The 72,089-nt window shown below is 41.8% G+C and overlaps 1 pseudogene; it reads left to right on the top strand.

The window, feature by feature from the left end:
- The first annotated feature begins 43,808 nt into the window (after window positions 1-43,808).
- LOC139365781 (uncharacterized) lies at window positions 43,809-65,570 on the top strand (annotated as a pseudogene).
- Window positions 65,571-72,089: the final 6,519 nt, after the last annotated feature.

The following is a 72,089-nucleotide window of genomic DNA, read 5'->3' as shown; positions in this document are numbered from 1 at the left end:
GTAGCAGAAAAGTTCTGACATGGCAATGGGCTTCCATACCACTTTCCTGCTTGCTTCTTAGCCCCATACTTGTTTGTATTAGACAACAGGGAATTAACAACTGACGGGGTGAAAAACAGTTGAAAAAGTTGCATGGGACTGTACTTTGAGGTCATGTCCAGCTGAGGTCCTGGTGGCCTTTTTAGTCAGAATATTGGAGGACGTGGCTCCACATCCTCCTCCAGCACAGAGTGCCATTGCCCCTCTACCTCTCTGCCAGCAGTTTCCACACTTCCCTTCCTCTGCTTCTTTTTTAGTGTCTTCACACCTCTAGATGGCCGGGTGGGGGTAGGTGTTGAGCCGGAGACAGCAGGATGAACCAGCTTCAGTGGGGGATGGGCACCTTGGGGTCGGGGGCTCCCAGTCGGAGTCGCTATCACTGTGAAAGAAAACATTTAAAAAAATATTTGACGTAAAATAAATCATCACGTAAAATAAACAGATATGTATTATATCGAGCAGAGGGAACACAGTCACTATGGTGAAGTGCTGTTCCAATCGACTCCGGCCATTGTTGTGGGCCTCCCCTCCCCCCAACAGCATCCAATGGCTATTTCATATGGAAATGGGGTGGAGTGGAGCAGCAGGCGCAGTGGCCGTGTGTGTGTTTGTTGTTCTACTCCATTCCATTTGAATAAAAAATGGAAAATATATACAGTATATCTGACATGGAAAATATATATACATACAGTACATGCACACACCCACATCCACCCCAATAAACACACACAGGTTATGGGTCATACACATACATACACACACACGATGTATAGCCAATGTGTACTTTACACATTTCATCACACATTTCATTACTGATTATATTTTTATAAATTGCAACAAAATAAATAAATAAATATTTTTGGGAAAAAAACTTTGACTTCGCGTTTCCTGATGAATTCGCCATGATGTTTTCTATGAAATTGTTGAAAATATTCTTCACAAAGTCTGATCGTCAATGGCGAACAAAACTCGTTACGCATGCGTTTACTAACAAGGGCTGGTGGTCCAAACCATAACCATCACATACTGGCGTTTACCTCAGCTCATTGGCTATCTACCAAGATACATTTCAAGAAAATCAGTGGTCATTGGGCAGAAATACAGTCAATCAACGAAACTTCGCTAATATTATTGGTGCGCAATGACGTCATTGCTCGTTGTCTTTAAATCAGTTCCTTCCGGTCAAAAGCCCTGCATAAAGAACCATCAAGTATGGCTGTGTTAAGAACATCCAGAGGATTGCAATGAAACCAACCACTAGATAAACGTATGTTTAGTGTGTGTAATTACATCAAATGCTTCATCAAAAGTTGATCGAGACGGAATTCACGACACAAGCGGTTTACAAAATGTTTCGTGTTAGGCTATAAAAATGGATTTTATCAAAGAAAACGGCACTTCATTTGATCACTGGGACCCTCAGGAGGAGAAATAAGAGCAAGATATCAGAATGTAAGTCATAATTTTACCTTCAGATGTGAATGTGTCAAACCTGTCATGGAGGAAAAAGTTTGAGAAGAGCGATCAACAACAACAAACAAAAGCATGGCGTTTGTTCTCTATAACAGCTATTTTAAAATCGGACAATGCAGTTTGATTACCAAGATTCTAACCTTTTGAAGGATGTAAGACACTTGTATTTTCAAGAATGTTTAATGTTACGATGTTGTATTTTTAGTTTGACGCTCTGAAATTTCCCCGGATGTTGTCAAATCGATCCAGCTAATTGGGATCTCAGCCATAAGAAGTTATAGAATATTGAGGTGAATCATAGCTGACTGAAGACTGGGCATTCAACTAGTTGATACTGTTTCCACACTAACATGTCTTTACATTATGCAATTAAAGTTTGAAACTACACTAAACAAAAATATAAATGCAATATGTAAATATTTCAAAGGATTTTACTGAGTTACAGTTCATATAAAGAAATCAATCAATTTAAATAAATTCATTAGGCCACAATCTATGAATTTCACATGACTGGGAATTCAATTATGCATCTGTTGGTCACAGAAACCTTAAAAAATAGGTGGGGTGTGGATCAGAAAATCTATCAGTATGTGGTGTGATCACCATTTGCCTCATGCAGCCCGACATTTCCATCAAATAGAGTTGATCAGGCTGTTGATTGTGGTCTGTTGAATGTTGTCCCACTCATCTTCAATGTCTGTGCGAAGTTGCTGGATATTGGTTGAAACTGGACTACACTGTCATACACGTTGATCCAAAGTATCCCAAACATGCTCAATGTGTGAAAAGTGGTGAGTTTGCAGGCCATGGAAGAACTGCAACATTTTCAGCTTCCAGGAATTGTGTACAGAACCTTGCGACATTGGGCCATGCATTGTGATGGCAGTGAATGAATGGCACGACAATGGGCCTCAGGATCTCGTCACGGTATCTCTGTGCATTCAAATTACCATTGATAAAATTAAATTGTGTTCGTGGTCCGTAGCTTTGCCAGCCCAAACCAACACCCCACCATCAGCTCAGTTCACAACGTTGACAGCAAACCGCTCGCCCACACAACACCATACACGCTGTCCGCCATCTGCCCGGTACAGTTGAAACTGGGATTAATCTGTGAAAAACACACTTCTCCAGCGTGCCAGTGGCCATCGAAGGTGAGCATTTGCCCACTGAATTCGGTTACGATGCAGTCAGGTCAAGACCTTGGTGAGGACAATGAGCACGCAGATGATCTTCCTTGAGACGGTTTCTGACTGTTTGTGCAGAAATGATTTAGCTATGCAAACCCACACTTTCTTTAGCTGTCCGTGTGGCTATCTCAGATGATCCTGTAGATGAAGAAGCAGGATGTGGAGGTCCTGGGCTGGTCCATACAGAAATAGTTTATTGAGATTTGTTTGGAAGAACTTGACTGGCCTGCACAGAACCCTGACCTCAACCCTACTGAACATCTTTGGGATGAATTGGAACGCTGACTGCGAGCCAGGCCTAATCGCCAAACATCAGTGCCCAACCTCACTACTGCTCTTGTGCTGAATGGAAGCAAGTCCCCATAGCAATGTTCCAACGTCTAGTGGAAAGCCTTCCCAGAAGAGTGGAGGTTGTTATAGCAACAAATTGGGGATGAGCTCCCTATTAAGAAAACAAAAGAGATGGAAATTATTTTCAGATGGAACAAAACTGCACTACCCCTACAAAGATCAATGGGGAATCAGTCGATAGTGACCACATATAAGTACCTGGGAATCGAAATAGACAATAAACTGAAATTCAGTGACAGTGCCTTTGCAAAGATGAAGAAATTGCAACAGAATCTTTTTTTTATTATGCAAACTGAACAGTTTTAATGTCCACTGCCATATCCTACAAATGTTCCATAAATCTGTCCTGCAGAGTGTTCTGTCCTTTGGTCTGATATGCGTGTTTGGAACCATGCGACTGCAAGACCAAGTCAAGCTTCTGCGCTTGATTAAGACAATACTCATCCTCCTAAAACTTGAAAGCATTTTACAGTATTCAGTCCCAGCAGCATACAAGGAGGAAGTAGCTTATGTTAGGCTAGCATACAGCCTATGCGTCGATATACAGTGAGTGAGTAGCAATGTTTTCTATTCATGAGCAGGAGATAGTGCTTATCATGGTCATCCGATAGTATTTCAGTCTTTATGCAAATGTGTATTGCATCAACATCAATAGTACTTATCCCTGCATAGCTCATGAGAACCCTGAATTAATGCATAATATCAGTGATAGCCTTCATTTTTCAGGTCTTCCCAGTCACATTAGTTAGTGACTTATGGTGGCAGTCACACCTCAAATGTTGCACAAATCATTATAGCTATGGGTATTATTTATGGAACACATTCAATTTACCTTGCAGACTGTTCTTCTCACGACTTCCGCCGAAGTCGGTCCCTCTCCTTGTTCGGGTGGCGTTCGGAAGTCGACGTCACCGGCCTTCTAACCATCGCCGATCCACTTTTTATTTTCCATTTGTTTTTGTCTCTGTCTTACACACCTAGTTTTTATCCCCCAATTACCTGTTCATTATTTAACCCTCTGTTCCCCCATGTTTGTTTGAAAGTGATTGTTTCTATGTAGGAAGATCCGTTATTGTGGGCTCTGTTTTTGTATTGCATTTATATTATTTTGAGTAAAATACGTCTATTTACTGATATCTGCTGTCCTGCACCTGACTCATATACACCAGCTACTCACAGACTTCCTTACAGTTCTGGATTAGTGTGCCTGAATAACTACACTTTTGCTGTTTTATGTTTTCTATGTTTTAATAGTGCATACTGTTGCTTGAGTAAACTTGATCACTTGATCAAACTAAGTAAACTACAGTGCCTTGCGAAAGTATTCGGCCCCCTTGAACTTTGCAACCTTTTGCCACATTTCAGGCTTCAAACATAAAGATTTATGTATTTTTTTGTGAAGAATCACCAACAAGTGGGACACAATCATGAAGTGGAACGACATTTATTGGATATTTCAAACTTTTTTAACAAATCAAAAACTGAAAAATTGGGCGTGCAAAATTATTCAGCCCCCTTAAGTTAATACTTTGTAGCGCCACCTTTTGCTGCGATTACAGCTGTAAGTCGCTTGGGGTATGTCTCTATCAGTTTTGCACATCGAGAGACTGACATTTTTTCCCATTCCTCCTTGCAAAACAGCTCGAGCTCAGTGAGGTTGGATGGAGAGCATTTGTGAACAGCAGTTTTCAGTTCTTTCCACATATTCGATTGGATTCAGGTCTGGACTTTGACTTGGCCATTCTAACACCTGGATATGTTTATTTTTGAACCATTCCATTTTGCTTTATGTTTTGGATCATTGTCTTGTTGGAAGACAAATCTCCGTCCCAGTCTCAGGTCTTTTGCAGACTCCATCAGGTTTTCTTCCAGAATGGTCCTGTATTTGGCTCCATCCATCTTCCCATCAATTTTAACCATCTTCCCTGTCCCTGCTGAAGAAAAGCAGGCCCAAACCATAATGCTGCCACCACCATGTTTGACAGTGGGGATGGTGTGTTGCTTTTATGCCACACATAACGTTTTGCATTGTTGCCAAAAAGTTCAATTTTGGTTTCATCTGACCAGAGCACCTTCTTCCACGTTTGGTGTGTCTCCCAGGTGGCTTGTGGCAAACTTTAACCGACACTTTTTATGGATATCTTTAAGAAATGGCTTTCTTCTTGCCACTCTTCCATAAAGGCCAGATTTGTGCAATATACGACTGATTGTTGTCCTATGGACAGAGTCTCCCACCTCAGCTGTAGATCTCTGCAGTTCATCCAGAATGATCATGGGCCTCTTGGCTGCATCTCTGATCAGTCTTCTCCTTGTATGAGCTGAAAGTTTAGAGGGACGGCCAGGTCTTGGTAGATTTGCAGTGGTCTGATACTCCTTCCATTTCAATATTATCGCTTGCACAGTGCTCCTTGGGATGTTTAAAGCTTGGGAAATCTTTTTGTATCCAAATCCGGCTTTAAACTTCTTCACAACAGTATCTCGGACCTGCCTGGTGTGTTCCTTGTTCTTCATGATGCTCTCTGCGCTTTTGACGGACCTCTGAGATTATCACAGTGCAGGTGCATTTATACGGAGACTTGATTACACACAGGTGGATTGTATTTATCATCATTAGTCATTTAGGTCAACATTGGATCATTCAGAGATCCTCACTGAACTTCTGGAGAGAGTTTGCTGCACTGAAAGTAAAGGGGCTGAATCATTTTGCACGCCCAATTTTTCAGTTTTTGTTTGTTAAAAAAGTTTGAAATATCCAATAAATGTCGTTCCACTTCATGATTGTGTCCCACTTGTTGTTGATTCTTCACAAAAAAAATCCAGTTTTATATCTTTATGTTTGAAGCCTAAAATGTGGCAAAAGGTCGCAAAGTTCAAGGGGGCCGAATACTTTCGCAAGGCACTGTAAGTAAAGTAAACTTGATCAACCAAGTTGATTTCACCTGTTGGCCTTATCAATGCCACACACTTGTAACTAATTATCAGCAGTGCCCTGGTAGGCTCATTCATACCTTTTTAGTTTGTATTTAAATCCTGTCAAGACATTCCTCAGTTTCTTTCCAGTTGTGTGTCCATGTTAAGAGTACTTTTGTTTCCTATTTTCCATGTGTTTTATAGTTAATGTCATAACATTAAGATATCATGTAATTTTCTTTTTCATTATTTGAGATATATTGGTTTAATAGATTAATTAATCCTTATCACCTTTACCTTTTTGTTATGCAACCTGCTTATGTCTCTACTTTGTTTCAGAACCACACACAAATCCAACTGCACCATGTCCAATCAAAAGTCCTTAATAAACATGTGAACTTCGGCAATGTCTCTGTTACCTACTGTATATTGGGTTTTATAGCCTATTCTTCAGCGGCCATATTGGGAATGAACGCCAGGGGGGCAATGGACAAAATCTGCGATGGCACTGTAACCAAAAATAATTATTTTGATATTTCTTAGCTGTGTCTGAAATTGTTGGGTATATAACCAAGTCGAAAATTTTCACATAGCCGCTGGACTATGGTCAAAATGATCCCTATTATGGACTTAAGAGTACTTTATGATTAGAATTATCTATCACTATATTAATTTAGTGGGTAGATAATAGAGATGTGGCAACATGGCCATGCTAGTATTTGTAATCGTATCTGTAAAAAGCTCCCCATGGTCAATTTGACGTCTGCAGTAGCCTCACAACATTTACTGTGATACGGCTTCCAGCAGAGGTCAGAGCATTCATACTACTTGCGCTTCAGGAAGCTGTCATACACTTCCAATAAATTGGTCTGCACCTCACCACTCGTAGTGATTCAGGGCTGATCTCTATAGCCATCCAGCTATTTACAAGCAATAGGCTTAATGAAAAGACCTTACGTCTTCTGAGATAGGAGTTCAGCCAAGATAGCATGAGGTAAAAAGACTGCACCATTTTCCCACCTGTACCTCCATTCCGAATCTCCCATTGCCCCATAGCAAAATTATCTTCCATTTAGGTTATTGTTTGTGTATTTCACACTATGTTGAGGTAAAAATTGGCGTATAATGCTTGTATGGATGTCAGTACCAATACATGTTCATGTCATCAATCAACTGTAATACTACTTTGACTACCATCACCGATTTTCGTATGCTACCAGCTTATACAAATGGGAGTTAGCATTTAGCAGTCACTTTTTATGAACCTGAAAATGGAAAACATCTAAATTATTCAGAGAAAACAGCCAAATCTATCCAAATCGGATTTTAGTAACCACATTGTGGGCCTGTTACAATACATCAATCATATTGATTGATCAATCATCAATCAAATATTCACTTCGTTATATCAGATTTGTTGAATGTGCACCAATCCAGCATCTTCTATCCCCCACGGTCTGCATTCCATTGACCTCTTTACCACATCTATCCCCATTACCTCCCTGATCTCTTTTAAGGAGTTCAAGAACATTTGTGTATTTGAAATCCCTACACAAGGTATCAAGAAGTCTTATTTGTGGAATTGTTCTGATAGCCTTTTGTCAAAGTTCTCAATGTTTGTTGCCATGGAAGTTGTCAAGTGAGTTTGTGTTTATACAGGATGTACCGCCCCCACCTAGGGTCAACCGCATTGTTACAAAATTTGGGAGGCACACAGCATGGCATTAAGGAGCTGGATTTGGCCTCCGGAGTCACAGCCTCCATGGCGTATTGCTGGTTCAGCATAAATTGCCATTAAGTTGACAGATCGGATGACTCTCGTGATTGGAAAAAACAAGTGATTATATGACTAAATAGATGTTGGCAAAATACCTCCCTGCACATTTTCACTGCAAAAAATCTGCAGATTAAAGGCTCTGCAAAGTCACTGTCTGTCCTCAACTTTCAGCGGGCAGCCTGTAATGTACCTGTGTGTAGCTGGTGTAGAGAGTCAGGCGCAGGACAGCAGATATGAGTAATCAACATACTTTACTCAAAATATACAAAATACAAAGCAATATAGCGAGCCCACAATAATGGACCGATGTACAATGAACAATCACTCACAAACAAACATGGGGAACAGAGGGTTAAATAATAAACAAGTAATTGGGTGAGTGAAGCGAAGTGTGTAAGACAAAACAAATGCAAAATGAAAAGGGCATCGGCGGTGGCTAGAAGGCCTGTGACGTCGACCGCCGAACGCCACCTGAAGAAGGAGAAGGACCGATATCGGCGGAAGTCGTGACAGTACCCCCCCCCCCCCCCCCGCCCCTGAAGCGCAGTTCCGACATCGACCTCGGGGACAACCCGGAAGACGAGGCGCAGGGAATTCCGGATGGAGACGGTGGAACTCCTGCAGCATGAAGGGTCCAAGACGTCCTCCACCGGCACCCAGCATCGGTACCCCTCCCACTCCACGAGGTACTGTACAGAATGCCCCTTTCCCGACGCCTCGAGTCCAGGATGGCTCGAACAGCATACGCCGGGACCCCCTCGATGTCCAGAGGGGGCAGAGGGGGGGGCGCATCTCAGACTCCTGGAGTGGACCAGCCACCACCGGCCTGAGCAGAGACACATGGAATGAGGGATTAATACGCTAATCTGGGGAAACTGTAACCTGTAGCATACCTCGTTCAGTCTCCTCAGGACTTTGAATGGCCCCGGTCCTGGCAATATGACTGCAGAAACCTACCCACATTCTGGTTTACTCTCTCCATCTGCCCGTTACTCGTAGGGTGAAAACCTGAGGTGAGGCTGACTGAGACCCCCAGACGTTCCATGAACACTCTCCAGACCCTGGACGTGAACTGGGGACCCCGATCAGAAACTATGTCCTCAGGCATCCTGTAGTGCCGGAAGACTGTGTGAACAGGGCCTCCGCAGTCTTTAGGGCCGTAGGGAGACCGGGCAAAGGGAGGAGACGGCAGGACTTAGAAAACTGATCCCCAACGACCAGGATCATGGTGTTGCCCTGTCAGGGAGGAAGATCCGTCAGGAAGCCCACCGACAGGTGCGACCACAGCCATTGTGGAATGGGTAGGGGTTGCAACTTCCCTCTGGGCAGGTGCCTGTGAGCCTTGCACTGGGCGCACACCGAGCAGGAGGAAACATAAACCCTCACGTCCTTGGCCAAGGTGGATCCCCAGTACTTCCCACTAAGGCAACGCAGCATCCGACCGATGCCAGGATGACCAGAGGAGGGTGACGTGTGGGCCCAATAGATCAAACGGTCATGGACAGCAGACGGAATGTACAGGCTCCCAGCTGGACACTGGGGTGGAGAGCCCACTGTGCGTAACACCTGCTCAATGTCCGCATCCAGCTCCCACACCACCGGTGCCACCAGGCAAGAGGCCAGAGGTATGGGAGTGTGATCATGGACCGCCCTTCTGTGTCTTACATCCAGGACAGTGCGTCTGCCTGAGCGTTCTGGGAACCTGGTCTGTAGGACAGAGTGAAAACAAAATGGGTAAAGAACATAGCCCACCTTGCCTGGCAAGGGTTCAGTCTCCTCGCCGCCCGTATGTACTCCAGATTGCGGTGGTCAATCCAGATGAGAAAAGGGTGGTTAGCCCCCTCAAGCCAATGCCTTCAGTGTCTTGACAACAGCCAAAAGCTCCTGGTCCCCCACATCGTAGTTTCTCTCCGCCGGGCTGAGCTTCTTCGAAAAGAAAAGAGAGGAGTGGAGCTTTGGTGGCGTGCACGGCTCCTATCCCAGTCTCGGACGCATCCACCTCCACTATGAATGCCAAAGAGGGATCCGGATGAGCCAGCACAGGAGCTGAGGTAAACAGAGCCTTCAGGTGACTAAAAGCCCTGTCCACCTCACCCGTGTAGAGAGTCAGGCGCAGGACAGCAGAAATGAGTAATCAAAGTACTTTACTCAAAATATACAAAATACAAAGCAATTTAGCGAACCCACAATAACGGACCGATGTACATCGAACAATCACTCACAAACAAACATGGGGAACAGAGGGTTAAATAATAAATTGGGTGAGTGAAACCAGGTGTGTAAGACAAAGACAAAATAAATGGAAAATGAAGAAGGCCGGTGACATCGACCGCCGAATGCCGCCCGAACAAGGAGAGGGACCGACTTTGGTGGAGGTTGTGACACAGCCAAGTCACGCAGAATGCGCATCAGTGTTTCATATTCTTTCCTAACCCTTTCCCCACTTGTTAGATATTTTGCACATTGATAACTTGATAGCAAATGTCCTCGCCATTGTGATTTATAATAATAGCAGGCAGCAATCTAAACGAAAACGTGCAAGGAAAAGTGAACGGGTGAAAATATAAAGCTAGTGTACTGAGATATTCAGCTTCACTCTATCCAATCTTCCAGTCTTTACAGAAAGGTAAACTAGGCAGTTGAGTTATTTAGACAAGCCCAATGACCGACTCTGTCACGACTTCCACCGACGTCGGTTCCTCTCCTTGTTCGGGCTGCGTTCTATGGTCGGCATCACCGGTCTTCTAGCCATCGTCAATCCACTTTTAATTTCCATTTGTTTTGTCTTGTTTTCCTACACACCTGGTTTTCATTTTCCCTCATTCATTGTTGTGTATTTAACCCTCTGTTCCCCCAATGTCTTTGTGTGGAATTGTTTGTTGTGAGTGCTTGTGCACATGTTTACTGGTGTGCGTCGGATTTTGTACCCATTTTGTTATTTCTTTATGCCGTTGGTTTTGCAATTAATCTGCTGCGGCTATTACCTAGTTCTGCTCTCCTGCATCTTACTTCCCTGCCACCAGTTATGCAGCCCTTACACACTCAGACAGTGCAGTATGGTTTAGAAACTGTGACTGACTGACATGAGAAAGATGCTTGCTGACACCTGAAATAATTACAAAAACAATTACAATATCGACCCAGATGCAGACACAGGAGGCAGATAGTTGGAGTCTTACAATGTTTAATAATCCAAAGGGGTAGGCAAGCGAATGGTCGGAGACAGGCAAAAAGGTGAAAACCAGATCAGAGTCCAGGAGGTACAGAGTGGCAGACAGGCTCGTGGTCAAGGCAGGCAGAATTGTCAGGCAGGCAGGTACAGAGTCCAGAAACCTGGCAAGGGTCAAAACCGGGAGGACTAGACAAAGGAGAATAGCAAAAAGGAGTACGGGAAAAACATGCTGGTTGACTTGACTAAACATACAAGACGAACAGGCACAGAGAGACTGGAACCACAGGGATAAATACACTGGGGAGAATAAGCAACACCTGGAGGGGGTGGAGACAATCACAGGAACAGGTGAAACAGATCAGGGAGTGACATACAAAAAATACTCGGATCATCATCGTATCCAGAAAATTGCCCATATCATTACGATACTCATGTTGTCCCACTACTCGACACACCCCTCATAGATAACATTACAAAACAATTGTTATATTGTTTGGAATGATTTTACCCTATTTTCTTCTAACAGGAAATCCAGATGGCAGCCATTTTACTGAAATGGCCACCCTGGTTGACTGACAGACTGCCTCCAATCTTAAAAATGTTCCTTAAAGTGGGACTGACCCTAAAAAGCAACCAATCCCTTTGAAAATTGCCTATGTGGCATTGATATGAGTCAAACATTTATTCTAGTGTGAAAATAGGATCATTTTGGTCATGAAGTCAGTCTCGTCTAAAACAAAGTTTGGAACCTCAATGCTTCACAACGATTAAATTAAGATTGGGTTTGAATTTCTTGAACTGCATTGTTGGTTAAGTGGTTAACTGAGGGATGGGCTTGAGAAATGTAACCACTCCCAAAATCATGGACAGAGTGATGCGTATGCATGGACTGACTATCCATGAGATCCATGAGGCTTAGAAAAAAGGTACTAAAAGGCACCTTTTTTCTAAGAATTGTTTACAGTGTTTGTTTACAATTACTTTGTTTATAAACAAAGCAGTTAAACAAGCTTATGTTTTGGTATCTAATGGGGTAAGACAATTGACCAGAGCTCATGAGACATTTATAAGTTATATTCTTCAATAGGTACTGTATATACACTGAGTGTACAAAACTAAGAGCACCTGCTCTTTCCATGACAGACTGACTAGATGAATACACGTGAAAACTATGATCCCTTATTGATGACACTTGTTAAATCCACTTTAGACCGTGTAGATGAAGGGGAAGGGACAGGGTAATGAAGGATTTTTAAGCCTTGAGACAACTGAGACATGGATTGTGTTTATGTGCCATTCAGAGGGTGAGTGAATGACAAAATATTTAAGTGCCTTTGAACGGGGTATGGTAGTAGGTGCTGAAACCCTAACATAATCGCGGTAATCCTTATTTGACCCCCTCAGTCAACAACCTTAGTGTATTTCTGTCCAAGGTGATTGATATATGGTTTACCTGCACAGCCACAACCACAGGCATTTTGTAATGTGTGTTTTTGTGTTGAAATTACTGCAACTCTGCTAAACAATTCTCGCTGATAGTAAAAGAAAAACACTTTGATCGTGTTAGTGTTGCAAAAAGAAGACAAGGGGAACATTTTAAACATCCCCTGACACCAATTAGAAAACTTTGCAAGATTTTCAGGTAACATTTATTTTTCTGAGACCGACTCTAAACAAAAATGTCTATTGATATTTTCAGTGAGCAATCCAAACAATGATAAAAAAGTCATGACATACTGTATAGCACAAAAGAGTCAGAGAATTCTCTGAATTCTATTTTGTGACACATCACTATTTCATGCTTACTGGTATGGGAATTGAAAATGCATATCATGCTATTTCCGATTGTTTACCTCATGATTAACACAAATTATACTGAATTACTATCACTCAGTTGTAATGTATGACATGCAAGTATTACTAACTTTATGGTTTTTCCCTGTATAGTGCCAGTGGTCTTTTGTTTTCAACACCGATTCCTCATAGAAGAGTGCAATATCAATTTAGCCATTCGCTGCACTGCAGCTAAAATCAATAAAATAAGGCTATTACTGTAAATCCCTGAGGTAATTGCATAGTTTCCTGGTGTTCAACGGCTGAACTCTGGCTCTATGTTGTTTTGATGTGACAGAGAGACAGAGATGATCTGATTTAATGGGCTTTGTTCCGTGGTGAGAGATTATGAATTCTCCAGAGATCAATTTTAAGAACAGTGAGCAATGTACTAAATCTGAACCCCTGATACGTGACTGTTTTAATGTGTGTGTGTGTGTGTGTGTGTGTGTGTGTGTGTGTGTGTTTGCTTTGATAGTGTGGATATGCACATAAGTGAGGGTGGGAAAAACATCTTTGATTTCTTATATGATTGTGGTTTCTGACATCCACACATGCTTTGAGATACAATATCCAACCCTAGGCATGTCAGGGCCTCAAGTCAAAGAGAACCATATAAGAAGAGAGGCATAACTACTTTCATTTTATATTTATTTAACTAGGCAGTTAAGAAAAAATACATATTTACAATGACAGCCTACTTACAATGACAGCCTACAGTGCCTTAGACCGCTGCGCCACTTGCGAGTTCCATAAAAAGCAGCATATGAGAGAAGCTTATACAAGCTTTTTTATACAAAAAATAACTAAAAATAAAAATAACAAAACGTCAACACCATATCCAGTTGAACCAAGAGAATAGAACTCAGAGCTATTCAATAGTTAGCTTTACACCTTACATACAAGTCATCAGGACATTGTGTTATGGTCCTGTGGAGGTTTACTCAACTTCCTGGGACATCCCCAAGGAAGATTTTGTGATCTCTATACATTGTGTCATGGACCCATGGAGATTTTTGTCTAGTTCCCGGTTTGTACTTGTGACCAATGCTCCCTCTTATTTTCTTTGGAACTGAGCAACTTTCAGGTCTGCTGAGCCCACACTTGAACATTATGAAAATTCTGTGCAACTTCTGGCGCATGTTTACTGTTAACACTGAGGCTGTACTCACTTTAAGTTAATTATAACAGTGGCCAAGTAGACTACTTTGGCTATTTGATCATAATGAAGGTCTATCGTTGTGTCCTACCATAACAAATTATGGAGAAAATCCATCCCACAGCAAGACCGCTACCTCCGCCTTTGTGAAAGGAGGATCAGGAGGAGCACTGCCAGAACCCTGCAAAATGACCTCCAGCAGGCCACAAATGTGCATGTGTCTGCTCAAACGGTCAGAAACATACTCTATGAGGGTGGTATGAGGGCCCGACGTCCACAGATGGGGGTTGTGCTTACAGCCCAACACCGTACAGGGCGTTTGGCATTTGCCAGAGAACACCAAGATTGGCAAATTTGCCACTGGCACCCTGTGCTCTTCACAGATGAAAGCAGGTTCACACTGAGCACATATGTGACAGACGTGACAGTCTGGAGACGCCGTGGAGAATGTTCTGCTGCCTGCAACATCCTCCAGCATGACCGGTTTGGTGGGCAGTCATGGTGTGGGGTGGCATTTCTTTGGGGGGGCCGCACAGCCCTCCATGTGCTCACCAGTGGTAGCCTGACTGCCATTAGGTACCGAGATGAGATCCTCAGACCCCTTGTGAGACCATATGCTGGTGCGGTTGGCCCTGGGTTCCTCCTAATGCAAGACAATGCTAGACCTCATGTGGCTGGAGTGTGTCAGCAGTTCCTACAAGAGGAAGGCATTGATGCTATGGACTGGCCCGCCCATTCCCCAGACCTGAATCCAATTGAGCACATCTGGGACAACATGTCTTGCTCCATCCACCAACGCCACGTTGCGCCATAGACTGTCCAGGAGTTGGCGGATGCTTTAGTCCAGGAGCATCAGGAGCATGCCCAGGCATTGTAGGGAGGTCATACAGGCACGTGGAGGCCACACACTACTGAACCTCATTTTGACTTGTTTTAAGGACATTACATCAAAGTTGGATCAGCCTGTAGTGTGGTTTTCCACTTTAATTTTGAGTGTGACTCCAAATCCAGACCTCCATGGGTTGATAAATTTGATTTCCATTGATAATTTTTGTGTGATTTTGTTGTCAGCACATTCAACTATGTAAAGAAAAAAGTATTTAATAAGAATATTTCATTCATTCAGATCTAAGATGTGTTATTTTAGTGTTCCCTTTATTTTTTTGAGCAGTGTATTTCTTATGTAACTATGTGAGTAAAATGTATATGTAACAACAAAAAGCTGTAAAATCCTAAAACCTTGAATGCCAACAGTGTGCAAAGCTGTCAAGGCAAAAGTTGGCTACTTTGAAGAATCTAAAATATTAAACATATTTTGATTTGGTTAACACTTTTTTTGTTACTACATGTTTCCATATGTGTTATTTTATAGTTTTGATGTCTTCAGTATTATGCTACAATGAAGAAAACAGTGAAAATAAAGAAACTTTTGACTGGTCTACTGAATGTACCTACTGTATATACACTACCGTTCAAAAGTTTGGGGTCACATAAAAGTCATTTTTTAAAGAAAAGCACATTTTTTGTCCATTTAAATAATATCAACTGGATCAGAAATACAGTGTAAACATTGTTAATGTTTTAAATTACTATTGTATTTGGAAACTGAAGATTTTTTAAACAAATAACTTTCTTCTGAAACACGTCAGTCTATTCTTGTTCTGAGAAATGAAGGCTATTCCATGCGAGAAATTGCCAAAAAACTGAAGATCTGGTACAACGCTGTGTACTACTCCCTTCACAGAACTACGCAAACTTGCTCTAACCAGAATAGAAAGAGGAGTGGGAGGCCCCGGTGCACAACTGAGCAAGAGGACAAGTACAATAGAGTGTCTCGTTTGAGAAACAGACACCTCACAAGTTCTCAGCTAGCAGCTTCATTAAATAGTACCCGCAAAACACCAGTCTCAATGTCCACAGTGAAGAGGCGGCTCTGGGATGCTGGCCTTCGAGGCAGAGTCCAGTGTCTGTGTTCTTTTGCCCATCTTAATCTTTTATTTTTATTGGTCAGTCTGAGATATGGCTTTTCTTTTTCAACTCTGACTAGAAGGCCACCATCCCGGAGTCGCCTCTTCACTGTTGACATTGAGACTGGTGTTTTGCTGAAGTGTAAGAGTATATCAAAAAAGGTTTGGTATACCTCCACTGGTATGCTATCCAGCCCTGGAGTTTTCCCGGACTTAAAGACTTTCATTGATTGCATCAATAAGTTCATTCTCTGTAATGTAAGTCTTTCTGTACAGCTGTTAATTTTAAATGATTAATAAAAAAAAATGGTAAAAAATTGGTAGCATTTCCATGTTAAAGATTAAAAAAAATAATTTGCTGCAATTTTCCCAATATTCCATCCAGTTCAAATTATTTTTATAATACATATAACAATTGATCTTTCTTGAATAAGTTCCTCCATTTCTTTTTGTTTTTCCTCAAACTTATTCTGAGCCTCTATGGCACAGTTTGTATTGCTATCTAACTGTACTGTTAGTCCTACCATTTCCTTTGTAAATATGGACTCTTTTGACCTATTTTGTTTTTAAAGTTTTAAAGTGTCCCATACTGTTACGGTTTTCTTCTATCTCCTCCTCTGAAGAGGTGGTGTAGCAAGGATCGGGCCAAAATGCAACGTGGTAATTTGGATTCATGGTTCTTTAATAAAGAAACTACACATGAACAAACTAACAAAACAAGAAACGTAACGCGAAAACCTAAACAGCCTATCTGGTGCAAACTAACACAGACAGGAACAATCACCCACAAAACACTCAAAGAATATGGCTGCCTAAATATGGTTCCCAATCAGAGACAAAGATAAACACCTGCCTCTGATTGAGAACCACTTCAGGCAACCATAGACTCCTAGATAACCCTACTATATCACAATCCCAATACCTACAAAAAGAAACAAGACAAAACACACCACATAATAAACCCATGTCACACCCTGGCCTGACCAAAATAATAAAGAAAACAAAAAATACTAAGACCAGGGCGTGACAGAACCACCCCCCCCCAAGGGGCGGACTCCCGGCCGCACACCTAAACCCATAGGGGAGGGTCCGGTGGGTGTCTGTCCACGGTGGCGTTTCCTGCGCGGGACGTGGACCCCACTCCAACAAAGTCTTAGTCCCCTTGCATCGCGTCCTTTGATTGGCGACCCTCGCCGCCGACCTTGGCCTAGTAACCCTCACCAAGGACCCCAATGGACTGAGGGGCAGCTCGGGACTGAGGGGTAGCTCGGGACTGAGGGGTAGCTCGGGACTGAGGGGTAGCTCAGCACTGAGGGGAAGCACAGTACTGAGAGGAAGCTCAGTACTGAGAGGAAGCTCAGGCAGGTTAATGGAACTGGCAGATCCAGGCTGACTGGTGGTTCTGGCAGATCCTGGCTGACTGGCGGCTCTGACAGATCCTGGCTGACTGGCAGTTCTGGCAGATCCTGGCTGACTGGCGGATCTGGAAGATCCTGGCTGACTGGCGGATCTGGAAGATCCTGGCTGACTGGCGGATCCTGGCAGACTGGCGGCTCTGGCTGCTCCATGCTGACTGGCGGCTCTGGCTGCTCCATGCTGACTGACGGCTCTGGCTGCTCCATGCTGACTGGCGGCTCCGGCAGCTCCATGCTGACTGGCGGCTCCGTCTGCTCCATGCTGACTGGCGGCTCCGTCTGCTCCATGCTGACTGGCAGCACTGGCGGCTCCTTGCAGACTGGCAGCTCTGGCGGCTCCTTGCAGACTGGCAGCTCTGGCGGCTCCTTGCAGACTGGCAGCTCTGGCGGCTCCTTGCAGACTGGCAGCTCTGGCGGCTCCTTGCAGACTAGACTGGCAGCTCCTTGCAGACTGGCAGCTCCTGGCAGCTCCTTACAGACTGGCAGCTCTGGCTGCTCCTTACAGACTGGCAGCTCTGACTGCTCCTTACAGACTGGCAGCTCTGGCTGCTCCTTACAGACTGGCAGCTCTGGCTGCTCCTTACAGACTGGCAGCTCTGGCTGCTCCTTACAGACTGGCAGCTCTGGCTGCTCCTTACAGACTGGAGCTCTTGAGCACCGAGCCTGCCCAACCTTACCTGGTTGAATGCTCCCGGTCGCCCTGCCAGTGCAGCGAGGTGGAATAACCAGGCACTGGGCTATGCAGGCGAACCGGGGACACCGAGCGCAAGGCTGGTGCCATGTAAGCCGGCCCAAGGAGACACACTGGATGCGTAGAGCCGGCTTCATGACACTTGGCTCGATGCTTACTCTAGCCCGGCCGATACGCAGAGCTGGTATGTACCGCACCGGGCTATGCACCCGCACTGGAGACACTGTGCACACCACAGCATACCACGGTGCCTGCCCGGTCTCTCTAGCCCCCCGGTAAGCACAGGAAGTTTGCGCAGGTCTCCTACCTGGCGTAGCCATACTCCCTGTGAGCCCCCCCCCCCTCAAGACATTTTTGGGGCTGACTCCCGGGCTTCCTTCCACGCCGCCGTGTTCGTTTCTCCAACTCCATTCTCCTATAACCTTCCTCGCACTGCTCCAGCGAATCCCAGGCGGTTTCCGGCACTCTCCCTGGGTCGACCGCCCACCTGTCTATTTCCTCCCAAGTCGTATAATCCAGACCTTGTTGCTCCTGCTGCCACTGCCTGTCACCACGCCGCTTGGTCCTTTTGTGGTGGGTGATTCTGTTACGGTTTTCTTCTATCTCCTCCTCTGAAGAGGTGGTGTAGCAAGGATCGGACCAAAATGCAGCATGGTCATTTTGATTCATGGTTCTTTAATAAAGAAACTACACATGAACAAACTAACAAAACAAGAACCATAATGCGAAAACCTAAACAGCCTATCTGGTGCAAACTAACACAGAGACAGGAACAATCACCCACGAAACACTCAAAGAATATGGCTGCCTAAATATGGTTCCCAATCAGAGACAATGATAAACACCTGCCTCTGATTGAGAACCACTTCAGGCAACCATAGACTTTCCTAGATAACCATACTATATCACAATCCCAATACCTACAAAAAAAACAAGACAAAACACACCACATAATAAACCCATGTCACAACCTGGTCTGACCAAAATAATAAAGAAAACACAAAATACTAAGACCAGGGTGTGACACATACAGTAAGGAGATCTGCTGTGCCTATGTTATGTCGGAAAAAGTCAGTTATAATTTAATCTGTCCTAGTTAAAAACAAATGATCATCCCATAGGCTTTGATTAAATGTCCAATATCTTCACCCACAAGGAAATTCTGTAAGAGAAATATACAGTACGAGTCAAAAGTTGGAACACCTACTCATTCCAGGGTTTTTCTTTATTTGTATTATTTTCTACATTGTAGAATAATAGTGAAGACATCAAAACTATGAAATAACACATGGACTCATGTAGTAACCAAAACAGTTTTAAACAAATCAGAATATATTTTATATTTGAGATTCTTCAAAGTAGCCACCATTTGCTTTGATGACAGTTTTGCACACTTTTGGCATTCTCTCAACCTTACATTTTTATCTTGAGGTGATCTGCACTGCTGCGTTCAGTCTGCCATCTTAATTTGGTTCATTATTGGTGTTTGCAAAGAGTTGTATGTAGACCTGGTCTCCCACCTCCAGATTCAGAGAGATGCCGTTGGTGGCTGTCTCCTCGCACGCGGGAACTCTGAAGCATGGATGTAGACTGATTCTATCTGGTTTCCATTCTTCATCAACTTCAGACCCACGGGTGTATTGAATTAGTTATGTCCAGAGAAGCTGATGTAGTAGACTCCCCTGACAGGGGATGTGAAGATGCCTGAGGGAACAACAGGACAGAGGTTGCCACTGTACCATCACAGTCATATGGATATGGAGATTATTCAATTACTGTGTGATGGTATCAGTTGTGGAAAACTACTACCTGTGCCTGAGCTGTGCCTGTGTGTGTGTACCTGCAGCTGAGTTGTAGGCTCATCCTGCGTTAATGAAGACATTAAGGTAGTCCAGGGTGATATCAGTCCCAGATAAGCAGCAAACACCACCTTGCTCTCTTCACAACAAAGGACAGAATGCCAACTTAACCTCATATATTAGAATTGTATTATTATCATTATTACTGTTTCAGGTATTAACGCCTGTGAGTTTGGATAATATTGTAGTAGAGTTTAAAGGGACAACCTGCAGTTCAAATAATAAGTGGTTACGCCGCCACTATTTTGTCAAAAAGCAATGTTTACAAACAATGGAGTAAAATAAGCTTACATTTTGGTTTGAAATAAGCTCATTAGGGATTAATAAATTCCCAATTCACAAGAACGATCTACTCCAATGTAATCCTTTAGAGTTTGGGCTTTGATAAAATATGTTGAGAGAACAAGTGAACTACTGTCTCATCTCACCATTATTCCTGGTCTCCAGAACCTTCTTGTAGCTGTCATCTCAAACAGATCAAAACAACACCAGGTGTGTGTGTGTGTACATGTGCGAGTGTATGCATGTGTATTTGTTTTTTACCTAATCTACTCCTTGGGGTAACATCCTCAGTCATGTTTCTCAAGTCAGTTTCATAGATGGAGTCTTCATAGATTTCGTCTCTGCTATTATAAAATGTGTCCCCTGAAATACTTTGTTTCCATTTACATCTTCATTGGCATAAACAATGTCCCCAGACATCTCAATTGTCTTTCACCGTCTCAACTTGAGTGCCGTCCAGTGAGTCTGGGGTGTACTATATGTCACAGACATGACAACAGACACGACAATGCAAGGAACTAGAGGGAAGGAAGAAAACAAAGGCTATTTGTTGACAGTTTTTGTTACAACATGATACAGTATGTATCAGCCCCAAGCAAATGTAACTATTTTCCCTAAATCCCCAGCCCTTCATTTTCACATTCTTGTTGCCGATATGAAATGGCTTACTAGTTAGAGGTGCGCGCTGGTAGCATACAATCGGCACCAGTTCTGATATCTAAAATTAGATGTTTCCATTTTTCTGCAAGGGCCACAGCTTTTGTGGAGTCACTAGTAAAGAAGCTTAATGGGTGACATGTTCAGAGAGTCCTTAGAGCCCAGGTTGGGCCAAAGAGAAGGACGGTAGAAACACTGTTAGGCAACACTTTATTTGGATAGTGCCAAGTAGATGGTTTGTAGATTTCATTAACTCTACACAACATTTCAACTGACTATATACTAACCCTAAACTTAAACCTTATTCTAACCCTGAACTTAACCCTTAACCTAACCCTGAACTTAACCCTTAACCTAACTCTTACCCTAACCCTTATTCTAAAGCTAACCCATACCCTAACCATAGCAATCAGTTGGTTATCAACAGATAGTTTGTTGATAGAATAACCCTCTTTAGATCCTCTGCATTGCCTTCAGAAAGTGTTAATATCCTTTGACTTATTCCAGAGTTTGTGTTAAAGCCTGAATTCAAAATGTATTAAACATACATTTTATGCACCCATCTATACACAATAACCCATAATGACAAAGTGAAAACAACATGTTTTTAGAGATATTTGTAAATTCATTGAAAATGAAAAACAAATATCTCACATAAGTATTCAATACATGTTATAATCATTATTTGGCAGCGATTACAGCTGTGAGTCTTTCTGGGTAAGTTTGTAAGATCTTTGCACACATGGATTGTACAACATTTTCAGATTATTCTTTAAAATAAATCTTCAAGCTCTGTTCTGTTGGTTGTTGATCATTACGAGACAACCATTTTCAAGTCTTGCCATAGATTCCAAAACTGGAACTAGGCCACTCAGGAATTGTTAATGTCATCTTGGTAAGCAACTCCAGTGTATTTTTGGAACTAGGTGAGTTTGTCTCCCAGTGTCTGTTGGAAAGCAGACTGAACCAGGTTTTCATCTAGGATTTTGCCTGCGCTTAGCTCTATTCTGTTTCGTTTTATCAACAACAAAAAACTCCCTAGGCCTTTCCAATGACAAGCATAACCATAACATGATGCAGCCACCAATATGCTTGAAAATATGAATAGTGGTACTCATTGATGTGTTTTGTTGGATTTGCCCCAAACATAACGCTTTGCATTGAGGACATAAAGTTAATTTCTTTGACAGGTTTTTTGCAGTTCTACTTTAATTCCTTATTGCAAACAGGATGTTTTTAATATTTGTTTTCTGTACTGGCTTCCTTCTTTTAACTCTGTAGTTTCTCCACAATATTAACCTAAACAACAATGTTTTTGATCCACCCTCAGCATTCTCATATAACAGCCATTAAACTCTAAGTTTTTTAAAGTCACCATTGGCCTCATGGTGAAATCCCTGAGCGGTTTCGTTCCTCTCTGGCAACTGAGTTAGGAAAGATGCCTGTATCTTTTGTAGTGACTGTGCCTATTGATACACCTTTCAAAGTGTAATTAAAATCCATGGTCAAAGAAATATTCAATGTCTGCTTTTTATTTTTTTTACCTATCTACCTTTGCTAGGCATTGAACAATCTCATTGGTCTTTCTGGTTGAATCTGTGTTTGAAATTCACTGCTCGACTTAGGGACCTTTCAGATAATTATACGTGTGGGGTACAGAGATGAGGTAGTTATTCAAAAATGATGTTCAACACTATTATTGCACATAGAGTGAGTCCATACAAATTATTATTATAATTCCACTGAAATTTGGGGGTATTGTGTGTAGGCCGGTGGCACAAAATCTCAATTCAACCCATTGTAAATTCAGGCTGTAACACAACAAAATGTGGAAAAGGTCAAAGTGCTGTCATTACATTTTGTCAGTTGGTTATTGTCATGCAAAAGACACCCAGTCTTTTTCAATGGTCAAATGGACTTTTATTTAACATAAACACATTTAGCATATCCAACCCTCCACATATACAAGTGGCATACAAGCCGTTTATGTGCGCCTTTCTGCTGCCCATCTGTTCTCTCATCAAGTGATCATATTTGCACCCATCAGACTATTTTAGTCTTGTCTTTACTGTTGTAAATTAGTTTAGATTTAGAATGGCCAATTAACAAATGGGCAGGAACAGGCATGGGAAAAAATAAATCATTCATATGCACTCAAATAGTGAATGCTTTCCAGCCAGTTCGTTTTTTCGATGATGGGCTACTTCAGTTTTACAGGGAGCATGTGCTTAATAATATAATCATCTGAGAAATCAATATAGGAGCAGCTGGGATCCTGCTATATTTAGTGGGTGCCATCAAAACTCCACTTTCACACAGGATTGCCTATAGAAATGTCTGGGCTTATAAGAACACTTATTTCACTCCACGCATCAACCACTGTTTGAGGAGCATGCTTTAACTGCGTGACATTCCGCCCAAACTCTGTATGCCATGAGAAAGTTTGGAGTGTAGCATAAGGTAACCAGTCCATCCAGTATGCAAAATAATACAGTCCACTGTCAAATGCTAGAATTTGTTTCATTTTGGAGTATAGGTTAGACAAATGCTGTACTAAAGACATCTTAAATCAGATGTATTTTTTCTACTGTGCTATGTATTGTATATAATGCACAATCATTATTTTAGTTTTAAGTTTTTCAATTACGTTTTTTTTGTTTTGGGGGGGGGGCTTGGGGTCATATATAGTCCTATGCCTATGCATCAGCTCAAATATGCATATGTGTGTTTTAAATTAATCATCACCTGTCCATTTCATTGTGTTATGCTTTGAAACAACATCCACAACGACCATGTGTTCCAATCAGTTTCAACCTGTTGAACTTCTTTTTTCAAATTGATCATCACATTAAGGTTAGTTTTAAAAGCCTGATACAGTCTTGATGATAAGTCTTTGATGTGATTGATTTCTATTTGCATTGATCTTAGAGTGGTTAGTGGGACAAGGGAGTGCTAAGTACTAGGCCATTAGCGACCAGATAGTCATTAGCAAGTTGGGTACTACCAACACATGTCCAGAGTGCATAAAAGGAGATTACCATGACTCAATGGTCACTTGGAATTTTACTGCATCATGACTGCAGACGTGGCAATAATACAGTCACCGCAACAGCACTAGGTGTAAATACTTTCTGAAGGCACTGTGTATGGGACCATCCAAATCAAGTGTTACACTGTTACATTGGTGCCGTGAACTGGATCACTGGATCACATCAAAAAACCAAACCTCAGGTCCAAACCTCATGTCTCTATCATAATATGTTCAAAAGTGTTTTCCTTATAGGATGGCCAAAATTATAGAGACTAAATCAATTGAGGGCAGAGAAAAAAAAAGTGGTCTAATATCAAGAAATTTGCATGGTGTCAGCTAGGCTGGATTCCGTGAAAGAATTAAGGATAGTTGCAACCTGACAGGTTCACGTTCCCATTGAACTCGTCACTTTTTTCCAGGACATAAAACAATATAAGGTAAGATGGATATCAATTTTGAGACATGACATGTAGTATTTTCATATTTTAGTATATCCTCTTCAAATTAATTCCTCACAAAAACAAGTGTATTAGGCTACGGAATCGAACGTTTTGGATGTAATGTTAGTGACAAGTTAGAGCAAGACCCACTGAATGATTCAGACACCCTACATTTGGTCAATGATCTTTTGGGGTACATATAGGGAAACAACAAACACATGAGAATTCAAAATAATGTTAACCTTTTCACACATACAAACACACTGGTGTGATCAATCTACAGTGGTCCCTGTGATTAGAAACCGGTGTGATTAGAAAGCTTATTTAGAATGCTTATTTAAAACGGCCAGTTTCGAATGACGAAACAATCAGCATTTGAGCTGGCCACACTGTTTTTTCAGAAATGTTTTGCACAAACTCAGTCAAACACACTTACAAAACTATGTCGTGAATGTGAGCAGTTTATTTTTGGATGCAATGTTCAGACATTCACAGAAGTATCTACAACATAACACAATCATCCAAACTGAAAAAATGTGGGCTTTGTCCAAGCGCTAACTGAGGAAAGATTGACATAACACAAGAGGTCATATTTTTTAACTCTCGGTTGACATAAACTACAATATGAATCAGCTAATAGCAATTACTACTATAATTAATCACATCACGGGTGAGCTCACCATGGATTGATAGATTAAATTAATTTAAATTAAATAAATTGGGTAAAACACTTTCTAGAAATCGAATGTAATCTGACGATGAGTAGTTTCTGAGCGAAGCCATGCTTCTTTTCTCACAAAAACCAGATAATAAGAGAAGACAAGATGAGTTTGGTCTGTTTATACTGTAGTATGCATGTTGACGGGGGGGTGTCGTCTAACATAGTTCACATCCCACCATTCACTTCCGGAAGTTCTTAAAAAATTTGTGAACCTTACTCACCTCATTTTGTTATAACATCTTTGGTCCGACAGACTGATGTGAAACCCCGAATGCATTGTATGTCAACAAACATGGCTCCACACATAGCTGGAATTAGCTTAGCTCATCATACAACCTTCAAAAAAATATTTTGCACACATAATATGTGCCCATTACAATCTATGAAAGAATCGGAATGCATGATTAGTTAATAGTACTTGAAAACATGTGAATAAAACAGTAAATATATAAATAATTACCACACAAAACATTTTCAGAAACTGATTTATTGATACAAGTGATGTGTGCCGGCAGTCAATAGCGTACCCTCTCACTCCCACTCTGAGCCATTCAGTGTTGTTGCTTATGTATGTTTATGTATGTAGCTAGTGAGATAAGCTGTAGCAATAACAATATCTTTCAAAAGGAGACAACTCACAAATGCGGAAATTCTGGAGATTTTTGAAATTCTGATGAGTCTGAGTATGAAAATCAGGAATCAGATTCTGACAGTGAGTAGCTGCCCCCCAGCCTTGAAGCCATTGAGAACCCTGAATCTGAGGTCTCCTTGTCCACTGACAAAGTCCCAGGTCCTTTTGAAGATGCTGGTGGTGATGGAGACAGACTGACAGTGGATGAAGTACAGGAGTTCTGTGGTAGCTGGAAGGCCGCCAGCCTATTATATACTGTTATATACTGTAGGTCCTGGATGGCAGGAAGCTTGGCCCCAGTGATATACCGGGCCGTTCATACTACCCTCTGTAGCACCTTACAGTCAGATGTCGAGCGGTTTCCTTACCAGGCGGTGATGCAACCGGTTAGGATGCTCTCGATGGTGCAGCTGTAGAACCTTTTGAGGAACTGGGGGCCCATGCCAAATCTCTTCAGTCTCTTGAGGGGGAAAATATTATGTCGTGCCCTCTTTACGGCTGTCTTTGTATGTTTGGACCATGATAGTTCGTTGGACACCAAGGAACTTGAAAACCTCTCGACCCACTCCACTACAGCCCCGTCGATGTTAATGGGGGCCTGTTCGGCCCACCTTTTCCTGTTGTCCACGATCAGCTCCTTTGTCTTGCTCACATTGAGGCAGAAGTTGATGTCCTGGCACCACACTGCCAGTTCTCTGACCTCCTCCCTATAGGCCGTCTCATTGTTGTCGGTGATCAGGCCTACTACTGTTGTGTCATCAGCAAACTTAATGATGGTGTTGGAGTAGTGTTTGGCCACGTAGTCGTGGGTAAACAGGGAATACAGGAGGGGACTAAGTTCACATCCCTGTTGGGCCCCAGTGTTAAGGATCAGCGTGGCAGACATATTGCTGCCTACTCTTACCACCTGGGGGCGGCCCATCAGGAAGTCCATGATCCAGTTGCAGAGGGAGGTGTTTAGTCCCAGAGTCCTTACCTTAGTGATGAGCTTCGTGGGCACTATGGTGTTGAACGCTGAGCTGTAGTTGATGAACAGCATTCTCACATAGGTGTTCCTTTTGTCCAGGTGAGAAAGGGTAGAGTGTGATTGAGATTGTGTCATCTGTGGATCTGTTGGGGCGGTATGTGAATTGGAGTGTGTCTAGGGTGTCCGGGAGGATGCTGTTGATGTGAGCCATGACCAGCCTTTCAAAGCACTTCATGGCTACAGACGTGAGTGCCACGGGGCGGTAATCATTTAAGCACAGGTCACAGGGACTATTGTGGTCTGCTTGGTATTACAGACTCGGTCAGGGAGAGGTTGAAAATGTCAGTGAAGACACTTGACAGTTGGTTCTCACATGCTTTGAGTACACATCCTGGTAATCTGTCTGGCCCAGCGGCTTTGTGAATTTTGACCTGTTTAAAGGTTTTGTTCACAATGGCTACCGAGTGGATTATCACACAGTCATCCAGAACAGCTGGTGCTCTTGTGCATGTTTCTGTGTTGCTTGCCTCAAAGCAGCATAAAAGGCATTTAGCTCATCTGGTAGGCTCTCATCACTGGGCAGCTTGCGTCTGGGTTTTCCTTTGTAGTCCGTAATAGTGTTCAAGCCCTGCTACATTCGGCGAGCGTCCTAGCCAGTGTAGTAGGATTCAATCATAACCCTGTATTGACGCTTTGTTTGTTTGATGGTTTGTCTGAGGGAATAGAGGGATAAGGCAGACATCATAAACAGCTTTGTGGAATGCACTCGGAAAACGACCAAGTGCTATAAGAATATCTTTATCCACCTGATTGACACTGCTGCCCTCAACGGCCACATAGTTCACCACCAACTAATAGGTGAGATGATTACTGAACAAGGTATTTTTTGTAATTGGACATACAGTTCACGTAATAAGACACTTACTTTGATAGAAACCCAGCTTGGATTTGAACCAGGGTGTCGATAGAACTGAGATGATGTGCCTTTGACCACTGCGCCACTTGGGAGTCATAAGGCTAGGGTAGCTTCAAAATACAAAACAAACTAATACTTCTCTGATGCAATTAGCATTGTTTTACAGAGCTAATAGAAGAATGTAGCTAGCTACACAAGCACAATTTGAATATAACACCATAAAGGCTATGAAATGAGGAATGTTACCTCGCCTGTCCGCGGTTATAAGGAATATACACAAATATATTATGCTCCATACATACAGTGAGCTACAGAAGAAACGGCATAACACGATATACAGAAACTATTATAGCTTAGTTTAATTTCCAAATGTATTATTGGTAATGAAAACAACAATGACTGCGATGCGGGCAACAGATGGAAAATGTGAAGACGTGGGTTCAGATCCTGTTCTGATGGGAGATGCGAAAAATGTCTGCAGACTTGAACTGCATAAACAATTGGGAAGTGCTTGAGTAATTTTGTCCGGGTCAGAAATGTCTAAAAAAAAAGATTACTTTTATGTGAATGAATGAGGAGGCGGAAAACACCTAATTCAAACTGTTCTTAGAAAATAAAAACTTTATAGAAAATCATTTGAAATTGACAAGATGAAAACAGCCTATAAATTAAAAAAGGCTGCATGCCTTAGTTTGAGGGCAAGTACTGTACTGTTGTACTGTTGCAATCACATTCTGGAATGGAGAGAACATTCTAACATCACGTGCATAAAAGACTCAAGCTGGGGCGACCGTTAGCGATATTTGGAACTCACGTATGAAAAGGTTAATTAATGTGGTCAAAAATTCAGTGGAAGACTGAATGTCAAGGATCATAACTGACATATTGAGAACCCATACAGTCAACTCCAGTTACAATAAGTCATGTTTTGGGATAATGTTTTGGTCTGGTTTTGTTTCTATACACATTTGAAAGGGGAAGGTGCCTTACAAGCTATTTGATTTAGAATGAGGACCCCTGTAGGTGTAAAGTAAAATATATAAACCAAATATTTAATGAAGCAATGCATTTGGCCTTAATGATTCTAGCCCATAGATGCTCATTTTTGTTAAATGGAAGTATGTTTTGAAGTGTCTGTCCTATATCTGAGAGATATAAGAAAGCTCAGGAAATATTGTATATTTTTTGGTACCCATATTTAACCACTTTCTGTGGCACAAAACTACTTCCATAATTTGCTTTAACGGGTACCGGGTTACCTACAGTCGATGCACGTGACACTTGTAGGGTCATAGAGCAAAATGGAGAACACCACCCTAATACACGAACAAAAATATAAACCCAACATGCAACAGTTACAGTTCATATAAGGAAATCAGTCATTTGAAATACATTCATTAGGCCTTAACCCTCCCGTCGTCCTCGTATTGTTTCTAGACCCCGGGCCCTTAAGGCCCAATGGGTGCAAGTGTGACAGCACACCATGTGTGTCTTACACCTGCAGCACACCATGTGTGTCTTTGAGTCCTTCTTCAGTGGGCAGAGCTGACACCTCTTTCTCTTACTTTCCCCAAGGGCCAGGGGAGCGCGCGGGGCAGCGGCGGGCTCCTCGGGCTGTTGATCAAGAGCCGCTGTAGCACTCTGTAGGACTTTGACAAGCGCTGACGCCGCTTCGGTGCGGGGGAGATGCTGCCTTCTTTGGATTAACGGCTTGACAAGTGCCTTTCCCAGCTGCTCCAGGAACAGCCTCCTCTTGTTCCGCTTGCTAGGCATCCAGTCAGTCATGGTGGCTCGGAACACAGACTCTCTCTCAGGCTCTCCGCGTCCCAAAAGCTGGCAGCGGCCTCGCCTCGGGACCTCTAGACGCCCGCTAGGATCAGCAGCCCTACGTAGGCGCGCAGGTCGGTGGCGTCCATGGCTCGCCAGCCTTCGTTGCCGTACGTCTTGCCCGTGATATCGCGCGGGGAGTCTTGTCTGGCCTGGCGTGGCAGATCGTACGGCCCTGTGACGGCAGCCGTAGGCCACGGGGGACCATTTGATTAGCCTTTTTTCGACAGCAATGGCGTCTCCTTTTGGGCTCGAGCCGAGGCCATCTCTTCCTCGGGGGCTTCATCGTGTTCGTCCTCGCGTTCGTCCTCGGGGCTTCTTCCGGGTCTTCCTCCGAAGAGTGCGAAGACGCCTCGCGCTCTGGGTTGCATTCCACCGAGTCTTTGTCTTCCGGAACCTCTTCCTCCTCGGAATCGGAGTAGTCTTCATGGTCGACGCTGGAAAAGATATGTTCTAGGACCTGCGCTGCGGTGAAACGCACGGCCACCGATTGGTCCACTGAGCAGCGGCGGGGGAGAGCACGCGGCACGGGGAGGTAACGATGGCTTTGTGTGCCGCTGACAAAATCAGTATCCTCTCTAGGGCCAGTTTACGGGGGAGATGACGTCAATCGACGAGGCCCCTGTCGCCCCCCTGTTGCGAGTGTAGCTGTGTGTGCAGTTCACCCGTGCACCACTGGGCTGTCCTCTTGCACATACACACACAGCGGGGTATGTCTGGACATGTGTAGCCCTGGCTGGGTCACTCTGATCCCGAGCACAGCGGGGGAGTCCCCAATTCACACGGTACACACAATAACACACGCCTTGCTAGTGCTGGCTGGCTGAGCAGATGGGTCACGCTGACACTAGGACGGCGCGGGAGAACCCTTGAAACTCAGTGCCTGGGCTTCGCTGACCTCAGGACGGCACAGCAGGGGATCCACCGCACACAGAACATACAATAACACACGCCTTGCTAGTGCTGGCTGGCTGGCTGGCTGGCTGGCTGGCTGAGCGGATGGGTCACGCTGACCCCCAGGACCACGGCGCGGGGAGCCACCGCACACGGTACACACAATACCACACACCTTGCTAGTGCTGCCTGGCTGAGAAAAGGGGCCTGGGTCACTCTGACATCCAGGACCATGGGAGGGTTTTAAAAACCCAGTGTGTTGGGACATAAACCCATCACATTGAGTTTGGGTATTGACGCACCAGCGGTATCCTAATTTCAATTTTGATTGCATATTTTTGCCTTCTCTTACCATCCCATCCCCTCCCTTTCCCACACACACAATGAAGATGCAATGTTGAAATAATTAATTTATATTGTCTGCCTTTCAGAACACACATCATGTCAGAGTACAGTATGTACAAGAATATATATATTTTTAAATAGCACATTGAAACAAAACACTGTGCTGTGTAAATATGTATTATTTCACAAGATATGATTTTACAAGATAGGATTGATTTATGTATTCATATTTAGAATGTATTTATATTATTTCATGAACCAAACAGTCCAAATGTCTGACTAAAGCCTCAGTAGAACTTGATGTGCACACTCAGATTGCAATCTAAGAAAAACAAAGCATGAGTGCATGTGACACTGTCCCTTCCACGAAACGGTTGAGCTAACGCCGGCTAATGCGATTAGCATGAAGTTGTAAGTAATCAAGAAAATATCCCAAGACATAGACATATCTGATATTGGCAGAAAGTTTAAATTCTTGTTAATCTAACTTAACTGTCCAATTTACAGTAGCTACTACAGTAAAATAATACCATGCTATTGTTTGAGAACAGTGCACAATTTTTAAAAGAAAAGTTATTAATAAACAAATTAGTCACATTTGGGCAGTCTTGACACAAAATTTTGAACAGCAATGCTTCATTGTATCAGTCAAAAACGGTCCACATACACTGGTGCGATCTAGTGGCCAAAATCTAAATTGCACCTGGGCTGGAATAATACATGATGGCCTTTATTACTCAGAACAAGAATAGACTTATGAGTTTCAGAAGAAAGTCTTTGTTTCTTACCATTTTGAGCCTGTAATTGAACCCACAAATGCTGATGCTCCCAGTTACTCAACTAGTCTAAAGAAGGACAGTTTTATTGCTTCAGTTTGATTTGTTACAGTTTTTAGCTGTGCTAACATAATTGCAAATGGGTTTTCTAATGATCAATTAGCCTTTTAAAATGACAAACTTGGTTTAGCTAACACAACGTGCCATTGGAACACAGGCGTGAAGGTTGCTGATAATGGGCCTCTGTACGCCTATGTAGACATTTCATAAAAAATCTGCCGTTTCCAGCTACAATATACATTTACAATGTCTGCACTGTATTTCTGATCAATTCAATGTTATTTTAATGGACAAAAAAATGTGCTTTACTTCCAAAAACAAGGACATTTCTAAGTGACCCCAAACTTTTGAATGGTAGTATATCTCATCAACATATTGTACAGACTATGGTTATACATAATTCTAATCAAGTTAATCAATCTAATCAATTAATCAATTTCATACTTATATGATTATACATTATACTTAGTCATTCATATAAATTCCATCAACAAGTAGTCCCAGAGTTAATGATCCAAGGTCAGTTTTACATTTCAACTCCTGATGATTATGATGACTGCCCATGTTAGAATAAAAAATACAAGGCTTAATCATGCTCTCTATCCATGTGTCTCTCGTCTGTAGGTATGTTTTGATGTGAGAGAGGAAAACAGTCCCGTCATCGCCTCCTCAACCGCTCTTAACCTCTAGTGACACCCCATCCCGTGAACGGGACTGTTGTCATCATCTGACACTAATTAGCATAACGTAACGGACATAAATCTTCCTAGAAAATATTCCTATTCATGAAAATCACAAGTGAAATATATTGGAACACAGCTTAGCCTTTTGTTAATCACCCTATCATCTCAGATTTTCAAAATATGCTTTACAGCCAAAGCTAGACAAGCATTTGTGTAAGTTTATCGATAGGCTAGCATAGCATTATGCCTTGCTAGCAGCAGGCAACCTTGTCACGAAAATCAGAAAAGCAATCAAATTAAAATGTTTACCTTTGATGAACTTCGGATGTTTTCACTCACGAGACTCCCAGGTAGATAGCCAAAGATTATTTTGGAGGCGAAATAGCTCCGTTTGTTCTTCACGTTTGGCTGAGAAATCGACCGGAAATTGCGGTCACGACAACGCCGAAAAATATTCCAAATTAGCTCCATAATATCGACAGAAACATGGCAAACGTTGTTTATAATCAATCCTCAAGGTGTTTTTCAAATATCTATTCGATAATATATCAACCGGGACAATTGGTTTCTCAGTAGAAGCGATTGGAATAATGGCAACGTCTGTATTTTACGTGAGAATTTCTCTGGGAGCATCAGGTGACCACTTGCGCAATGAAGCCACCTACGGGTATTCTTCAACATAAATGCGTAAAGCTATGTCACAATGCTGTAGACACCTTGGGGAATACGTAGAAAGCATAATCTGGTTGATAGGGCATTCACAGCTCAATAGGGACGCATCGGAATGCAGGGCTTTCAAAAGATGAGTCACTTCCGGATTTGATTTTTCTCAGGCTTTCGCCTGTAACATCAGTTCTGTTATACTCACAGACAATATTTTTTACAGTTTTGGAAACTTGAGAGTGTAAGCTGTCAATTATATGCATATTCTAGCATCTTGTCCTGACAAAATATCCCGTTTAATTTGGGATCGTTATTTTTCCAAAAATGAAAATACTGCCCCCTAGTACCAACAGGTTATTAAGTTAACCTTCTGGCCAACTGGGGGCTCAAGGCTGGTTAGGAGACACCGCTAGAGACACTGTAATTGTGATGAACTGAGAGAATATTAGGGTAGCACTGTAATTCATATGCTGTCTTCCTCTGTTCTTACCTCTTCCCCTTTCTGTCTTCTACACCTCTCTCCCCACCTTGTTTTACATCTTCGTTTTATAATGCACGACATATGTGCATTGAAGTACATATTGAACTTGCATTTATAATATAATATTACAATTATCATAATTATAATGCATGTATTTATAACCCCTGGATAATGAACTTCTTTCAATAAAGCGTTTCACATTCTCCACTGGTTGAAATTAAATATCTCATTGAAATACTATCCTGTGTCCTCAGATGAATGCAGGGAGTTAGATATGCATAGGTTGTTTTCTGTATATATGAATTACAAATCAGCCTTTACTTAAATCATGTTTCTAGTCTATTGTATAGTTACAATGTGCAATCATTGATTTCCCAGGAGCAGGAGTGGTAAACACTGTTGAGGTGTACAATTGTAATAGATACATGCAGACACAGCATCATTCAAAGAATGGAGTTCAAAACATCTGTTATTGGATATGACTGAAAAAGATTGTCTCACAGAGATTCATACCTGAACCTCACCTTTATTTCCCAAGGAAGAGCACATGTTCAGTGAATATATTCAATGTACAGGCTACAATGGAGTCATTAAAACTAGTTTCCACAAATTTCTTGTTAAAACTATAGTTTTGGCAAGTCTACTTTGTGCATGACACCAGTCATTTTTTCAACAGTTGCTTACAGTCAGATTATTACACTTATAATTCAATGTATCACTTTTCCAGTGGGTCAGAAGTTTACATACACTAAGTTGACTGTGCCTTTAAACAGCTTGGAAAATTCCAGAAAATTATGTCATGGCTTTAGAGGCTTCTTATAGACATAATTTGAGTCAATTGGAGGTGTATCTGTGGATGTATTTCAAGGACCAGCTTCAAACTCAGTGCCTCTTTGCTTGACATAAAGGGAAAATCAAAAGAAATCAGCCAAGACCTCTGAAAAAAATTGTAGACCTCCACAAGTCTGCTTCAAGCAATTTCCAAACGCCTGGAGGTACCACGTTCATCTGCACAAACAATAGTATGCAAGAATAAACATCATGGGACCATGCAGCCACAATACCGCTCAGGAAGGAGATACGTTCTGTCTCGTAGAGATGAACGTACTTTGTTGAGAAAAGTGCAAATCAATCCCAGAAGAACAGCAAAGGACCTTGTGAAGATGCTAGATATAACAGGTACAAATTAATCAATATCCACAGTAAAACGAGTCCTATATTGTCATAACCTGAAAGGCCGCTCACCAAGGAAGAAGCCACTGCTCCAAAACCGCCATAGAAAAGCCAGACTATGGTTTGAAACTGCAAATGGGGACAAAGATCGTACTTTTTGGGGAAATGTCCTCTGATGAAACAAAAATAGAACTGTTTGGCCATAATGACCATGGTTATGTTTGGAGGAAAAAGGGGGAGGCTTGCAACCCGAAGAACATCATCCCAACCGTGAAGCACGGGGGTGGCAGCATCATGTTCTGGGTGTGCTTTGCTGCAGGAGGGAATGGTGCACTTCACAAAATAAATGGCATCATGATGGAGGACAATTATGTGGATATATTGAAGCAACTTTTCAAGATATCAGTCAGGAAGTTAAAGCTTGGTCGCAAATGTGTCTTCCAAATGGACAATGACCCCAAGCATACTTCCAAAGTTGTGGCAAAATGGCTTAAGGACAACGAAGTCAATGTATTGGCGTGGCAATCACAAAGCCCTGACCTAAATCCTATAGAAAATGTGTGGGCAGAACTGAAAAAGCGTATGCTAGTAAGGAGGCCTACAAACCTGACTCAGTTACACCAGCTCTGTCAGGAGGAATGGGCCAAAATTCACCCAACTTAATGAGGGAAGCCTGTGGAAGGCTACCCGAAACATTTGACCCAAGTTAAACAATTTAAAGGCAATGTTACCAAATACTAATTGAGCTGAACTAAATCATTATCTCTACTATTATTCTGATATTTCTCATTCTTAGAATAAAGTTGTGATCCTAACTGACCTAAGACAGGGAATTTGTACTAGGATTAAATGTAAGGAATTGTGAAAAAACTGAGTTTAAATGCATTTGGCCGAGGCGTATGTAAACTTCTGACTTCAACTGCATGTTACTTCAGTTGCATTGCATGGCAAGGCAAGCTTACACAATTGTACATTAAATGTGCGATAAATGCTTTAGTTTGCTAGATTCTTCACATCCACTGTTTCCCAAGACAACAGCCTGGTTTGCTGGTTTTCTCAGGAGTCCCTAAAACATTAAGCAACACAAATTACAATGTCATACTGCACTCATGTCATAACACTGCTAGCTAGCTGGCTACTGTTAGCTAGTCAGTTAACTTGCTAAATCATGATTTTCGTAAATTAAATTAAAAAATATGCGTAATCGTTTGTCTCTACATTATCTAACATATTCCTCTCAATTGTACATTTTTAGCTTGACTCATTATAACGTTATAATTCCTGACATTTGCTTCCCCCGTAATGTTTTGTCAACCATGTTTGCTGAAGAAAGTCACCAGGGACAGGTGGCTTGCGTCAAATTCGTCATGGGAACCACTCGATATGATTGGTCATTGGGACCCAACTGCATAATGAGTGTCCTAACTCCCCCTTGTGGAGGTCTGGAGCAATGAAGCTGTGACGCTGGGTACCTATAAATCCCGCGGTGTTAGCTTGCAACTGTACGTCCACTCAGGTGAAGTAGCACACCACATATGCCCATTAGAAACACGCCAGTCGCAACAGTCACCTAAAGAGACTTGAATTTTGCCCACAGGACATCTCATTCGTATGCCGCCATTCGTCCTCTCAGGGAAAGCCGCAAACCACATATGTCCATTAGAAACATGCCAGTCGCGGCAGTCACCATAAACACATGGCTCTTCCCACAAGGACAACCCATCTGAGAGTGACGTTGATTAGCTCAAGCCCTCACACCCCTCAGGCCACCAGCATTCATCCTTTCAGGTAAAGCAGCAGCACCACAATGTCTTGTTTTTATCTATTTCGTCTTGTAGTGTACTGTAATCACCACACCCTCTCTCCATTTCTATCTGTTTGTCTATCCTACTATCTCACTTTCTTTCAACTACCCAGCCATCATCCTTTTTTGTTATCACCATACTTAACTTCTTAGGGTGTAGGGGACGGTTACATCCCACTTGGAAAAAATACAGGGAAAATGCAAAACATGATATAAAAATCAAACTTTCATTAAATCACACATGTAAGATACTCAATTAAAGCTACACTCGTTGTGAATCCAGCCAATATGTCAGATTTTAAAAAGGCTTTTCGGTGAAAGCATAAGAAGCTTTTATCTGATGATAGCACAATGTCAACAAAGAGAGTAGCATATTTCAACCCTGCAGGTGCTACACAAAACGCTGAAATAAAATATAAAACATGCATTACCTTTGACGAGCTTCTTTTGTTGGCACTCCAATATGTCCCATAAACATCACAATTGGTCCTTTTGTTCGATTAATTCCGTCATGTATATCCAAATGTCCATTTATTTGACGCGTTTGATCCAGAAAAAAAACAGCTTCCAAAAAACGCAACGTCACTACAAAATATTTCAAAAGTTGCCTATAAACTTTGCCAAAATATTTCAAACTACTTTTGTAATACAACTTTAGGTATTTTTAAACGTTAATAATCGATCAAATTGTAGACGGCACAATCTGTTTTTAATAAAGGAAGTAAACAAACCATGCTCCTTTTTACGTCTTGCGCAACTCTAAATAGTTGTTCCTGGACGTGCTTCTTCTTCATTGCACAAATTAATAACCTCAACCAAATTCCAAAGACTGATGACATCCATTGGAATTGTATATATCTATTTATCTAGCTAGCTAGCTACAGTGCAATTCAACTTTAAACTTTATTCACATCCAAAATATAACTTTTTTTCAAGCCCACTTTCTTCAGGAACTTCCTTTTTGTTTTAATGTCTTATACTTTTATTTTATTTGTCCTGTATAGTGTTGTATGTGTTTTGTGTGGACCACGTAAAAGTTTACAAATAAATCATCATCTGTGTCCTTCTCTTTTTGATTCTCACCTCCTGGCCTCATTTGTGTCACCCTATTGTACCACTGTTTGCTAGAGTGATCTACCTTGCTCCGTTCTGACACTGTGGACTAATACATGCTTATATACCTATTAACAAGCTTTTGTAAGCCTTCCTTCTTCTGACTTGGCATGTTTCTTGTGATAACAGGGGGACAATGAAGGTAGATACAACACAGATGGACAAGGCAGGGACATCATAGATGGACACAATCAAATGGGAGGACAGGGAAGAGAGGGTAAGCGCAAAATCTACCCAAATGCCAAAATCATTAGTCTCTGCTCTCCATAACCTGCTATGTTCTAAGACACGCAACTACCAAGTTGGCTTTCAGTGATTTGCTCAACAATATTATTCTCCATTGTCCAGAGGGGACCAACGGCGTACCTTGAAGTCCTTTGATTGTAATGACCCATTTGAAATGCAGTATATGTGCCCGACATGACAGTTTCTTTTGGGCAATGAAGTGCCTGATAATTTCACTTCGTGTAGGTGCATTCCTGGGGATATGGCATCTCTTGTCAATAGTGAATCAGTGTTCATGGCATTGTCAATCAAAAAGCAACCAGAGGAAACGTTATTAGACCCCCCAATTTTGCCAAGCATCAAATTGTAAGTATACTAGGTCAAAGAGCCTCCTACATATTCAGAATTACATTTGTGATGGTGCCATGTACAAGTCAAAAGACCCACTTAATGACCCTGATTTTAGGAACATTTCACTCGCATGGAATGTTGGTGTTCTTATATTTGTCTTCTTTCTCCCTTTCACATTTGGCCCTTGCAAGTTACAGTTAATGAACTGCCCCCCAACCTAAGAGCGAAGCACATCATTCTCAGAGGGCTGTGGTTTGGACCAACAAGGCCAGATATTAATTATTTCCTTCAGCACTTTGTGGATGAGTGTGCATCATTTGAGAGTGAGGGCTTGACATGCCAGTGGAGAGGGAGACCCACAGTTATTCATGTATATAGTTCACTGTGCATTTGTGACTGTGCTCGTTGCAAAGTGCAGAATATCAAACAATTCAATGGAGGACATGGGTGCAACTGGTGATACCACAAAGGAGAAATTGTCAAAAAGGGAAATGATGTAAAGGGCCTTTAATGCTTCCTAAGTTTTTCAACATGATTGCAGGGTTTGGATTTGATTACATGCACGGCATCTTACTCTGCATGTCGGCAAACTTTGGTTTGACTCTAAGTTTCACCTTGAGCTCTGGTACATGGGAAGGGACAAAGAACAAATCGACAAGAGGTTGCTTGCCATTCATTAAACCACCAGTAAACATCACAAGACCACCACGCTCAATACGTTCACGCAAATTCTGGAAAGTCTCAGAGTTCAGATACTTCCTCTTGTTTTACACTCGTCCTTGCTTAAAATTAACTTTACCTTGGCAGTATCTAGAGTACTTACTGCTCCTTTTACAAGGAAGCTACTGTCTCCTGAAAGATGCTATTTCCCCTCATGACATTGATGATGTTCCTCAATATATTTGTTGGTTGTTTTGAAACATTGTATGGGAAGTGTCATATTTCTTTCAATGTCCGCATACTTCTACACACTTCATCATCAGTGAGAAATTGGGGTCCTTTATGGTGTCAAAGTGCCTTCATATTTGAGAGCCACAATGGGAACTTGCTGAAAATCTTCAATGGCACTCATTCTGTACAAGAACAGATTGTTGAGATGTTCTGCCTTTACCAATATGTACAAAGGCTTGTCACAGTTGGTTATGCCAGTAGTTCCAACCAGCAAAGTAAAAGCTTTGTAGAAAGAATCCTGAGAGCCTATAAGCTAACAACAAAGTGTTGTTAGCTTCAAAATTGAGATTTTCCTTGATTACCCAAGTGTGAGAATGCCAACACCAATGGAGGCTTCTCTCCTTGGAGAATCAGGCTAAGTGAATGACCAGCCTTGAGGATTTAATCTAAGTGCAATAGTGCATGGCAATCGCATTCATGCAAAATCTAATACCACACTATCAAAATGGGTCAACCATGCAGTTGTCACAAACAAAAGGTCAGTGGTGCTGATAAGAAGTTTTATAGACGTGGGTCAAAGCCATGACGTGGGGTATGCATTCACTGACCCCGTTAATACAACCAACTATACAGCAAAACACATGGGCTACTGCTTCAGGAATACTTAAAGAGAATGGTGTCTCCAACTGTGCAGTTAATAAAATGACATCCCAGAACAATTTGTAATGTATTCAGCCTAACAGATTGGAGGTAGATTATGTTTGGGAATTTGGGGGTTAGCCTACATTAAAGCCAGGTCAGTTCTGACAGTGCAGTAGGTTGGTGCTGGATAATGGACATTTTAACATGGGAGTTGTGTAAGCACAGCACAGCAAGGGTCCTCACTGCTGTCCACCCATCCTTTCTGTGAACAGCTCTGTTATTGAGGGTGTGGCTTGACACTTCAAGTCTTTCAAATACAAAATGGTTAAGGCTTGGTAAAACAATTATATAAAAATTCTATGATGTGATATAGGAGGCAGATATTCTGCCGTTCATACATACGTGTTGTCTTCCATGGCTTTCTAATACTACATCTAATAGGAGGCATGTGTAGTGCATAGGATTAGTGTATTTTGCTGGTAATACATACTGACCCATGGCAGCCTGAGTTCAAATCCTGCTTTTTTCAGTTTTTTCACAAAACTTTGTATAATAATTCCGTAGGCCAACAGGTCACAACTGAGCCCAAATGCTACATATTAATAAGATGGCAATATAGGAAGTATATTCTGCAATTCATACATGCATGCTCTTCCATGGTTTTTCCATGGTTCAGACTTGCCTGAGGCGCTCATCTAGTAATACATACAGATCCATGGGGGGCCAGGTTTGAATCCTGCCACTACTGCTTTCAGATTGTCAAGGGATGCCTGTGATGGATATTCGATGACTTACAAAATAAGAGTGTTATAAGAAAGCAAAAAGGGCAAAAGGACCCTGGGTCATTGCTAATTGCAGCTATATTTGTTATAGTTGTTGTTGTTGTTGGTTACTTTAAACTTTTTTCATAACACAAGCACTTAATTGCCTACATATAAATACTGACACTCACTTTGTGGTGGTGGGTTTGGGTGAGGGAGCTGAACTACACAGCAACCCAGACACTCACTTTCTGGAGACAACACACTCCCATTCATATGTTTTGTATTGTACGTTTTGTATGTGTAATTTAGTTTCAGTATTTGGAAAATATATCCAGCATATAATAATATTGTTCTATAAATTGTAATGTTTTCAAATGAAAATTAATTAATTGAAATTGCTATTCATATAGATTCTAACTGTATATTTTGAATGTATGAATTTGTTTGGTGTCCAGTCCCTAAAAAATGTCCAGTTTGTGTGTGTGAACACAAAACATGCTTTAGAAAAAAAAGATATTGTGAATAATGTTGACATTTTATTTATTTTTTGAATTTGCCTTGCCCTGGGTGAATTAATCTAGTGGTTTAGAAATAATCCTTGTCCTACAGGATTGTAAAAAAATAAATGCAGGATCTGCCTCAGCAAAAATTTGCTGATTATTGCTTAATTTGACTTTTTCCTGCAGGAATTTGCTTTATCCTTAGAAGTCTTTATCCTTAGAAGTCTTTAGAAGTCCCTACAGGACAATACATATTCCTGCAGGAGTCCTACAGAAACATAGGAAAAACTTCTGACAGTCATCAACTTTGGTCCTGCAGGATTGCATTAGTTCTGCAGGATTCCTGCAGCTCACCTGCACAATTCCTTCACATAGTCTCAAATTCCTACAGGCATCCTGTGGGACACTTTGTAAGGGAATTTGTACAATTCCCTTATGCAAACTGATTACTTATTGACATAGCTTTTATCAAGTTGTAAATTACAGTCCATGGAGAATTATGTTATTTCTACAAAAAAATGAAATAGATGCTTTTTCCTCTTGGAACCGGTAGGTTTGTTAGACCTTTCCTTATGCGTTAAGGTGGTGAAATTATTAGGGAATTAAGCCAAGGTACGACGGGTCCGTAGACACACCTTAATTTATTCGATCTCCACCCCAAACATAGTGGTTGAATAGCATGCTATTCTCATGCTTAAGTTCAAGGTCAGAATACTCATAAAAAGAAAAGTGCATAAAAAAGGTAATTACGTTCCATTTATGTGAATCGGGCCCTTCATGCACACAACATTATATCTAGCTCTAATGCAGGAGTAGCAATGCTTTTTGATGACATCATGAACCAAACAGGCCTGAGCCACGCATTGGGCTATCACTCATACGCCTGGCACAGAATAATGCAACCAGCAACAACAACAGCCGCTTTAACAACCTGTGGTAAGCTAAAACCATCAATATCACACACAGCAAAGCAGCAATGACAACAGTGACACATCATAGGTGAAAACACTTTTTGTAAAACACAGAGACAGCTGATAGAAAGACAGCAGTCACACACAGCATACTGTTAAAAGCAACCCATTCATAATAAGTAAGTAGGCAGGGCCGGCTTAAGTGACATAAGGGGTCTCGACCCCGACTAGGAAATCAGTTACTGTTACAATAGTTGGGAAAAGTTGATTGTGCTTCAGCTGTTTTTGTTAGAGTGCATTCACAAAGTATTCAGACTCCTTGACTTTACCACATTTTCAGCCTTATTCTAAAATTGCTTAAATTGTTTTTTCCCCTCATTAATCTACAATACCCTAAAATAACAAAGCAAAGACAGGTTTTAGACATTTTTGCAAATGTTTAAAAAAAACTGAAATATAACATTTACCTAAGTATTCAAAACCTTTCCTCAGTACTTAGTTGAAGCACCTTTGGCAGCGATTACAGCCTCAACTTTGCTTGAGTATGACACTACAAGCTTGGCACACCCGTATTTGTATTTGAGTTTCTCCCATTCTTCTCTGCAGACTCTCTCAAGCTCTATCAGGTTAGATGGGGAGCGTCGCTGCACAGCTGTTTTCAGGTCTCTCCAGAGATGTTCTATCAGGTTCAAGTCCGGGTTCTGGCTAGGCCACTCAAGGACATTCAGAGACTTGTCCCGAAGCTCCTCCTGTGTTGTCTTGGCTGTGTGCTTAGAGTCGTTGTCCTGTTGGAAGGTGAACCTTAGTGCCAGTCTGAGGTCCTGAGCGTTCTAGAGCAAGTTTTCATGGGACGCCATTTCCGGTCACAACTTGCAGACTTGTTTACGTGTTTCTGTGCGTTTTGTTGCCAACCTTACTTTGCTAACTGACAACTTTATGGTTTTTACTTTTTAATTACCTTTCATATTTTTGGTTTTTCCCTTCACTCAACTTTTTTTCATTCAACTTTTTCACTCCGGACACTTTATCTGGACGTGGTTTGTCAGGACCTCCAACAGCCGAAGCTAAGTAGTAACATTAACATGATGCCTTCTAATTGCAGTCGCTGTACTCATAATATACAGGAGAACGATCGCCTTATGGCGAGGATAGCTGTGTTGCAAGCCCAGCTTCAGATGCAATTGTTAGGCAAGGGTAATTTCAGTGTAGGAAAGGATGAAACAGCGTCTGTGCCACGAGTAAGTACAGATATTAACGTTAGTATAAATCCCCTCGCATGGTCCCCGCAGCCGGACAACTTTCTCATTGTTTCTGGAGGGAAATGCTCAACCGGTGTCGCTCATTCAGCCAACAGAAACTTTCAACCGGTTTTCCCCATTAAGCAGCGAGTCGGAGTCTGAGGCCGAGCCTTCTCTTGTCTCTACTCCTCCCGTTACGCGGTCTGAGGCGTCGAAGCTTCCCACCATTAGCGCTGACAAATTGAAAACCCTAGTCATTGGCGAATCCATTACCCGCAGTATTAGACTTAAAATGAATCTTCCAGTGATCATACACTGTTTACCAGGGGGCAGGGCTACCGACGTTCAGGCTAATCTGAAGATGGTGCTGGCTAAAGCTAAAATTGGCGAGTGTAGAGAGTATAGAGATATTGTTATCCACGTCGGCACCAACGATGTTACGATGAAATAGTCAGAGGTCACCAAGTGCTTCAGCGTGTAAATCAGCTAGAAAGATGTGTCGGCATCGAGTAATTGTCTCTGGCCCCCTCCCAGTTAGGGGGAGTGATGAGCTCTACAGCAGTCTCACAACTCAATCGCTGGTTGAAAACTGTTTTCTGCCCATCCCAAAAGACAGAATTTGTAGATAATTGGCCCACTTTCTGGGACTCACCCACAAACAGGACCAAGCCTGGCCTGCTGAGGAGTGACGGACTCCATCTTATCTACCAACATAGACAGGGCTCTAACTCCTCTAGCTCCACAATGAAATAGGGTGCAGGCCAGGCAGCAGGCTGCTATCCTGCTAGTCTGCCAGCTTAGTGGAGTCTGCCACTAGCACAGTCAGTGTAGTCAGCTCAGCTATCCCCATTGAGACCTTGTCTGTGCCTCGACCTGAGTTGGGCAAAACTAAACATGGCGGTGCTCACCTTAGCAATCTCACTAGGACAAAGACCTCCTCCATTCCTGTCATTATTGAAAGAGATCGTGATACCTCACATCTCAAAATAGGGCTACTTAATGTTAGATTCCTTACTTCAAAGGCAATTATAGTCAATGAATTAATCACTGATCATAATCTTGATGTGTTTGGCCTGACTGAAACATGGCTTAAGCCTGATTAATTTACTGTGTTAAATGAGGCCTCACCTCCTGGTTACAGTAATGACCATATCACCCTGTGCATCCCGCAAAGGCGGAGGTGTTGCTAACATTTACGATAGCAAATTTCAATTTACAAAAAAAAAGACGTTTTCGTTTTTTGAGCTTCTAGTCATGAAATCTATGCAGCCTACTCAATCACTTTTTATAGCTACTGTTTACAGGCCTCCTAGGCCATATACAGCGTTCCTCATTGAGTTCCCTGAATTCCTATCGGATCTTGTAGCCATAGTAGATAATATTCACATTTTTGGTGACTTTAATATTCACATGGAAAAGTCCACACACCCACTGCAAAAGGCTTTCTGAGCCATCATCGACTCAGTGGGTTTTGTCCAACATGTCTCTGGACCTACTCACTGTCACAGTCATACGCTGGACATAGTTTTGTCCCATTGAATACATGTTGTGGATCTTAATGTTTTTCCTCATAATCCTTGACTATCGGACCACCATTTTTTTACGTTTGCAATTGCAACAAATAATCTGCTCAGACCCCAACCAAGGAGCATCAAAAGTCGTTGTTACGGTTTTCTTCCGTCGAAAGAGAGGAGGGCAAATTGCAGCATGGTTATCTTCATACATCTTTAATAAAGACGATACAATACAAAACAATAAACGTAACGTGAAAAATCTAACCAGCCCTATCTGGTGCAAACAAACATGGAGACAGGAACAATCACCCATGAAACACTCAAAGAATATGGCTGCCTAAATATGGTTCCCAATCAGAGACAGCGATAAACACCTGCCTCTGATTGAGAACCACTCTAGGCAACCATAGACTTACCTAGACAACTCTACTATACCACAATCCCATAACCTACAAAAACCCCAAGACAAAACACACCACATAAATCACCCATGTCACACCCTGGCCTGACCAAAATAATAACAAAAACACAAAATACTAAGACCAGGGCATGACAGTCGTGCTATAAATTCACACACAACACAAAGATTCCATGATGCCCTTCCAGACTCTCTCTGCCTACCCAAGGACGTCAGAGGACAAAAATCAGTTAACCCCCTAACTGAGGAACGCAATACCCTAGATGCAGTTCCACCCCTAAAAACATTTCTCATAAGAAACTAGCTCCCTGGTATACAGAAAATACCCGAGCTCTGAAGCAAGCTTCCAGAAAATTTAAAGAAAAATGGTGCCACACCAAAATGGTGCCACACCAAACTGGAAGCCTTCCGACTAGCTTAGAAAGACAGTACTGTGCAGTATCGAAGAGCTCTTACTGCTGCTCGATCATCCTATTTTTCCAACTTAATTGAGGAAAATTAAGAATCCGAAATTTCTTTTTGATACTGTCGCAAAGCTAACTAAAACGAGGCATTCCCCAAGTGAGGATGGCCTTCATTTCAGCAGTAATAAATTCATGAACTTCTTTGAGGAAAAGATCATGATTATTAGAAAGCAAACTACGGAATCCTCTTTAAATCTGCGTATTCCATCAAAGCTCAGTTGTCCTGAGTATGCAAACTCTGCCAGGATCTAGGATCAAGAGAGACACTCAAGTGTTTTAGTACTATATCTCTTGACACAATGATGAAAATAATCATGGCCTCTAAACCTTCAAGCTGTATACTGGACCCTATTCCAACTAAACTACTGAAAGAGCTGCTTCCTGTGCTTGGCCCTCCTATGTTGAACATGATAAACGTCTCTCCATCCACCGGATGTGTACCAACCTCACTAAAAATGGCAATAATAAAGCCTCTCTTGAAAAAGCCAAACCTTGACCCAGAAAATATTAAAAACTATCGGCCTATATCGAATCCTCCATTCCTCTCAAAATCTGTCACTGCCTTCCTGAAGACAAACAATGTATAGATCTTGGTTTAGATCTTATCTGTCGGAAAGATATCAGTTTGTCTCTGTGAATGGTTTGTCCTCTGACAAATCAACTGTAAATGTTGATTTTCCTCAAGGTTCCATTTTAGGACCACTATTGTTTTCACTATATATTTTACCTCTTGGGGATGTCATTGGAAAACATAATGTTAACTTTATGCAGATGACACAAAGCTGTACATTTCAATGAAACTTGGTGAAGCCCCAAAATTGCCCTCGCTAGAAGCCTGTGTTTCAGACATAAGGAAGTGAATGGCTGCAAACTTTCTACTTTTTCTACTTTTAAACTCGGACAAAACAGAGATGCTTGTTCTAGGTCCCAAGAAACAAAGAGATCTTCTGTTGAAACTGGCAATTAATCTTAGTGGTTGTACAGTCGTCTCAAATTAAACTGTGAAGTACCTCGGCGTTACTCTGGACCCTGATCTCTCTTTTGACGAACATATCAGACTGTTTCAAGGACAGCTTTTTTCCATCTACGTAACATTGCAAAAATCAGAAACTTTCTGTCCAAAAATGATGCAGAAAAATGTATCCATACTTTTGTTACTTCTAGGTTAGACTACTGTAATGCTCTACTTTCCGGCTACCCGGATAAAGCACTAAATGAACTTCAGTTCGTGCTAATTACGGCTGCTAAAATCCTGACTAGAACCAAAAACTTTGATCATATTACTCCAGTGCTTGCCGCCCTACACTGGCTTCCTGTCAAGGCAAGGGCTGATTTCAAGGTTAAATGCAAACCTACAAAGCATTACATGGGCTTGCTACTACCTATCTCTCTGATTTGGTCATGCCGTACATAGCTACACATACGCTACGGTCACAAGACGCAGGCCTCCTAATTGTCCCTAGAATTTCTAAGCAAACAGCTGGAGGCAGGGCTTTCTCCTATAGATCTCCATTTTTTGGAATTGTCTGCCTACACATGTGAGAGATGCAAACGCGGTCTCAACTCTTCAGTGGGTCATAGGCTTGAGTGTGGGAGTGTGCCCAGGAGTGTGAAGGTGAACGGAAAGGCTCTGGAGCAACGAACCGCCCTTGCTGTCTCTGCCTTGTCGGTTCCCCTCTTTCCACTGGGATTCTCTGCCTCTAACCCTATTACAGGGGCTGAGTCACTGGCTTACTGGTGCTCTTTCATGCTGTCCCTAGGAGGGGTGCGTCACTTGAGTGGGTTGAGTCACTGATGTGATCTTCCTGTCTGGGTTGGTGTCCCCCCTTAGGTTGTGCAATGGCGGAGATCTTATATCCTTCCTGTTTGGCCCTGTCCCGGGGTATCATTGGATGGGGCCACAGTGTCTCCTGACCCCTCCTGTCTCAGCCTCCAGTATTTATGCTGCAGTAGTTTGTGTCGGGGGGCTAGGATCAGTTTGTTATATCTGGAGTACTTCTCCTGTCATATCCGGTGTCCTGTGTGAATTTAAGTATGCTCTCTTTAATTCTCTCTTCCTCTCTTTCTTTCTCTCTCTCGTACAACCAGAGCCCTAGGACCATTTCTCAGGACTACCTGGCATGATGACTCCTTGCTGTCCCCAGTCCACCTGGCCGTGCTGCTGCTCCAGTTTCAACTGTTCTGCCTGCGGCTATGGAATCCTGACCTGTTTACCGGACGTGCTATGTCCCAGATTTATTATTTGACCATGCTGGTCATTTATGAACATTTGAACATCTTGTGCCATGTTCTGTTATAAATCTCCAACGTGCACAGCCAGAAGAGGACTGGCCATCCCTCATAGCCTGGTTCCTCTCTAGGTTTCTTCCTAGGTTTTGACCTTTCTAGGGAGTTTTTCCTAGCCAACGTGCTTCAACACCTGCATTGCTTGCTGTTTGGGGTTTTAGGCTGGTTTTCTGTACAGCACTTTGAGATATCAGCTGATGTACGAAGGGCTATATAAATACATTTGATTTGATTTGATTCATGAAGGATCTCTATGTATTTCGCTCCGTTCATCTTTCCCCTCGATCCTGAGTAGTGTCCTGCCACCACCGTCCTCCAGACATGACATTTGGCATTCAGGCCAAAGAGTTCAGTCTTGAGTTTAGAGTTTAGTCACCAAGCAGGCTGTTATGTGCCTTTTACTGAGGAGTGGTTCTGTCCGGCCACTACCATTAAGGCCTGATTGATGGAGTGCTGCAGAGATGGTTGTCCTTCTGGTAATTTCACCCATCTCCACAGAGGAACTCTGGAGCTCTTCCAGAGTGACCATCGGGTTCTTGGTCACCTCCCTGACCAAGGCCCTTCTCCTTGATTGTTCCTGCGTGGCCAGCACTAGGAAGAGTCTTTGTGTTTCCAAACTTCTTCCATTAAAGAATGATGGAGGTGACTGTGTTCTTCGGGACCTTCAATGCTGCAGACCTTCCCCAGATATGGGCCCCGACACAATCCTGTCTCTGAGCTCTACAGACAATTCCTTTGACTTCATGGCTTGGTTTTTGCTCTGACAAGCACGGTCAACTGTGGGAAGTTATATAGACAGGTATGTGCCTTTCCAAATCATGCCCAATCAATTGAACTTACCACAGGTGGACTGTAGAAACAACTCAAGGATGATAAATGGGAACAGGATGCAGCTGAGTCTCATAGCAACGGATCTGAATACTTATGTAAATAAAGTTATTCTGTTTTAACTTCTCTATAAATCAGCAAACATTTCTAAAAACCTGTTTTTCGATTTGTCATTTTAGGGTTGAGATGATGGCTCCGGAGGTGATGGCTGCCGTTTTACATGCTCCTAACCAACTGTGCTTTTTTTTTTTTTTTTTTTTTTTGCGTTGTTTGTAACTTATTTTGTAACTTATTTTGTACATAATGTTGCTGCTACTGTCTCTTATGACTGAAAATAACTTCTGGACATCAGAACAGCTATTACTCACCTCGAACTGGAAAAAATATTTTTTCTTTAACGAGTCCGACGCAAAGGATATACTGCTTTCTCGGTAACGGGCCCAAATCACCGGCCCAAATTCATGAAGAAAATATGGGAAAAAAGGGGGCGGAGGTTGGTCTGCCTTCTGAGAATTCATAGGTGATTGACTAAACCCCCACTGAAATCCGTTCTACTGGCCAACGTGCAATCATTGGAAAATAAAAGATTATCCTACCAACGGGACAAAACTGTAATAAAAAAACGTAATATCTTATTTTTAATATAGAGCTGGATTTTCCATGCATTGGCAGGACAGAGAAGCTACGTCTGGTAAGACGAGGGGCGGGTGTGTGTGTCTTTGTCAATAAAAGCTGTTGTACAATGACTAATATTAAAGAAGTCTCAAGGTTTTGCTCGCCTGAGGTAGACCACACTATCTACCAAGAGAGTTCTCATCTATACTATCTCTAATTTGTATTTACCAACACAAACTGATGCTGGCACTCAGACCGCACTCAACCAGCTGTATAAGGCCATAAGTAAACAAGGAAATGTTCATCCAGAAGCGGCACTCCTAGTGGCTGTGGACTTTAATGCAGACAAACTTAAATCCTTTTTACCTCATTTCTACCAGCATGTCACATGTGCAACTAGAGGGGAAAGAACTCTATACCACCTTTACTCCACACACAGAGATGCATGCAAAGTTATCCTCCGCCCTCCATTTGGCAAATCTGACCATAATTATATCCTCCTGATATCTGCTTCCAAGCAAAAACTAAAGCAGGAAGTATCAGTGACTCGCTCAATAAAGAAGTGGTCAGATGATGCAAATGCTATGCTACAGGACTTTTTTGCTTACAAGCAAAAACTAAATAGGAAGTACCAGTGACTCGTTTAATACGGAAGTGGTGAGGTGACGCTACAGGACTGTTTTGCGAGCACAGACTGGAAGTTTTTCCGATATTCATCCAATAGCATTGAGGAGTATACCACCACAGTCATCGGCTTCATCAATAAGTGCACCGACGACATTTTCCCCATAGTGACCGTACATGCATATCTCAACCAGAAGCCATGATTACAGGCAACATCCGCATCGAGCTAAAAGCTAGAGCTGCCCATTTAAAGGAGCGGGACACTAATCCGGACGCTTATAAGAAATCCGCTATGCCCTCAGACAAACCATTATTACAGGATTAAGACTACACCGTCTCTGATGCTCGGCAGATGTGGCAGGGCTTGAAAACTATGATAGACTAGAAATGGGAAACCCAGCCGCAAGCTGCCCAGTGAAGCGAGCCTACCAGATGAGCTAAAAGCCTTTTATGCTCACTTCAAGGCAAGCACAAGCTGTTCCGGACGACTGTGTAATAACGCACTAGGTAGCCAATGTGAGCAAGAACTTTAAACAGGTCAACATTCACAAAACCACGGGGCCAGAAGGATTACCAGGACGTGTACTCAAAGCATGCGCGGACCAACTGGCAAGAGTTTTTACTTACATTTTCAACCTCTCCCTGACCGAGTCTATAATACCTACATGTTTCAAGCAGAGCACCATAGTCCCTGTGCCCAAGGAAGCGAAGGTAAACTGCCTAAATGATTACCCTCCGTAGCACTCACGTCAGTTGCCATGAAGTGCTTTGAAAGGCTGGTCATGGCTCTCATCAACAGCATCATTCTGGAAACCCTAAACCCACTCCAATTCACATTCCTCCCCAACAGATCCACAGATGACAAAATCTCAATTGCACTCCACACTGCCCTTTCCCTCCTGGACAAAAGGAACACCTATGTGAGAATGCTGTTAATTAACTACAGCTCAGTGTTCAACACCATAATGCCAATGAAGCTCATCACTAAGGTATGGACCCTGGGAATAAACACCTCGCTCTGCAACTGGATCATGGACTTCCTGACAGGCTGCCCCCATTTGGTAAGGTTAGGCAACAACACGTCTGCCACTCTGATCGTCAAAACTGGGGCCCCTCAGGGGTGTGTGCTTTGTCCCTTCCTGAACTCCCTGTTCACCCATGACTGCACAGCCAAACACGACTCCAACACCATCATTACATTTGCTGATCACCGACAACAATGAGACAGCCTATAGGGAGAAGGTCAGACACCTGGCAGTGTGGTGGCAGGACAACAACCTCTCCCTCAATGTGAGCAAGACAAATGAGCTGATCATGGACTACAGGAAAAGGGGGGCTGTCCAGGCCCCCATTAACATTGACGGGGCTGTAGTGGAGCAGGTCGAGAGTTTCAAGTTCCTTGGTGTCCACATCATCAACAAACTATCATGGTCCAAACACACCAAGACAGCCGTGAAGAGGGCACAACAACACCTTTCCCCCTCAGGAGACTCAAAAGGTTTGGCATCGGTCCCCATATCCTCAAAACGTTCTACAGCTGCACCATCAAGAGCATCCTGACCGGTTGCATCATCGCCTGGTATGGCAACTGCTTGGCATCGGATCGTAAGGCGCTACAGGGGAGAGAACAGTACAAATGTTCTCTCTGCTACCGCATGGCAAGCATTACCGGAGCGCGAAGTCTAGGACCAAAAGGCTCCTTAATCGCTTCTACCCCCAAGCCATAAGAGTGATGGAATAATTAATCAAATGGCCACCGGAATATTTACATTGACACCCCCTCCCTCCATTTGTTTTGCACACTGCTGCTACTCGCTGTTTATTATCAATGCATAGTCATTTCAACCCTACCTATAGTGCCTTGCGAAAGTATTCGGCCCCCTTGAACTTTGCGACCTTTTGCCGCATTTCAGGCTTCAAACATAAAGATATAAAACTGTATTTTTTTGTGAAGAATCAACAACAAGTGGGACACAATCATGAAGTGGAACGACATTTATTGGATATTTCAAACTTTTTTAACAAATCAAAAACTGAAAAATTGGAGGTGCAAAATTATTCAGCCCCCTTAAGTTAATACTTTGTAGCGCCACCTTTTGCTGCGATTACAGCTGTAAGTCGCTTGGGGTATGTCTCTATCAGTTTTGCACATCGAGAGACTGAAATGTTTTCCCATTCCTCCTTGCAAAACAGCTTGAGCTCAGTGAGGTTGGATGGAGAGCATTTGTGAACAGCAGTTTTCAGTTCTTTCCACAGATTCTCGATTGGATTCGGGTCTGGACTTTGACTTGGCCATTCTAACACCTGGATATGTTTATTTTTGAACCATTCCATTGTAGATTTTGCTTTATGTTTTTGATCATTGTCTTTTTGGAAGACAAATCTCCGTCCCAGTCTCAGGTCTTTTGCAGACTCCATCAGGTTTTCTTCCAGAATGGTCCTGTATTTGGCTCCATCCATCTTCCCATCAATTTTAACCATATTCCCTGTCCCTGCTGAAGAAAAGCAGGCCCAAACCATGATGCTGCCACCACCATGTTTGACAGTGGGGATGGTGTTTTCAGCTGTGTTGCTTTTACGCCAAACATAACGTTTTGCATTGTTGCCAAAAAGTTCAATTTTGGTTTCATCTGACCAGAGCACCTTCTTCCACATGTTTGGTGTGTCTCCCAGGTGGCTTGTGGCAAACTTTAAACGACGCTTTTTATGGATATCTTTAAGAAATGGCTTTCTTCTTGCCACTCTTCCATAAAGGCCAGATTTGTGCAATATACGACTGATTGTTGTCCTATGGACAGAGTCTCCCACCTCAGCTGTAGATCTCTGCAGTTCATCCAGAGTGATCATGGGCCTCTTGGCTGCATCTCTGATCAGTCTTCCCCTTGTATGAGCTGAAAGTTTAGAGGGACAGCCAGGTCTTGGTAGATTAGCAGTGGTCTGATACTCCTTCCATTTCAATATTATCGCTTGCACAGTGCTCCTTGGGATGTTTAAAGCTTGGGAAATCTTTTTGTATCCAAATCCAGCTTTAAACTTCTTCACAACAGTATCTCGGACCTGCCTGGTGTGTTCCTTGTTCTTCATGATGCTCTATGCGCTTTTAACGGACCTCTGAGACTATCACAGTGCAGGTGCATTTATACGGACACTTGATTACACACAGGTGGATTGTATTTATCATCATTGGTCATTTAGGTCAACATTGGATCATTCAGATATCCTCACTGAACTTCTGGAGAGAGTTTGCTGCACTGAAAGTAAAGGGGCTGAATAATTTTGCAGGCCCAATTTTTCAGTTTTTGATTTGTTAAAAAAGTTTGAAATATCCAATAAATGTCGTTCATGATTGTGTCCCACTTGTTGTTGATTCTTCACAAAAAAATACAGTTTTATATCTTTATGTTTGAAGCCTGAAATGTGGCAAAAGGTCGCAAAGTTCAAGGGGGCCGAATACTTTCGCAAGGCACTGTACATGTACAAATTACCTCGACTAACCTGTACCCCCGCACATTGATTCAGTCTTGGTACCCACTGTATATAGCGTTGTTATTTTATTGTATTACTTTTTTTGAGTATTTTTTACTTTAGTTTGTTTGGTAAATATTTGCTTAACTCTTTATTGAACTGCACTGTTGGTTAAGAGCTTGTAAGTAAGCATTTCTGTCACGGACCCTCACGGTACTGTTGCTCATTCCGTGCACCAGTTCCGGAGGTCAACGTTACCGACCTCTAGGAGTCATTGAACTCTTTCATTATGCACATCTGGTTCCCATTCCCCCTGATTAGTAATTGTATATATATGGTTCCTCTGTTCACCATTGTCTTGTCGGTAATTGTTCCCATGTCCGTTGGTGTTGTGAGTACCTGTGCTTTATTGTTTCGGCTTTTGTGCTGCATGTATTATGTACTCACTATTACGGGTCTCGTCCTGTGTAGTATTTTGCAATTGTTGTTACGGGTCTCGTGCCATCTATTTATTAGTGGTTTTACTCGCTCTTTTGTTTGGGACGTACCCTGTGTTTTTGTATACAAATTTGTTTTGGGCTTCGTAGCCCGTGCCTTTTCATGGCACAAGCTACGAAGGGAAAATATTAATTTGATACATTTTCGAATAAGGCTGTAACATAAAAATATCTGGAATATTTCAAGGGGTTTGAATACTTTTTGAATGCACTGACAGTCACTCAATTAGCCATGTCAGCTAACATTTTTTTTGACTGGGAAGTTAGTCTAGCCAGCTATCTAAACTTGTAGGAAATCATGGCCGAATACCGATAGGATTAGTTGATTTCTCTGTCACTCCGAAACTCTGCTCTAATACAGTTGAATAGCAGATGTCTTCTGTGTAATTTCTGAGGGCTTAGCCAATGGCTAACTTTAACTAGCTCGATTTTTCTTCCCAGAGACCACCAAAGTAATATCCTAATTAGATGGAATCAGAATATCATTTAAATGATATAAAAGATTAAATAGAAATTAAAACGACATTTTAATTTCAAATGTGTAATCATTTTATAAATCCTTAGGCCTTCTCTGAATTTGTAGAAGGTACTAATAGTTCCCCACTGGTTTATTATAACTGGTTATGAAATACATGTAAATGTTACTGTCTAATTACTAATCCAATCTGCATATTTTATGTATAACACCTGCATTATACTTCTGATTTCAACAGTCTATTGTTTCTCTTTTACTGGATACATTACTGGGAAATTATTAAACGTTGTAAGGACGAAAGGAGGTACATCTAACCACAGGGAAAGACAAATAATATAGCAGAGTGCCATTGTCAATGTTTTAGGCCAGCATCAAAAGTACAGAATGCTCTCAATATAACTTCAAAACATGCTTTGCATTAAAAACAAAATATACTGTTAGAGAACTTGCGCTAAAGGCTACATGTTTGTTTTGTTCCTGTTGTTGGCTGTAGCCTCTCTTTCCACCATGTTCCTCTTCATCAGCTAACACGATTAATGCATTACTAATCTACTTGGAAAAACACACTAATATGATGAACATCTCCTGTCACAGTTTGGCAACAAAATAATGTTGATTTTTGTGCTAAGTGCTGACTTCGTTCCAGAGACAGTTCACTATTGAGTTATTTTCCACTTAGCAGAATATGAAGATTTGGCATTGAAAGGACATGGTGGATGAGAGCTAAACTGAGTCAAATCTACCAAAATAAAGTTCCAAGTTAAACTAATAGGAAGGGAAATGCAGGCCAACCAAGGACATGGACTTGTGAAATCCAATGCACACCCAGTTCTTAGAAAACAAACCAGCTTTAAATCATTGCTGTTCTGATTAAATATCAAACTTCTATAAATAACTTGTTCATTAATCTACACCAAGCTGTAGTTGAAAGGATGGGGATGTCTGTAGCTGTTGTGTTCTATAAGAGGAGTGGATGTTGGGTTTTATCTGAAGCTAATGACTATGTTAAACCGCTAATGAAGGTTTTTGTTCCAGATGGACAAACATTGTGTGGAAACCTGATTTGTGGGCTGTCACATATGTTTACTTCTTCTCTTGTCACAAAATTATAAACAACACTGCATGGCTACACATTGCTCAAGTCCCAATTCTGGTATTATTAACTCTGGGTATACTTGGGTCTCCTTGTTATATCATCTAACCTTTTTTTCACGTGGTGCACATACTAATATAATTCAAATTAATAATAATCATCCAATATACTTATTTTTAGATGTGCTTGCTGAATGCAATAACAACTTTAGAAATCTTACATACTTCTTATTCTCCTTCTGCTAGTACCTGTAGCTAGCCTCGCAAAGCCCCCTGATCTCATAATTCCATATATGGTTCGCTGCACGGATACAGTCTGGCAGTGCTGTGATTCAAACTGTTTGAACTAGGGGCATTGCAATGGGCGATGAGCAAAATTATTTTGCATGCGATTTGATCAACCTTCAACCAGACCAACAAACTATATGATGAAGTTCCAGAGCACCGTTTCTGTACATGCGTCTGTTCTATGTATGTTAACAACATCACTGCTAGCAGCAGTTGACAAGCAAACAGATCAGTGTAACTAACTAGTTAGAGTGTATGTACATGATTCTTGCCGTCTTTCATGACAATATGCGCATAAAAGGCACCTTAGCGAACATCCAACAAATGCAGCAAATTAATTAGTTTTTATGAATTACTAATATAATTAAGATTAACATTGTCTCAAGTTCCAGAACCATCAATCAGAATTTACATCAAGTGCCATTGCTTGGTTGGTAGAGTAGAACAGGATTTCACCATTTTTAAAAGATGTCAAGAAGCAGAAGAAAACAAGTTCCAGTTTCGAACCAACAACTTCAACAGCTGACAAACGGTACCGAGAGCCAACACCTTCAAAGACCCCAAGGGCTCTAAAAAAGTTGTCCTAATCCCCCAACTTCAGTTTGGACCAAGTTGTCAAGGCCATCCATCCGGTCTAGTCTGACAGGGGTACAGTAAATTGCATGCTGCTGTGAAACCGAACACACTGCAAAGTTAATCTGCTCAATGTGGGACTTTCATGATTTCAACAGTAATTAAAAAATATTACAGCTAAAATCTACACAATGATTCTAGATGAATACCACTTCAGTAGCCGACAACGCTATTACATCTTGTCAGTCCAAATCCAACATTGTCCATTTCAGTTTTTTTGTTCTCATTTGAGTATATGTAGATGTACTATGCTTCTATAGACTATTTAAATATCATGTCAATCGAATGGACTGTCAGCCCTTGCATCTTTGTGTATATGTGTTTGAGATTGGTTAAATTTCTCAGTGGCTGGCTGCATGATTTTGTTGAAAACAATGCATTTCAAACTTATTTAAAACAGTCTCATTTTTGAGAGGAGAGCAGTTCTCATAAAGGGAACTTTATTGCCAGAACACATATGTGAATGAGGTGGTTTTCTGTCCACGCTAACCATCACAAATGTTAACTTGGAGTAAAACCAATGAGTCACTGTGAGGCACTCCAGGATGAAGTTTGCCCTAGGTACAGATCTAAAATCAGGTCCCCCTCCCTTAATCGTAACCTTAACCATTACTGTGGGAAAAGCAAATCTGAACCAAGATCAGTGTCTAGGCGCAAATGTACCCTACCCCTGCCCAAGCAGGAGGGAGGAGGGGGGGAGGGGGCAGATAAGATTACTACATCTGATTGGATAGTTGGGAATGTCAACATTTCTTGGGGAAAGTGAGGTTACAGCTAGGAGCCAAAGTTTAAGACCCTTAGAATGTCTCTAGGTTTGGGGATGGACAGTGGAGTGAGGTGTTAGATGGTGAAGATGAGAGAGGGACAGCAACACCTTGTGGCATTCCCAACACAGTATGTCACAGCATACAAAATGCATGTCAGTATGTGTAGTTAATCACAATGTTAAGCACATTATGAGACATTTAAGACTAATTCATTGATAATGCCTTTGAAGCCAGTGTTTGGAGGATATATTGGCACGGGAATTGTTAGGCTCAAGATTTTTATTTATTTATTTTATTTAATTTCACCTGTATTTAACCAGGTATGCTAGTTGAGAACAAGTTCTCATTTACAACTGCGACCTGGCCAAGATAAAGCAAAGCAGTTCGACAACAACACAGAGTTACACATTGAGTAAACAAACATACAGTCAATAATACAGTCGAAAGGTATATATATATACAGTGTGTGCAAATGAGGTAAGATAAGGGAGGTAAGGCAATAAATAGGTCATGGTGGCAAAGTAATTACAATATACCAATTAAACGCTGGAGTGAATAGATGTGCAGAATATGAATGTGCAAGATAAATAAATAAATAAATGCAGTATTGGGATGAGGTAGTTGGATGGGCTATTTACAGATGGGCTATGTACAGGTGCAGTGATCTGTGAGCTGCTCTGACAGCTGGTGCTTAAAGCTAGTGAGGGAGATATGAGTCTCCAGCTTCAGTGATTTTTGCAGTTAGTTCCAGTCATTGGCAGCAGAGAACTGCAGAGAACTATGGATAACTTACAGTCACGTCAAAAAGTGCAGCCAGAATAACAGCAAGAACATTAGAACATTTGTTCACTCGTCAGGATACTTTTGTTCAGAGGAGCCTGCTGGAGCGCGTGCTACGGGTGGGTGCTGCTATGGTGACCAGTGAGCTGAGATAAGGTGGTGATTTACCTAGCAAAGACTTGTAGATGACCTGGAGCCAGTTGGTTTGGTGACGAAAATGAAGCGAGGGCCAGCCAACAAGAGCGGTAGGTCGCAGTGGTGGGTAGTATAAGGGGCTTTGGTGACAAAACGGATGGCACTGTGATAGATTGCATCCAATTTATTGAGTAGAGTGTTGGAGGCTATTTTGTAGATGACATCGCCAAAGTCGAGGATCAGTAGGATGGTCAGTTTTACGAGGGTATGTTTGGCAGCAGTGAAGGACAGTGAAGGAAGGATGCTTGTTGTGGATGCTTGTTGTGAAATAGGAAGCCAATTCTACGTTTAATTTTGGATTGGACATGCTTTATGTGAGTCTGGAAGGACAGTTTACAGTCTAGCCAGACATCTAGGAGTTGTCGACATATTCTAAGTCAGAACCGTCCAGAGTAGTGATGCTGGACGGGCGCGCAGGTGCGGGCAGCGATTGGTTGAAGAGCATGCATTTAGTTTTACTTGTTTTTAAGAGCAGTTGGAGGCCACGGAAGGAGAGTTGTATGGCACTGAAGCTCGTCTGGAGGATACCACAGTGTCCAAAGATTGGCCAGAAGTTAACAGAATGGTGTCGAGGGCCGGCCAACAGTGCCAATATATTCTCCAAACTCCGGCTTCGAGGGCATTATCACTTTTATACAACGGGTTAACAACATTTTCAAATAATGATTTATTAAAAATTATATTTTTATAAAAATGTTATTTTGATGAATTTGTTAATTCTATCGCTTTGGTTACTAGAGACAAGACTCAGTCGTTCAGTCTTTTTGTTCTGTATCTATGGACGCAAGCCAGTCATTCATTCTAAATGTTCCATTGCCATACTTGCTGACATCATTCTTATCCCTTGCTTGCTAGCTAGCCAAATACGGATAACGTAGAGTAATGTAGGATATGTAAACATTATTAAAGTGGCCAGAGATTTGAGTCTGTATGTTGGCAGCAGCCTCTCTATGTTAGTGATGGCTGTTTTACAGTCTGATGGCCTTGAGGTAGAAGCTATTGTTCAGTCGCTCTGAAGCACCTGTACTGACCTCGCCTTCGGGATGATAGCGGAGTGAACAGGCAGTAGCTCGGGTGGTTGTTGTTTTGATAATCTTTTTGGCCTTCCTGTGACATTGGGTGCTGTAGGTGTCCTGGAGGGAAGGTAGTTTACACCTGGTGATGCGTTGCGCAGACCTCACTACCCTTTGGAGAGCCTTGCGGTTGAGGGCGGTGCAGTTGGCGTACCAGGTGGTGATACAGCCCAACAGGATGCTCTTGATTGTGAAATTTGACAAGACAAATTTCTTCAGCCTACTGACATTGATGAGGCACTGTTGCGCCTTCTTCACCACACTGTCTGTGTGGGTGGGCTATTTCAGTTTGTCTGTGATGTGTACGCCAAGGAACTTAAAACGTTCCACCTTCTCCACTGCTGTCCTGTCGATGTGGATAGAGGGGTGCTACCTCTGCTGTTACTTGAAGTCCCACTACTGTTGTGTCGTCTGCAAACTTGATGATTGAATTGCAGGCATGCATGTCCACACAGTCATGGGTGAACATGGAGTACAGGAGGGGGCTGAGCACGTACCATTGTGGTGCCGCAATGTTGAGGATCAGCGAAGTGGAGATGTTGTTTCCTACCTTCACCACCTGGGGGCGGCCCGTCAGGAAGTACAGGACCCAGTTGCACAGGGTCGGGTTGAGACCCAGGGCCTCAAGCTTAATGATGAGCTTGGAGGGTACTTTGGTGTTGAATGCTGAGCTATGGTCAATGAACAGCATTCTTACATAGGTATTCCTCTTGTCCAGATGGGATAGGGCAGTGTTCAGTGTGATGGCGGTTGCATCATCTGTGGACCTATTGGGGCAGTAAGCAAATTGAAGTGGGTCTAGGGTGACAAGTAAGGTGGAGGTGATTTTATCCTTGACTAGTCTCTCCAAGCACTTCTTGGTGACAGAAGATTTGACTATGAATGTGTTATTTTAAAAAAAAGGATATGCTTATTTTGGGGAATTTAAATCCATGTATTACTTTTTTTATGTACGAAAAATCGGTCCCACTTGTGTGCTGCGCATTTTGGTTTTTAGTGAGAGGTGACTTGCTACAAAAGGTTAATAAAAGTTTATTGTTTATTTTTATCAATTCCATTACCCTCGTTGGTGCTTTTAGGGGTCAAAATATACTGAGTGTACAAAATAATAGGAATATGACACAGGCTGAACAGGTGAATCCTATCATTCCTTATTGGTATCACCTGTTAAATCCACTTCAATGTGTGTAGATGAAGGGGATGAGATGAAAATCATAATTTCGTTAATTGAGACATTGATTGTGTATATGCCATTCAGAGGGTGAATGGGCAAGACAAAATATTGAAGTGCCTTTGAAAGGGTTATGGTAGTAGATTCCAGGGGCACCGGTTTGAGTGTGTCAAGAGCTGCAACGCTACTGGGTTTTTCACACTCTGCAGTTTCCCCTGTGTATCAAGAATGGTCCACCTCCCAAAGGACATCCAGCCAACTTGACACAACTGTGGGAAGTATTGGCGTCAGCATGGGCCAGCATCCCTGTGGAATGCTTTCGAAACCTTGTAGAGTCCATGCTCTGACGAATTGAGGCTGTTCTGAGGACAAAAGGAGGTGCTTCTAATGTTTTGTACACTCAGTGTATGTTGGTGCTTTTAGGGTTAAAGCTTTGTGTTTTCTATTTTTTAGGCTGACACTCTATTTGGAAGTCAGTCAGACCTCTGCTATGCCCTACTATCCCCTGCTCCGTGTAGAGTACTAGTGAAGAGGTGATAAATTAGCTCTGATGCTGGAAATCTGGATTGTCTGGAGTTTATAAATGAGCACTGCAGTGCAGAGAGGATGATGACACTGCAGAAACTGGCCACGGGGACAATGTTAAACCATTGCTATATTAGCACTAATGGATACAATGGCTGGGATAATCATGGGTATTTCAGCGACAGACAGTGGGCCTGGTTGATAGTGCAAACTCAGGTAACACTGGCTATTTCAGTAGTGCTGATTGTGGTGACCATGGAAACCCTGGGTAATTGAGTGGTACAAAAAAAAGAAGATGGGGACAATGCTGCCTAATGAATAACTGTTTGCTGCATTACATTTGCTTCTCTTGTACTCTCTTATCCTTTTGCAGGGTATCCCAGGTCCAGATTTTTTAATCTAATTTAAACTAAGCCATTTGTGACCTGGCAATGGATCTCAGGTCTGAACTCAAAACAGAAGGATGTACTATTGATTGGATTTTTAGAAGGCTCTTCCTGGTAAAATAGTTGATGTATCTCTGTTTCCGCACAAGCCAGTTGCATTTCAATGACTCAATCGCTGCTGAACAAACAGGTACAAGCAAAGAGCCATTTTAAGTGAACAAACGGGAAAATTAATGAATTGGGGAGTCAAGTTTTGTCGCTATGATCTGCCTAGGGCCTTTTATACATGTAAAGGTCAACCTATCAAACAACAAGTTATCAGGTAATGGTTTTTTTTCTGCATACCTTAATTCTTGCTCCTACTTGAGACGCAGACGTCTCAAGTAGGCACCTGGAAATGCAAATGCGCTACGCTAAATGCTAAATGTACTCGTTAAAACTCCAACGTTCATTAAAATATACATGCAGGGTATTGAATTAAAGCTACACTCGTTGTGAATCTAGCCAACAAGTCAGATTTTTAAAATGCTTTTCGGCGAAAGCATGAGAAGCTATTATCTGATAGCATGCAACACCCCAAAATGCCTGAAGGCGACGTAAACAAAATAATTAGCGTAGCCGGCGCTACACAAAAACGCAGAAATAAAATATAAAACATTCATTACCTTTGATGATATTCTTTGTTGGCACTCCTATATGTCCCATAAACATCACAAATTGGTCTTTTTCCCGATTTAAATCCGTCCATGAATGCCCAAAATATCCATTTGTATAGCCTGTCTGCATCACGAAAAAAGCTCTCTTCCAACACGCAACGTCATGTTTAAAAATTATATAAGTTGCCTATATTCTTTGACAAAACACTTCAACCTACTTTTATAACCCAACTTTAGGTATTTGTAAACGTTAATAAGCGATCAAATTGATCACTGGGCGATCTGTATTCAATAGCAGCTACAAAAGAAAACAGTGTCCATTTTTCAATCTTCCAAAATCGATTGAGGTAGGCTGGATGGAATCACGGATCTATTGGTAATGTCTCAAAGGATTTTTGTCAATGAAAATGACGAAGCTGTAGGAATTGCATCCGTCTCCATATTACATTTGGTTTCCTTTAAATAATCCATGAAAGGGGCGCATGGATACTTTTTTCAGATTTCAGTGACCAGTTTTTCTTGCGCTTTTCGATGAAACACACGCTCTGTTATAGTCACAGCCGTGATTTAACCAGTTTTAGAAACTTCAGAGTGTTTTCTATCCACACATACTAATCATATGCATATACTATATTCCTGGCATGAGTAGCAGAACGCTGAAATGTTGCGCGATTTTTAACAGAATGTTCGAAAAAGGAGGGGGTAGGATAAAGAGGTTAACCCCAACGCTACTAATCAATCAAATGTATTTATAAAGCCCTTTTTACATCAGCCCATGCTATACAGAAACCCAGCCTAAAACAAAAAACAGCAAGCAATATAGAGGCACGGTAGCTAGGAAAACCTCCCTAGAAAGGTAGGAACCTAGGAAGAAACCTAGAGAGGAACCAGGCTCTGAGGGGTGGCCAGTCCCCTTCTGGCTGTGCCGTGTTGAGATTATAACATTACATGGCCAAGATGTTCAAACGTTCATAGATGACCAGCAGGGTCAAAAAATAATAATAATAATAATCACAGTGGTTGTAGAGGGTGCAACAAGTCAGCACCTCAGGAGTAAATGTTAGTTGGCTCTTCATAGCCAAGCATTCAGAGTTAGAGACAGAGAGAGTCGAAAACAGCCGGTCCGGGACAAGGTAGCACGTCCTGTGAACAGATCAGGGTTCCATAGCCACAGGCAGAACAGTTGAAACTGGAGCAGTAGCACGACCAGGTGGACTGGGGACAGCAAGGAGTCATCAGGCCAAGTAGTCCTTAGGCATTGATATAACCCCACCCACTTTGTTAAAGCAAAGCCCCTACACTCTATTCTGCTTTTGGACTTTTTATGTTTTGCATTGTTTTGGACAGCAATTATAGGGATTTTTTATTATTATGCTGCAATCTGAAAGGCACAGGGGAATATTGGGCAGGTATTTCCCCAGGAAGAGATGGATTAAATAATATTTATCCTTTGATTAAATTGGGTTGAGGAAAATAACCGCTCAAGGGAAGGCAGAATGAGTTATAGAACAATGCTTCAACTTGACCTCTACACCTGCAACCACAATGTTTAATCTCTGTCAGAAGTAAGTAGGTCACCATTTTTTATGAAAATAATGTTGAAGTCAGGGTACATTCTGAAATGCTACTGACCCATTTCTGCATAAGCATATTTATTGCTTTGAGCTATTGCAAAAAACAAAAATGCTTTGTTTATGCATCTGTCTTAAATGTAAAGCAAGGGGTTTCCCATATATTAGATATGATTTTATAGAAATAGGTACACTTTTTCCAGGAGCCATAGGCCACACTTCAAAATGTTAGGTGTTCATTTTCAGGAAATTAATCTACAGTACACCCAAAACAGGTTCATAGTGAATGGCAGAGCTTGCATAAAATGTCAAATATGATAATTAAAGAAAACTTTGTATCCGAAAGGTTGGGGAAATAATTACAATATATATTTTTTTTACATAAAAGTTGATAACTGACTATCTCCATTCAGAGTAGATAGGCCACCTGGGAAAGGTCATAATCAGAGCTGGCATGATAACAGACACTTATAAATTATTGTCTTTGGCACTGCCATTTGAATGTTCCTCCTCTGGCAGTCAGATAGTAGCAGTGAGAAGTTTCACAAGCAATATTCTGATATAGGCTGTTGGCTAATGTCTATGGAGCAATTTGAAGTTGCTCTTCAACAGTCAGATCCAAAATTATTGACACCATTGATAAAGATGAGCGAGAAAGACTATGTGCTCTGTTTCTGGCTGGTGTTAAAGCCATCACAATTGTCAAATGCACACAGATAAATTACCTAAATGACCAATTCTTCTTCGTTTCCCTTAGACCGCTCAAGGATAGAGTACCTCATAACGTTAACCTCTCAACAGTCCGCCATCTGCCTGAGGAGTTAGTAGTGGAAGTACGGAAGGTGTTTGATTTTCAGTTGTCCGGTGCGAGAGGCTGCTCTTAAGCTGCTCCAGCTACATCAAGTCTCCCATAGTGTGGCAGACTACGCAGTGGACTATTTAGCTAAAGAATCCCTGTGTTGTGGGGGCAAGTGTGAGACTGGGGTTCAGTTCCCCGATGGGAAGGAAGGAGTCTTGTATTCTTGTAAATAAGAACTTGTTCTTAACTGACTTCCTAGTTAAATAAGAGCATAATATTTCTACACCATTTTAGTCTAACCAATACCCTAACGGAGATTCAGTGAAAATAAAATCTCATTAATTTATCAAGACCAGTCTTAAAGCAGCGTGAAATGGTGCTAAAATAGTTGTAGGCTATTGCTTCTAACTTCAATATGCTCTTTAACCTTTTCACACGTTCCAACATACGGGTGTGATCATTCTACAGTGGTCCCTGTACTTTACGATGAAACCGTTGTAATTAGAACGCTTATTTCGAATGCTTATTTAAAACGCCAGCTTCGAATGATGCAACAATCAGCATTTGAGCTGGTCACTATTTTCTCAGAAACATTTTCCACAAAACACAGTCCTTACAAAGTTATGTCCAGAATGTGAGCAGTTTACTTTGCATGCAATGTTCAGACATTAACAGAAGTATCTATAGCATAACACAATCATCCAAACTGGAAAAATGTAGGCTACATTTGTCCTAACGCTATAGGAAAGATTGATGTAACACAAGCAGTCATATTTTTATAACTCTTGGCTGACATAAACTACAATATGAATTAGCTAATAGCAATTACTATTTATAATTAAACATCACGGGTGAGCTCACCATTGATCAAAATAATTGCATAAAAAATCTAAAGTTATCCGATCGGTAGTTTCTGTGCGCTGCCATGCTTTTCTTCTCACAGAAACCAAGATGACTTTGCTCTGTTCATAATATGCATGTAGAAGAGGGTGTGTCGTCTACCATCATTGACATCCCACCATTCACTTCCGGAAGTCCTCAAAAAATGAGTGAACCCTTACTCACCTCATTTTGTCACAACATCTCTGGTCCGACAAACGATTACGTGAAATCCAGAATGTGTTGTATGTCAACAAACATGGCTCCACGCACAGCTGTAATTAGCACATAATATGTGCCCATTACAATCTATGCAAGAATTGGAATGCATGATTTGTCACTGGAACTTGAAAACGTGAATAAAACAGTAAATATATAAATAATTGCCACACAAAAAAATGTCTGATAGTGATTTATTGATACAAGTGGCACGTGTCAGCAGTCAATCACGTAACCTCTCACTCTGAGCCATTCAGTGTTGTTGTTTATGTATGTAGCTAGTGAGCTAAGCTGTAGCATTAGCAATGTCTTCCAAAAGGAGACAACTCACAAATACGGAAATTCTGGAGATTTCTAAAACTTCTGACAATGAGTCGGAGTGAATGTCAGGAATCAGATTCTGACAGTGACAGTGAAGAGCTGCCCCCTAACCTTGTAGCCATTGAGAACCCTGAATCTGAGGACCCCTTGTCCACTGACGAAGTCCCAGGTCCCTTTGACATTCTGGTGGTGATGGAGGCAGACTGACAATGGATGAAGTACAGGAGTTCTATGGTAGATGGAAGGCCACCAGCCATTTCACCCCTCCTGGCCCTGCAGTTTGCTTTGATCAGTCCCAGTATGGAGTGCAATGCCCCTTGCCATTTCCATCTGAGGCAGAGTGCTTCAAGTTGTTTCTGACAGAGGAGCTGGTGGGAGACATAGAAGAGACCAATCGCTATGCCTTGGAGCTGCTGTAGAAGAGAGCGCCAGGAGTGTGGTGGGGGGGGGGGGGGACTCGCTAAATCGGTGACAACCACAATTAGTGAAATGTATACCTTCCTCGTGACAGTCCTTCTCATGGGGATAGTAAAGAATAACTGAATCATAGACCCTATGTTTGCAACTCCCTTCTTTGTCACCCTCTTTTCCCAAGACCGCCTTCTTGTTTTGCCGCGATGTCTGCATTTTGTCAACAATGCTACTGCCATCAGAAATGACCCGTTATACAAAATAAGACATGTACTTACCAGCCTGACATCAGCATTTGGTCGGGTCTTCGTGCCATACAAGGACCTATAGACTGGGGAGGTCCCATCCTCTATTGTAGCAAAATACAGAGAGGTGTTGGTAAAGGTATATTGTCCTGCTAATAGCCCATAATAGGCTATTATAATACTGTACATGGTGTCCAGGTCAGGATAACCAAAACATTTATTTTTTAAAGACTATCAAAGAATGTTGATACTTATTTATTTTGATCCAAAGCCATGACTGAGTAAGTCCTTCAGCTTTATGTTGGTTTTTATTTTTATTTCGCCTTTATTTAACCAGGTAGGCCAGTTGAAAACAAGTTCTCATTTACAACTGCGACCTGGCCAAGATAAAGCAAAGCAGTGAGAAACAAACACAGAGTTACGCATGGGATAAACAAATGTACAGTCAATAACACAATAGACTTATCTATACACAGAGTGTGCAAATGTAGTAAGATTAGGGAGGTGGGGCAAGAAATAGGCCATAGTGGCGAAATAATTACAATTTAGCAGTTACACACTGGAGTGATAGATGTGCAAGTAGAGATCCTGGGGTGCAAAGGAGCAAAACATAAATAACAATATGGGGATGAGGTTGGCTATTTACAGAGGGGCTGTGTACAGGTGCAATGATCGGTAAGCTGCTCTTACAGCTGATGCTTAAAGTTTGTGAGGGAGATATAAGACTCAAGCTTCAGTGATTTTTGCAATCGTTCCAGTCATTGGCAGCAGAGAACTGGAAGGAAAGGCGGCCAACGTAGGAGTTGGCTTTGGGGATGACCAATGATATATACCTGCTGGAGCGCGTGCTACGGGTGGATGCTGCTATGGTGACCATGAACTGAGATAAGGTGGGGCTTTACCTCGCAAAGACTTATAGATGACCTGGAGCCAGTGGGTTTGGCGACGAATATGAAGGGATGGAGGGCCAGCCAAGGAGAGCATACAGGTCGCAGTGGTGGGTAGTATATGGGGCTTTGGTGACAAAATGGATGGCACTGTGATAGATGCCGGGTGTATGACTGAGCCATTAACTTGATAATATATAACGATATTTTGGAGGTCATTTTAGTTTAAAAAAAACTAAAGTGAGCGATTGTAATCTGAATAAAAGACCAAAACATTGATTTGTTTTTAGAGGGAGAGAAACAATCACGGTCGGATGTGATACATAATAATACTAATAACAATAATAAAAACACTTAACTTAGAAATACATTTGACAATAGAATTCTCCCTCTACCCTCCACCTAGAAAAGTGTATTGTCCAGCTACCTGCTAGAACAGTGGGAACGTTTCCCTGGTCAGCGCCATTATCAGTGCATTGCCCCTTAAAGAGCTGCTCGATCATCCTATATTTCCAACTTAATTGAGGAGAATAGGAACAATCCAAAATGTATTTTTGATACAATCGCAAAGCTAACCAAAAGGCAGCATTCCCCAAGAGAGGATGGCTTTCACTTCAGCAGTAATTAATTCAGGAACTTCTTTGACGAAAAGATCATGATCATTAGAAGGCGTATGAATCTGCATATTTCTCCAAAGCTCAGTTGTCCTGAGTCTGCACAACACTGCCAGGACCTAAAATCGATGGAGACAAGTTTTTTAATCTTATATCTCTTGACACATTCATGAAAGTAGTCATGGCCTCTAAACTTTCAAGCTGCATACTGGACCCTATTCCAATTAAACTACTGAAAGAGCTGCTTCCTGCGCTTGGCCCTCCTGCATTGAACATAAACATCTCACTATCTACCGGATGTGTACCAAACTCACTAAAAGTGGCAGCAATAAAGCCACAATTGAAAAAGCCAAACTTTGACCCAGAAAATGTAAAAAACTATCGGCCTATATTGAATCTCCCATTCCTCTCCAAATTTTTGGAAAAAGCTGTTGCGCATTATCTCACTGCCTTCCTGAAGACAAACAATGTATATGAAAAGCTTCAGTCTGGTTTAAGACCCCATCATAGCACTGAGACTGCACTCGTGAAAGTTGTAAATTAGCTTTTAATGGCGTCAGACCAAGGCTCGGCATCTGTGCTGCTTTTGACACCATCGATTACCATATTCTTTTGGAGAGATTGGAAACCCAAATTGGTCTACAAGGACAAGTTCTGGCCTGGTTTACATCTTATCTGTTAGAAAGATATCAGTTTGTCTCTGTGGATGGTTTGTCCTCTGACAAGTCAATTGTAAGTTTCCTCAAGATTCCGTTTCAGAACCAGTATTGTTTTCACTACATATTTTACCTTTTGTTGATGTCATTCGGAAATAATGTTAACTTTCACTGCTATGCAGATGATACACAGCTGTACATTTCGATTAAATGTGGTGAAGACCTAAAATTGCCCACCCTGGAAGCCTGTGTTTCAGACATAAAGAAGTGAATGGCGGCAAAAGTTTTACTTTTAAACTTGTACAAAACGGAGATGCTAGTTCTAGGTCCCAAGAAACAAAGAGATCGTCTGTTGGATCTGACAATTAATCTTGATTTTTGTACAGTCGTCTCAAATAAAACTGTGAAGGACTTCGGCGTTACTCTGGACCCTGATCTCCATTTTGAGAAAACACATCAAGGATATTTCAAGGACAGATTTTTTCCATCCTTGTAACATTGCAAAAATCCTAAACCTTTTGTCCAGAAAATACACAGTAAAGCTAATCCATGATTTTGTCACTTCTAGATTAGACTACTGCAATGTTCTACTTTCCAGCTACCCGGATAAAGCACTAAATAAACTTCAGTTAGTGCTAAACACGGCTGATGGAATCTTGACTAGAATCATTTTTTTTTATCATATTACTCCAGTTAAGGCTAGGGGTGATTTCAAGGTTTTACTGCTAACCTACGAAGTATTACATGGGCTTGCTCCTACTTATCTCTCTGATTTGGTGCTGCCGTACATACCTACACGTATGCTATGGTCACAAGACACAGGCCTCCTTATTGTCCCTAGAATTTCTAAGCAAACAGCTGGAGGCAAGGCTTTCTCCTATCGAGCTCTGCATCTCACAAAGACACAGCAGCTGGAACCAAAAATCTCAAATTTGGACACATCAGACCAACGGACACATTTCCACTGGTCTAATGTCAATTTTGATGTCTTTCCTTTCCCCCCCTCCCAGTGTGTTTACTATTAGATTGCGCTCTTGTGGACTGAGATACGGCAAGGTAACTGTTGGATCCACTCACATAGTTATTTAGCACAACAGCATAGAACAGCATAGCACAACAAACAGGTTGTATAAATTAGAACAAACTGTACCTGTATAATTAATTGTCTATAACCATGCTATCCTGATACTACACTGCTCGTGTAGGCCTTGGCCTGAGGGTGACTCAAACAGAAGTCTGTAACATGACAATATCAGTGAGTGTATAGCAACAAAGAAATCACATTAACCTCAGTTACGAGAGTAACATATATTAATCACCTCCTTCTGCAGCTTCTGCACTGCCACACAACTAGTGAGACAGATTATAGGAATGTCTGATGCAAGAATAGGACAAATTACAAGAGTAGGGAGAAGACAAAAATGGATTACTGCCTATGCTATGTATCTTAGTCCGTTCCGCTCTGATATCGCTCGTCCATATGTATATAGTCATTCCTACTTAGATTTGAATGTATTGTGTATATGTTGTGTTGTGTAATTTGTTACATATCACTGCACTGTCATTTCGCTACACCCGCAATAACATCTCTTAATCACGTGTATGTGACTAATGAAATTTTATTTGATTTTGATGCTTCTACTATAGCCTACGCTACCATCAAATACAAGGTGTCTATTCCCCCTCAGTTTTCATCTTAACTTATTCTGATCTTTAAACAATGAACATTTGCGCTCAAAAGTATTCTAAGGTTGCACTTTGATCAGAAGAAAGCATTGACATTCATGAATGCAGAACAGGGTGGATATAAATATAATATATATAAATGACAAGGCAAATGACAAGGCACGTTTTATTCCAATGCAAATTTGAATTGTTTTGCAGTTTTTCCCTTCAATTTTATGTTCTTGTAAATAAATGAAAGTTAAATCAACAAACATCAAGATGGCATGAGGTTAACCTTGAAATACCGCTCTAAACCAACTGCGTAAGCCTATAGTATGAGTAGGTTGTTGGGGCCTTCATAGCTAAATCTTCCACTCTATAGGCAATGATTTCCTTCCATTCCATGAAGTACAGCCTCCTATTCTCTTTTGAAAACGTTTTCATTCACTGCACTGTGCTCCACTGCAGCAACCGTGTTGCCTTCAAATGTGTGGTGACCGGAATCTGGAGAGGGACTGCTACAGTAACAAAATAATGAAATTACAGGTTGTTTCACTCTCTGAGAGAAACCTTTGATCCTCTTCTTTCTAGTTTTGAAATAAACAAGTCCAGTCTAGCTTTCTTTATTTGGAAGCCCACTACGTGTTGAGTGAATGTACTGGAGGATACAACTGGAGGAAACCATTTCTCTCCTCAAAAACTCCTTCAATGCTCTTAGAATAATCAAATCACTAACCTTTCACCCGATTATGCTGAAAAGTCAGGATATTTTCAAGTCTTTCATTTGTTCAAATTCCAATTTAAGGGTTAGGTTTAGCGTTAGGGATTAGGGAAAATAGGATTTTTAATAGTCAAACATTTTTACACTCTAAAAAGTCCAGAAATTTCACGACAACAAAGCTGTGTGTGTGTGTGTCCTGACCAATCAGCTCTCATTGGCAAAACGCATCTTGCCATTAACTGATCTTTTATGATAAGACAATATGACAATGAATAATTGAAAATATTGTCCAACCTGAAATGAATATGCAACAGAAGCATATGCATAATACATGTTGTTTTTTCACCTGTCCCATAAATCAAAATAAATGAATCCATCAATGTAACCCAGAGAAGTAGTTAAAAGAGAATGGTAGAAAGTGTAAGCAGAATGAGTTGAAAATAGGTGTAGAAATGGAAGTGAATGAGGACGAAGTGTGGTAGGTGTGGTGAAGTTCTAGGGGACCGAGGCTTATACTGAGGGTCGGGATAAAGATGAGTCTATGATAGTAGGAGTGAAGTTATTGGAAAATGTGGACCCTTGCCTTTTGGCTGATCCATTTGAGGTTTCAGGGTGGTTGAAAACAGTTGGGTGCTGTGGAATCGGTGAGTGTAACCAGAAGTTGTCTTGTGATAATGATATGCGTTTCTGCTGGTCAGAGGGAGCAGGTGCTCCGTGTTCAACGAATGGGGGCAAGAGATGTGAATTGTTTTGCTCTCAAGAAAAGGGTGTCATTTAAAGGACTGATTGCTGGGGTAGCGGATAATGTGAAAGCTGACCAACTGAAGGGGAATATTTCCGTTTTTTGTGATACTCGTTGTTTGGTGCGAAGCAGACAGGGTGGCGTGAGTGGAGAAACTGAAGAGTCATTGTCAGTTCTTTTGAGTTTTGATGTTGAGTCTTTCCTGGACAAAGTGATATTAGGATATCCTGTATGAGCTTTTGTGCAGACTACATTATGTTGTTACAGGTGTCAAGCTTATGTGTATGTGGCAGCAGTGTGTTGGAGGAAGGATCCTAGGTGTGAGAAGTGTGCAGAAGGGCATGAGACAAAGGAATGTGCAGCATTGGGGAATGTAGTGGTATATGTTATTTGTAGGGGTGTCCATGGGGCTGGTGATCAGACATGTCCGTAGTGAGAGAGGCAGGTAGAGGTTTCCTGGCATAGAGTAGTGCAGAAGTTGTCGTATGCTGAGGCAGTGAAGAAAGTAGAGGAAGATGGGGGAGGGATCCTGAAAGGAGGGGTGACATCAGAAGAGTTACAGGGTGTGTTAAGAGGTGGCATCCCATCCTTTCAGGCTGGCCCTGAAGTAGGACTAAATATATTTAAACAGTTGAGCATGGTACGTATTATTATTTTTTGTGAGTGTAGTGTTTGATGGTGGGGTATGTTGTAGTATTTTTATTTTTTTGTAGATTTTTTTAGAGGGAAAAAAATTAAGCAAAGTATAAGGGATTTATACTCCAGTCTAGGAGGTGGCGGTAATG

This window comes from Oncorhynchus clarkii, chromosome 14 (assembly GCF_045791955.1).
Source record: "Oncorhynchus clarkii lewisi isolate Uvic-CL-2024 chromosome 14, UVic_Ocla_1.0, whole genome shotgun sequence".
Classification (NCBI taxonomy): Eukaryota; Metazoa; Chordata; class Actinopteri; order Salmoniformes; family Salmonidae; genus Oncorhynchus; species Oncorhynchus clarkii.
The sequence above is the reverse complement of the archived record's forward strand: the minus strand, read 5'-3'. Positions and strand labels throughout refer to the sequence as shown.